A 69,048-nucleotide genomic window follows, 5' to 3' on the forward strand; every position below is an offset into this window, starting at 1 on the left:
TATAAGGCTTTACAACATTCCTTTTTAGCCTTCACCTTTGTTTGTACCTCCTCATTCCACCACCAAGATTCCTTTTGGTGTGGGGCAAAGCCCTTGGACTCTCCTAATACCTCTTTTGCTACTTTTCGGATACAACTAGCCATGGAATCCCACATTTGGTTAGCTTCCCCCTCTCTATCCCACACACACTGGGTGATTACTTTCTCTTTGAAAATGGCTTGTTTTTCTTCTTTTAGATTCCACCATCTAGTCCTTGGGCACTTCCAAGTCTTGTTCTTTTTTCTCACTCTTTTGATATGTACATCCATCACCAACAAGCGATGTTGATTAGCCACGCTCTCTCCTGATATAACTTTGCAATCCTTACAAGTTATACGATCCCATTTCCTCATTAGAAGAAAATCTATTTGTGTTTTTGACGACCCACTTTTGTAGGTGATCACATGTTCTTCTCTCTTCTTAAAGAAGGTGTTGGCTAAGAAGAGATCATATGCCATTGCAAAATCCAAGATAGCTTCCCCATCCTCGTTTCTCTCCCCAAAACCATGGCCACCATGAAAACCTCCATAGTTGCCTGTCTCCCTGCCCACGTGTCCATTTAAATCTCCTCCTATAAATAACTTCTCCGTCTGAGCAATTCCTTGCACCAAGTCTCCAAGGTCTTCCCAAAATTTCTCATTCGAACTCGTATCCAACCCTACTTGAGGTGCGTACGCACTAATCACATTGATAAGTTCTTGTCCTATTACAATCTTGATTGCCATGATTCTATCTCCTACCCTCTTGACATCTACAACATCTTGTGTCAAGGTCTTGTCCACGATGATGCCAACACCGTTTCTCGTTCTATTTGTGCCCGAATACCATAGTTTAAACCCTGAGTTTTCTAGATCCTTTGCCTTACGACCAACCCACTTAGTTTCTTGTAGGCACATAATATTTATCCTTCTCCTCACCATAACTTCTACTACTTCCATAGATTTTCCCGTCAAGGTTCCTATATTCCACGTTCCTAAACGCATTTTGCTCTCTTGAACTCTACCCTTCTGTCCTAGCTTTTTCACCATTCCCCGTCTAATAGGATCAAAGTACTTCTTTTGTATGTCACGTGTAAAGTTGATAGGAGCATATGCTCCCAAACAACTTTGAGTGGAGTCGTTCGAAAAGAAGTTTCTATAGCCCCCTTGCTCATTTAACACTGCATCCGGGTGCCGATGGAGATACAGCGACCCTTGCTCACTTATCACTGTGCTCAGGCCACACAGCGCGCCACTTACGGGTGACGCCCTAGCTTTAGCGCGATTTCGTTCTGGATTCATTTTCATAAGGATTCGACGTGATCATGGAGTGCCGGCTGTCGACTACCTGACGCCCTCCCCCTCCTCCTTTATCCGGGCTTGGGACCGGCAATGTAAGATAAACTTACACGGCGGAGTTGAACCAATGCTCTTTGTTCGCACGAGCTTAAACTGCATGAACCAAAGCTCATGGCCCGCAAGAGCATAAACTGTGTACGGCAAAATCATCATCAAAATCACTGTTAAATTCATCACTCATTTAAACTACGTTATGGCTTGATCTCTTCTTTGGAAGGGTACGTAGGCGGCTCGAACATTCAATTTCTAGTTCAGTCATATCAAAATAAAAAAATATATATAAAAGTTTTATTAAAGAAAGTCAATTTTATTACAAAAGAATAAATAAATAAATACATATGTTATTATGTATTTACAAAAAAACAAAAAAACAAAAAAACAAAACAAATGCATTGAGAGAAATAAAGTCCGTTTTTATTTATTTTTTCTGGAAATTTTACATAAATTTGCATTATACATACTTATAAAAAAAAATCAAATCAAATTTACAAGAGGGAATCTTCAAGGACGATCAGGTGCCGACTCACCACTCAGCAGAGCTCCAGAAATGAGAGGCGCTGGAGGTTGACTGTTTGAAGCCACACCACTCGGCGGAACTCCAGGAAGAAGATGAGCCAAAGGTTGATCATTTGGAGCTTCATTACACGGTACAGCCCCAGAAGACGAAGGCAAATGCTGCTGGAACAAACCCACAAACCTCTGATGATCAAGTAAAATCTGACCATTAGATTCATGCATCTGGTTAATCTTCCTCTTCATGTTTGTCGCATAGCTATGTGCGAGCTTATGCAACTGTTTATTCTCCTGCTTGAGCCCTCTAATCTCCTGTTTGAGACTCATCACTTCAGCCGCCAATGATTCAACTTGACGGGTTCGAGCAAATAGGCGTTGGGCCATATTAGACACAGAACTTGCACACTGCACACTGAGAGCCAAAGAATCCTTAACAGCCAACTCATCAGACCGTTTGGAAAGTAGTCTGTTATCTCAAGGAGTGACAAGGTTTCGGGCCACCACCGCAGCGGTCATATCATTCTTCACCACCGAATCCCCAACGGTAAAAGGACCAGTAGGGGATATGAAGGATGGGCGCCATATGTTATCTGGAGAACACGGGACTATCTCTTCACCAAGGTTCAAATCAAAACGACGGTCGGAAGGTCCAGACATTTTCAAATGTGTTGAAGAAAGAAGAGGTCAGACAAATCAAGATCTTAGAAGTGCAAGAAGGGAGTTTCTACAAGCGAAAATTCAAGTGTGCTTTGAAACGAACTGCGTGCCTCTATAAAGATCAACACTCGACGAGATTTCAAAGATCGAAGAGGCGAGCTCAGAATTCGAAGAGGCCAATTCAAAAATCAAAGAGGCAAGCTCAGAAATCGGAGAAGCATCTTGCTTTTCCAGACGCGTTAGCACCCGTCACGCGCAAACTCAGCTTTGTGGAAATCACGGGCAATTTGTCGAAGCTCCGATCCCAGATATCGAAGAGGCGCCAGTCTTTTTCAGCCTCGTTAACACATGGCACATGCACACTCAGCTTGACGAAAATTACGGACAATTTGTCGAAGATTTCTGATAAAGAAGAAAGCACGTGAAGCCATACTGATCAATCACGCATTGGTTGCTGACACGAGTAAAAGAATAGTACCTCTACAGGTACTAAAGAATTTCCTATAACTATCCACCTTCACCCTCCATAGTAAGGCAGACATACATAACCTTTCTTCATCTCTGAGAACCTTTCTTCATCTCCGAGAATGCCTTCCCAACGAAGCCTCTCGAGTCACTCAGTGTTTCTTATTCCTTGGGGTACCTCTGCAAACAAATGACACCAAAGCAAAAGTATCTCATATCACCAGGGTAGAAAGCAAGAGTATCTCATATCATGCATTTTCCCTGTCCTTTCCTTTTTCCTTGTTCTTACCTACAAAGACAAGGATAAAGAAAACAATATGCCGGAACCTCCACTCAAACTCGGATGCCACATTTGCCTGGAGAACAGATAAGGCAAGTGAAAATGATACCTTGCAGCATGTGGAAACAACGTGCAGAAGAAACAAGCAGAGAAGAATGCAGTATTCACAGTCAGCTCAGCAGAAGGAGTCCGAGCTGAGGAACTCAAGAAGCTGCCACATCTGCCTAAAGAAACAAGCAGAGAATAATGCAGCCTGCACAGTCAGCTCAGCAGAAGGAGTCTGAGCTGAAGAACTCGAGAAGATGCTACATTCTGCTAGAAGAATAGATAAGACAAGGGAAAATGATACATTGAAGCATGTGGAGACAAGCACAACAAAGCACGTGCCGATTCATCCGCTACTTCTTCAAAATCAAAAGTATCTCATATCATCAGGTTTGCAATCACTCTGGGTGGAGGACTCGTTTTGACCCTCAAATTCTTGGGCCGACTTGCTAGGCGTTGTGGGCTGCATGTGCCGTTTCACCACCCTTGAAGATCATACCGTTGATCAAACTGCTCAGGTGTGAATTAGAAAGATTGAACAAAGCAACAAGTCGTCACCTTCACCTCGTGCCTGCTTGCCATGTGTTCGAGTCAACCTTCAAGAATCAAGCCTCAATGGCCCTTGAAGAAGTTTCCGGCCAAATTCAAGATCAAGCCTCGACGGCTCTTGAGGAAATCACAAGTCTGATTCAAGATCAAGCGTCCACCATATTTGAATCAAATCCAGTTCAAGAATAAGCTGTGGAAAATCAACAATTGGAGGAATCCAAAAAATCCTCCAACCCAGTTCAAGATCAGAGCTGTGGAAAGTCAACAAAGCGCAAAAACAAATACGTGTCAATTCATCCACTACCAAAGCCAAAGATCATCTACCACATAAAGCTCCTTGTGGTCCAATTTCAACCTTCAAGATCAAGTCTCGACGGCCCTTGAAGAAATTTCAAACAAAGTCCAAGAACAAGCCTCAACGGCCCTTGAAGAAATCTCCAGCCCAATTCAAGATCAAGCCTCGATGGCCCTTGGATTGACAACTACATTAAGGGACTTCAAAACGCATCTCCTACATGTAACAAGCACATGTATACAACGCGCCTTGAAGTGGGGGCATTTGTAGACATTGAAATTTCGGTGGCATAAATGTTAGCCATTGCATTAAGATTACATTTGTAAACATTGAAATTTTGGTGAAATAAATGTTGACCATTGTATTAAAATTACAACCTTCATTCACTTTACCTACATCATACACTAAGTTCACCTACAACATCCACCAAGTTTCACCTACAAACATCCACCAAGTTTCACCTACAACATCCACCAAAATTCACCTACAACATCCACCAAAACAAAAGGATGGTGGTGATTTGTTCCCAAAGCCTATAAATAGGCTCCTCCATCAAAGAATCAAGAACCAATTCACAAATACATTTCTCTACTCCCAAAATGGAAGAGAATACTCCCCACACATCCAAAATCCTTGAAGCTTTGAAACTCTAAAGCTTTCAAGCATCCAACCTCCCAAATTCAAGCAAATCCCGAAGGATCAAGAAAGCCCTCTTCGTTCTTCGTCAAATCCTCCTTCAAGATCAAGCCCTAACGGCCCTTGAAGAAATTTCTCCTTCAAGATCAAGCCCCAACGGCCCTTGAAGAACTTCCACCAATTCAAGATCAAGCCTCGACGGCCCTTGAAGAAAGTGTTCAACAAATCCACACAACTGTTCATCCTAAGATCAAGCCCCGACGGCCCTTTTGGATCAACAACATCACCAAATCCACATAACTGTTCATCCTAAGATCAAGCCCCAACGACCCTTTGGATCAATAACATCAACAAATCCACACAATTGTTCATCCTACGATCAAGCCCCAACGGCCCTTTGGATCAATAACATCAACAAATCCACACAACTGTTCATCCTAAGATCAAGCCCCGACGGCCCTTTGGATCAACAACATCAACAAATCCACACATCCAACCGTTCTTCAAGATCAAGCCCAAAAGCCCTTGAAGATCTGTTCATCACCGTTATTCAAGATCAAACTTTAACGGCCCTTGAAGAAACACTCATCCTTAAGATCAAGCCCCAACGGCTTCTTGAAGATCCGCTCAAATCCACCTTCAAAGATCAAGCCCACGACCCCTTGAAGAAACTTCCAACAGTTCATCCAAGATCAAGCCTCGACAGCCCTTGGATCAACGAAACATCCACAAATCAACACCTTACGCAGATCGAATCAGATGATCAAATTTGAGGGAGATTGTAACCCAAAATCATCAAACACAAATATTATTTTGTGCACGTTGTTCTTGTCTCTTTCATTTCAGGAATTTTTCGTGTTCACACTTATATATCAGCAGTTTTCGTTGTTGGGTTTTCCTCAATTTGCTATTTTTGTTCATTTTTTCTTTTGCTTTCAGTGACATGGTTTTTCCCCCAAAGATTGGATTTTAGTTTTTGGAATGTTAAAGATTTAGTTTTTTGGTCTTTTTTGGAAAGGAATCCAAAAATATCAAATTTTTTGTTGAAATTCTTTGGCTTTTGGTTCAAATTTTGAATGCAAGAGATCCTGTTGGTCCATTTGTGACCATATTTTTTATTTACTTGATTATATTTTGTTGTTAGCAATGAATTTATGAATGTATGAAAAAAAATGCTAAATTTAGGGAGATATTGCTCAAATGACGATATTTTTGTATGGATATTTAGCGTTAGTGCGATTTCTGCTCTTTGAATTGGGGCAAACAACATTTTGATATTGCTCTTGGACCCCAGATAAAGTTCCCCTTTTATTAACGCGTTTAGGCGAGTAATTCTACGAAACATCTTGTGAAATTATAGAAGTTTCTATGTTGAACTCATTTTGCTTCACTTTGAATTGTTGTCTAGGGACTGCTTTTGGGAACTTGCTGGTGCACGAAAAAGCTCTTCGGGTTATTCAAATGTTCGGAGGTTAACTTTTTGTTTGGAGATTCGATCGAAAACAAGTTGTAGTCATGAATTTTCAGCAAGAGAAGTTCGTCAGGTTAGTTCGACGATTAGTAGTATAACCTCACATACATGATATCATGTTGACTAGTTTGCAACTATACAGCAATTTTCTGGCTTTTGGAGCCAAATAAGTCAGGATTTTGATGTTATGTTGTCCTGCTACTTTGAAGTACTTGCCGGGAGTTTTATATCACGGTGGCGATGGGATGCTAATAATGTGCCACTACTGTTGCTAATATCACTTCTTTCACTTGTTCTGTCCACACATTGGCACATAATTCCACACCCCGTCCCTGTCCTTTCGTTCCGAATTATGTTTAACTGTTGTATGTAATGTCTTGTTTCAGGCTTCAGGATTGGACTGCAGAGAAAAATGTTGAGCCACTATATTCTCCAGATGATGACATGCCACCAGGGAAGTCAAATTCCAAAGAAGCTTGGAATCTGGTTCTGAGCGCATTAAGAGTCATGGAAATCTTATTCAATTGACAGTGTTGTCGGCAACAGCTTTGGTAGTGGAATTCTTGATCCTCAAGGGCCATTCCTTCAGAAGTGGAATAAGATATTTGTATTGGCATGTATTATTGCCGTCTCCCTTGATCCCTTGTTCTTTTACATCCCTGTGATCGATGATAAGAAAAAGTGCCTTGGTTTGGACAGGAAGATGGAGATAACAGCTAGTGTTTTGCGTTCATTCGCAGATATATTTTATATTGTTCACATAATTTTCCAGTTTCGTACTGGATTTATTGCTCCTTCTTCTCGAGTGTTTGGAAGAGGATGGATTGAGATTTAACTTATTAAGATTTAGTTAAATCTTAACCGTTTCTTTTTGTCTTTTGATGCTTATGAGAGCAAAGCTCATTAAAATACATAGGAGCATCCATCCTAAAATCAATTAGTGGTACGAGGCACATGAAAAACAACGTTTTGAATAACTTTATTGGTACAATTTCTATCGATTGCTCGTCATCCTCTGGCTGTGGCGTCTATGGAGTACCTCAAGTTATACTTCTTACTTCTAAACTTCGATGGGGCAAATTCTCGATGGTCTATCAAATGTTGACATATAATGAGTTGTGTGATTTGAGAGAAACCAACCTACAACACTGGAAGAGAGTTTCAAACACGAAACTTCGGGTGCTTGTGCGAATAACTAATGATTCTTTACTTAACCCTGTATAGAAATAAAATCTACTTGTTACAAAGTAGCAGCACAATGGAGAGCTTCCCAATAATTAACGTCTCCTTCGCACTGTCGAGGTTTCCTTTTTATGGCGACGCCATGCTGCTTGCAAAGCATAAGCTGCCCTTGGTTTCCATTGCTCCACGTTAAAGCTAGTATTAAGGTTCGAGTGGCGGCGTTGCTCTTTGTTGAAAAGCCACCAGAATTTAGAGACTACCGTCTTCAACTGCTGCGCCCTTAGAACAAACACTTCAACTTCCGTTTGCGCCTTGACAGTTTCAGTTGACAAGGGGAAGTTAGATAAGCTGGCACAGTTGATCAGCACCCAATCGAAAAGATCTTCTCCGTAGAAGTCACATTTGCCAAGAAATCTTACCCTAGCAGTAGCAGAGGCGGTGTAAGTCAATAGCTTACCGCGTGTGACGAAGAGCATCTCAGCAAGTGGCTCTCCCTCATGAAAAATGATGCTGTTCTTTGCGTACCGCACCGGCGTGAGATGTTTGCAGATGGCGAACAACAGTTGCTCGTCCATGGTTTGAAGTATTGGCACTTCTCTGAGTGGACCTGAGCAGAGATGCCATTTTATATCCTTACAAAGTTCCACGGGAAGAAGGTGAAGAAAATTCTCCACGTCAATGCGTATGTTTTCTTTCAGTTTGTGTTTCATGGATTGCCAAATCCGCGCCTTAAGACTCCGTGGAAGTGAGTGGTAATACATCCACAATTCTATTTCTTGTTCCTTCAATCTCATTTCCTCCGATCTCGCAACTTTTGACAGCAAATATTTCTGTTTGACAAGTTGACAACAAAGATGTCTCTGTTAGTCCAAGTCGTGATTTTGTTACGGTCAAAACTACTTGAAGTGTTTTAAGTTGACCTGCAACTCTTATCTCACAAGAAGTTGGTTAAGTCTAGGACTTATTTCAAACGTTTGTTGTAGGTTAAACAGTCTGTAGCTTTCTTTGCTTTTCTGTTTGTATTTTTGAATTTCAACATGTAAATTGGGTTTTCAAACCCTGGATGTAATCTTCGACGTATTATAAACACATATGCAATTGAAGTGAAACGTTGAGTTCTTTCAGTTTTACAGGCTCATCAGGTTTACACAAGTAAAACTAGATTAAGTAATTGATAATTGAATACATGCGTAATCAGTCATTCGATAATTAGACTAAAGAACTAGGAGGGAATGGTTTAGCACCAACCTGCAGATTTCCAGCAAGAATTGCAAGTAGCACCAAGCCGGATATTGAAACAATAACTGAAAAGTTTATCTCCCATACGTAGGCAGTAGTGGGTTTGAGGCTTTGGCCGAGGGAGCTGCAATAACACGATACAACTAAACATATAAGAGGATATTCTCAAAAGTGCTTAATCCAGAAGCACTAAGAAATCCTTAGATTCTCTCAATAGTAGGATAATTTGGATAAGTAATAACCTTAGATTTTGTATCCCCCACCAGAAGCAGTAAGAAATCCTTTTTACAAAGGGAGTTGAATCCAGAACTATAGATTCAAGGGCATCAGAGTATATTCCAAATTTCTTTGTGTTTGTAGAGCAAGAGTTGTATACGAATGCGTTAGCTGCAAATGTGTCATCGCAAAATAAATAGCAGTGCGCACCTCCATGATATTCGCAGGATTCTTCCCAGCACATTACTACTCTTTCTATAGAAAAAATATACCAGAAGGCTCCAATAACCTACGTACAGAACCAGAAAATTGATATACAGAAGAACAAAAGCGTTTCAGATGTCGAAGGACTGATTAGAAAGAAAAATGACACGAGACCATCTTTGTTTTAGACATATTTTATAAACCATATGATTGGCGGTTGATGGTTGGATTCCTTCTTTATATCAAAATGGTTTCTCTAGCATCACCCGAATTAGAAATGGTTATGGAACTTACATGACCGGCAAGCATAAAAAGAAAGAGATCAGCCCATGCAGATTCGGCAAGGATGCTAGAACCCCTTTGAGCAACTTTTAACAAGGAGCCGATTCGAAATACCCTTAGTATATATTGATGCACAAACATATTGTTCCATAGAGATGCTTTAAGCCCCATATGTTTTAGTTTTGGAATGACAGCAAAAACTAGCACCTGGACAGATCAGAGCAAGCTTATAAGCTAGCATTACCTTGTAAATATTATAGCTCTACAATATAGAAAATGGCTTTCCATACCTGTGGAATTGGAAGAATTATAAGCATGTCGACTGGTAAGTACATCAACAAATATTTCCGTGCTCTTGCTCGAGTCTTTGTAACTGATTCGCCTTGTCGAGAGGCTTGAAAAGAATGAGAAACAATGCTTGCACGGAATTGAAAAATGATATGAAATATATAAAAGATATCAATGATGAACCGCAGAAGCGCAGTTACGGTCCCCAGTGTTCTGTCCTTGGTAAGGCAATTCTGCTCTTTGTTAACCGTAATGAGGTAAAAGAACAAAGGATCGGTTGAGAGGGCCATAACACAGTAAACTAAAAGTATCTGATTCCACCTCTGCAGGACAAACTCACGTAAATCAAGAAGCCTTTTCTTGGGGAATTTTTTCAGTGCTTCCCTAATATTCTTTGGGAATTTTTCTGCAGCATTTTTTTCTAAGTCATAGTGACGTAGCCTGAGTACAACATATTACAAACAGAAATTGGCTTAGAACTTTTTCCCATAACTCCAAAATGGCAAACATAAAAAGGACATTTGCTTACCGCGGAATTTGAACCTCCATTGCCATTTGCCAGTGCCACAAAATTTAACCTAGCAGATTATTTACCGGGTTAAAGAAAGGAAAAGACTCGAAAACTAGGGATGAAGAAAGAAGCAAAAAGATCAAGTGTCAGAAAGGTTTCATGAAAACCGGTTGAGTTCCAAGAAATGCAATATGTTGGAAGTAGGAAGCAGCAGCAACGGCGACCCTAAAAAGTCTAAAACCGACAAGTTCCTTCAAGTCAACAAAGCCATTAAAGGGCATGGATCCAATTCACACAGATATTCTCAAAGAAACTTCGAGGAGATTTCATTCCTCACAAGGCGCAACAAATAAAGTCAACCAGTCTTCTGAGTCTGATGACTTGGGCTTATGACATTAATTATCGTTTAATTTTCAAATGTGGTTTCATCTGAAAAATTTTGGATGCTTGTACAAGGTGATCCTTCGAGGATGAATTTTTGGATCCGTCATTGGTTCAACTTCGCATCGACAAGAAGAAGAATTCAAACTTGTATGAAAATTGAGCGCACTGCTCTGACCAATTTGCTTAACATGCATCTGCTTAATTCAAAGTTCACATACACTTTCGTGTGTGCGATATTAAAGGACGATCGCTCACATGCACATCTGGTTCTAGGACATTGATTATAAAAGTTAATACTAAGAGCATGCGTAACTTATTAGCTATACTTATGCTTGAACTAATTAGAAGAATCAATTTCGCTTCGAAGGATCGGCTTGCATACATAACTCTATGAAAAGTCTTTATCACTGAACATTTGATGTTGCAGAAGCATTACAACTACAAAGGGAGATAAAAAGTAAAAAGGATTGGAATGACTACGTGATCTGCACTGCACATATATGGACAGACTATACACTTATCTTTGCCAACCCTAGAGTTGAAGAACCAATTGAGACCTTGAGGATAGCATGAATGCATGCAACTCCAGGAATGGCTTATATATATTCGTCAGCAGTTCTTCGCGGCTTCATCTTGAACTTGAAATTTCTTTATGCCGTTGAAGTGTCACCATAAAAATTTATCCTCCATGAAGTGGGAGTAGCTTCATTCGATCGCCCTTCAAAGTAAAACTCTCATATTTCTGAATCTTCAACTTCAGAAGTCATCACAAAGCTAGGAAATACTCATGTTATATCCCTGCTAAGTGGTAAGAAATAGAACGGAAATAAGAAATACGTAGAGGCAGTAACAGTAATGACTGACAAACTTCAAGCTAAATATATTGCTTACTTAAATGCAGGAGATTCATATTCTTGATCATAGACGGATGCTTCAACACAAACTCCTTCCACTCTTCTTCATCAATCCACCCATCACCTTTCTTATCTGCGTTATATGTACCCGCGGAAAAAAAAAAAAGACAAAGAACTTAAGAACATTCAGCTAACTGAGCAAAGAAGAAGAGTCGTCACGATATATATATATATGAATTCGCATCTTATTCACAATCATTTCAATGACATTCATCCGAGAGTACCAGATCAAATTCGTGCAAAAGTGCCAACACCATCTCCTGTTGACTTTTTGTATTTTAGGTAGGATCCCTAATTGATTGTAATTCCGTGTATTCTCATGGAATCACTTGTAATTAGTTTTCTTTCCATTTATGTTAGGGTTGTAAACCTATAAGTACCTCTTATTGAGAAGAATATAATATCATTTAGAGCATTCCCTTCCTGGCATCAGAGCCAAGTCAGAAAAAAAAAAAAAAAAAAACCCTAGCTGCGATAGCGCTGTTGTCATTGCTACCCTTTCTAAATTCGAAACAAACAGCGAGCGACGCCGTCATTGCTGACCCGAATTCGTCGAATTGTTTCACTCTCCGTTGTGTGATACGACATACCAATTGGCCTGTCTGCTTCTGATTTGATCTGAAGCCGTGAAGGATTGCACAGATTGCCGCCTAAACGACTTATGTTGTTGCACCGTACCCGACTCGAGGTTCGACGACCCACGAACCAGGAATTGCTGTCTGAACCACTAAGCCACAGCGAACCCCGACCTGCAGCTGCACTGCTGCAACACTGAGCTTTGATTTGTATTTTGTCAGCCGCGAAGAACCCACCGTCACCGCTGCTCCATTCCGATTTAAACCGCTGCTGTTTAGGAAGGAAGAAGAAAAGTTGAAGAAAGGAAGAAGGAAACAAATTTGAAAGAAGAAAGCTTGCTGACTGAATCGTGTTTGACTGAAGAATAGGAAAAAAGAAGAAAGCTTGCTGGTTGAGGAAAAGAAAAAAGGAAAAGGGGAATCAAAAGTCCACGTGAGTGAAGACTTGGCTGGTTGAATTAGGCAATATTTTTTTTCTTTCTTCGGCCATCTTGATTGCAGCGGAGCTTGGGCTTGATTTATTTGGCTTGGGCTTTATCAATTAGTTACTCACGTGCACCCAGAGCAATGGTAGGCCGTACTTGTGGGACCAATCGTGACCGGTTCAAGTCGTGTGCATTAGTTGCCGAAGCTAAGGTAGATTCTAATCATACAGGTAATGATGGTAAGGCTTTAAAAATCTCCGCATCTGTTATGAATAGTACATGGATAATTAATTCTGGTGCTACTAAACATATGACTTGTGATTCTAGACAGGTCCAAACCCTAAAACCATCCACCAATACTATAGTTAGTGTTGCCAATGGTAATGTTGTCCCCATTATTGGGGAAGGCGATGTCTCCCTCTCTGATACCCTGAATCTTGACTCTGTACTTGTTGTTCCTTCCCTTGACTATAATTTATTATCTGTTGCTCAAATAACTGTCGCCCTACATTGCCTTGTTATTTTTTGGCCTTCCTTTCGTGTTTTTAAGGACATTCGGACTCGTAAGACGATTGGTTATGGTATTCGGAAAGGAAAGCTCTACTACTTGGAGCTGACATCGAACAGTTCTCGAAATTTAACTCAAGCTCTTGCCGTGGAAGGATCTCATGGGGAGAGGGATAAATTTTCGGAGGTTTGATTGTGGCATCGTCGACCTGGACATACTTCTTTCGGCTATTTACGAAGGTTGTTTCCTAGCCTACTTGAAACACCCCAACCCCATTTCATTTAAAAATTATTTTAAAACCTTAATTGGTGAGCCCGTGGGGCCCACCTTGTTTTATTTTTGTGTGTTTTCCCAGCTCTCTCTCTTCCTCTCACCTGAGCTCCCTCTCCCTCGTCTCTCTCCTTCTCGTCCTCCCATGAGCATACCCATCACCACACCACCCTCTCCGACGTCAAAGGCGTCATCATCATCATCATCAGTTCGTTCTCTCTCTCAGTTGCTGCGAGGACAGCAAAACCCGGACAGCTCCGACGCAGACAGCCCCTTTCGAGGCAATTTCCGGCCAAACCACGGCGAGTTGGCCGGCGTGAAAGGTATCAATCTCTTCTTCTCCCTGAGCACTACAACTTTCCCTTTTGTTTCACTCAATTTCGTTGAGTATTGAAAAAGTTATACTCATTTGAATCTTACCCAGTTTTCGGCGAGTCCGACGGCTTTCGAGGCATTTTCCGGCCAAAACAAGGCGAGTTAGACGTCGTGTGAGGTATCATTCTCTTCGCCTCTTCAAGGGCTACAACTTTACTTTTTGTCTCGCTTGATTTAGTTAAGTAGTGACAAAGTTATAGCCGTTTAAAGTTGGGTGGTTTTCCGGCCGAATCTCCGGCCTTCTTCCTCGGCAACCAGGCCTTTCAGGCCATTACAACCCCCGGGCCTTAGCCAATTGGGCTAGCCCAGTAACCCAGCCCGCTCCTTTTTATTTTTAAGTTATTTTGTTTTCAAAACCCAAAGGCCTCGGGCCTTAATTTTTGAAGGGGCCTTGGGCCGGTTTAATTCAAAGGGCTTAAAGCCCTGTTTGTTTTTAATAAGGCCTTAGGGCCTTTGTGTGTGTGTGTTTAGGGTTAGATGTGTGTGTGTGTGTTTAAGTGCATGTGTGTGTGTTTTTGGTGGTATATATGTGTTTGGGCTTAAGCCCAAACCTTATTTCTTTACCCTAAAATCTATTTTAACCCTAAAACCCTAGGTTTCTAAAATCTATTAGGGCCTCATCCATCCAACTCAATTTCCTTATTTAGTTCAAACCCAATAAATCCTAATCTTATTTAAACCTAAACCCTAATCCGGATTTCAAGCCTAAAACCCATTAGACCTAATTTGACCGTTGACCCCCGGTCAACGTTGACTTTAGGGTTGACTTTTCGGGTTTTCGTCTGGGACCTTTCTTAGGGTAATTCGAAGTTCTGAATCCATTTCCAATGTCCGTTTTCCCAAATTCAATTGCTATTATATAGTTTTATTTATTGTACTCTTTATGTGCTTAGGCGCAATTATTGTGACGTTTCCGTCTTCGCTAGTGGCGCAGCTTTTGACAATTAAGTACTGTGAGTGGACCCCTTCTAAAATTACATGATTTTATAGTAATTGCATAAATGATTAGCATGCCTACGAATTTTGTGAATTGATTTATATCAATCCTATTTACTGAATTTATTGATTTCGTCTCGTGTTTTGGTGAGGAAATAATTGTTAGCTTATATTGAGCCATATTTTAATATATATCATATTTTCTATAAAAACCATGAACTGGTAGACTATCTGATAGATGACGATAGGATGCTAGAACATGTTTTTGAACCCCTCTTTATAGTGTAGACGATGATCGGTAACCTATGCTATGAAGTGGTTATTCAAGAGAGACGTAACTATTTGTGCGTACCTAGTGGACACTATGCCGCCTGGGGCGAGGATTTGGTGTTGGCATTTAGGCCGGGAGAAATAATCCCTAGCGAAAGGCTGAGGGACACGGAGACAGGCATTGGGTCGGGAGAGAGTTATCTCTGGCTACGGGCACAGAGACAGAGGTGCAGGCATTAGGCCGGGAGTTATATTTATTCGGTGATCTATCTAGCAGCACACCGCGCTTACGAGACGATTTATGAGACGTTTACTGTTTTGATTTCTGCGATGAGATTCCGCAATATGGCTTTTGAGATATTTTTGGCATGCTAGGCTTTTTATTAAATCCATCATTTATTATGCTAGTAGTTTTCATTATATAAACTTTGAGGATTAGTATGTTGATAACTGTTTTATTATTATTATATATATAAACTTGATCCACTCACCTTTGTTTTGCGCCCCCATTCAGGACTTAGAATCAAGGCACCTAATCCCGGCGTGAAGACACTTCCGCAGCAGCATATTTGAATCCTCTCGATGTAGGACCCACTTCTTTATTCATTAAATTTTATCTTAATTCTTTTAGTGATTAGGTTTAGTTGTATGCTCTGAGCACGTTCCTAAAACTTTTAACTCATTGTATTTCAAATTTCTAACCCTTATTTATTTCATTATTCTTAGCTTTTGTATCAATTAATGGCTTTTGTCACTTTCGGGTGTCGGCCAGCATGTGTCTATCCTAGTATTCGGGGAATATCAGGGTCGGGGCGTGTCACTATTTGTTAAGCATGACGTTTCTAACTTTAAATGTGGTGTTTGTGAAATGGCTAAAAGTCATCGTACTTCATTTCCGTCCAGTATGAATAAAAGTTCAGTTCCATTTATGATAATTCATTCTGATGTTTGGGGGCCATCTAAAACTGCTACGTTTGGTGGTGCTCATTGCTTCGTTACTTTTATTGATGATTGCACACGTATGATTTGGGTATGTTTGATGAAGTCCAAAAGAGAAGTCCCTTCTTTGTTTCAGCAGTTCTATAAAATGGTACAAGTATAATATAAGTCTCACATACAGGTTCTCAGGAGTGATAATGACGGTGAATATGTTAACTCGGACCTTCGTGCCTTTCTTGATCATCATGGCATTGTTCATCAAACCACATGCCTATATACTCTACAACAAAATGGGGTTGCAGAACGCAAAAACCGTCAGCTTTTGGAGGTTGTTCGTGCTTCTTTGCTCGAGGCTCATCTCCTATTATCCTATTGGGGAGAAGCCCTCACCTCAGTTGCGTATCTCATTAATTGTGTTCCATCCCGATCCATTGATTTTCAAACACCACTTTAGACTCTCTCCTCACACGTTGATGCTCATGTAGTCCCCAATCTTTATTAATCTATATCCTTTGATTCTTTTCAATTATTCGTTGGACAATTAAAAATCAAGAAGTCCATATAAAATGTAAAAAAAAAAATGTGTAAATATCACCTCACTTTAATTATCAGGATAAATTAATAAAACAATCGAAAGAAAACAACTCCACCCAACGTAGATTTTTCAAATAAAAATAAAATATTTAAAATAACAATAATTTAAAAAAAAAAAATTGTCGCACGCATTAAAAAAAGATAAAAAGCAGCCATATTCCCGGGAAGCACGTGGGCACAAATTCACTTTTCGCTCATCGGCGAACGGAAGCACCGTTGCGAATAGTAACCGCAGAGAGAGGGAGAGAGCACAAAATATTTTAGTTCACGGGAGTGCGACCCAGGCCACAAGACTTTGTTCATCTGCCTAATCACAAACTTTGTTGGGCTTCCTCTCTCTCTCCGTCTCTGTCCGAACGCCCGTCTCAAAATCTACAATTTAATCACGACGGAGTGTGCGACTCACTTGACTCGGAGACCCACTGACTCACTTCCTACGCATTTCCGAGAACCTTCGTCTTCTTCTTCTTTTGCTTCTTCTTCCTCTCTTTCTCTCTCTCTCTCTCTCTCTCTCTGTCACTGATTGAATATTGAGCATTAAAGCTATCTGGGTCTTGGGAGATAATCACAAGGAGAAGCTTCTGTGTGGGTTCTTCCGCCATGGACAATCTGTTCTCTTAGTCGCTCTCAGACTTTATTGTTTGGTGAGTTCTTATATATCAGCAGTTTTTGTTGCTGGGTTTTCCTCAATTTGCTATTTTTGTTCATTTTTTCTTTTGGTTTCAGTGACATGGTTTTTCCCCCAAAGATTGGATTTTTAGTTTTTGAATGTTAAAGATTTAGTTTTTTGGTCTTTTTTGGAAAGGATATGAAATTGGAAATCCAAAAATATCAGTTTTTTTGTTGAAATTCGTTGGCTTTTGGTTCAAATTTTGAATGCAAGAGCTCCTGTTGGTCCATTTGTGACCATATTTTTTTATTTATTTGATTATATTTTGTTGTTAGCAATGAATTTATGAATGTATGAAAAAAAATGGATGCTAAATTTAGGGAGATATTGCTCAAATGAAGATATTTTTGTATGGATATTTAGCGTTAGTGCGATTTCTGCTCTTTGAATTGGGACAAACAGCACTTTGATAATGCTCTTGGACCCCAGATAAAGTTTCCCCTTTTATTAACGTGTTTAGGCGAGTAATTCTACGAAACATCTTGTGAAATTACAGAAGTTTCTATGTTGAACTCATTTTGCTTCACTTTGAATCGTTGTCTAGGGACTGCTTTTGGGAACTTGGTGGTGCACGAGGAAGCTCTTCGGGTTATTCAAATGTTCGGAGGTTAACTTTCCGTTTGGAGATTCTATCAAAAACAAGTTGTAGTCATGAATTTTCAGCAAGAGAAGTTCGTCAGGTTAGTTTGATGATTGGCACTATAGCCTTACATACATGATGTCATGTTGACTAGTTTGCAACTACGTACACAGCAATTTCCTGGCTTTTGGAGCCAAAAAGTCAGGATTTTGATGTTATGTTGTCCTGCTACTATGAAGTACTTGCCGGGAGTTTTATATCACGGTGGCGATGGGATGCTAATAACGTGCCACTACTGTTGCTAATATCGCTTCTTTCACTGGTTCTGTCCACACATTAGCACATAATTCCACCACCCTGCCCCTATCCTTTCATTCGGAATTATGTTTAACTGTTGTATGTAATGCTAGATGCGTGGAAATCTCCTTGCTTGCTATTTAAATTGGAAGATTTATAATGTCATGTTTCAGGTTTCAGGATTGGACTGCAGAGAAGAATGTTGAGCCACTATATTCTCCAGATGATGACCTGCCACCAGGGAAGTTCAGAAGAACGATTAACTCGGTGTCAGTCAAATTCCAAAGAAGCTTGGAATCTGGTTCTGAGCGGATCAAGACGTCATGGAAATCTTATTTAATTGACAGTGTTGTCGGCAACAGCTTTGGTAGTGGAATTCTTAATCCTCAAGGGCCATTCCTTCAGAAGTGGAATAAGATATTTGTATTGGCATGTATTATTGCCGTCTCCCTTGATCCCTTGTTCTCGTTTGGTATGCAGAAATGACGGGATGGGACGGGACAGAATGGAGAAGGAGACTGAGAGGTTATAATTCTGTGTTCCACGGATGTGGAACGAGTCGTTCCAGGGGGGTGAGGCAGAATGAAAATTCCCCCAAACCTCGTCCCGTGGAACAGCGTGTTCCACCCGTTTTAGGCGCACCAAACGTGGGACGGAACGCCTCGTCCTACTCCGTTCCGTTTCGTCCCACGTACCAAAGGGCCTTGGTTTGGACAGGAAGATGGAGATAACATCTAGTGTTTTGCGTTCATTCACAGATATATTTTATATTGTTCACATAACTTTCCAGTTTCGTACTGGATTTATTGCTCCTTCTTCTCGAGTGTTTGGAAGGGATGGATTGAGATTTAACTTATTAAGATTTAGTTAAATCTTAACCGTTTCTTTTGTGTTTTGATGCTTATGAGAGCAAAGCTCATTAAAATACATGGGAGCATCCATCCTAAAATCAATTAGTGGTACGAGGCACCTGAAAAACAACGTTTTGAATAACTTTATTGGTACAATTTCTATCGATTGCTCATCATCCTCTGGTTGTGGCGTCTATGGAGTAACTCAAGTTATACTTCTTACTTCTAAACTTTGATGGGGCAAATTCTCGATGGTCTATCAAATGTTGACATATAATGAGCAGTGTGATTTGAGAGAAACCAACCTATAACACAGGAAGAGAGTTTCAAACACGAAACTTCAGGTGCTTGTGCGAATAACTAATGATTCTTTACTTAACCCTATATAGAAATAAAATCTACTTGTTACAAAGTAGCAGCACCATGGAGAGCTTCTCAATAATTAACGTCTCCTTCGCACCGTCGAGGTTTCCTTTTTATGGCGACGCCATGCTGCTTGCAAAGCATAAGCTGCCCTTGGTTTCCATTGCTCCACGTTAAAGCTAGTATTAAGGCTCGAGTGGCGGCGTTGCTCTTTGGTGAAAAGCCACCAGAATTTAGAGACTACCGTCTTCAACTGCTGCGCCCTTAGAACAAACACTTCAACTTCCGTTTGCGCCTTGACAGTTTCAGTTGACAAGGGGAAGTTAGATAAGCTGGCACAGTTGATCAGCACCCAATCGAAAAGCTCTTCTCCAAAATAGTCACCTTTGCCAAGAAATCTTACCCTAGCAGTAGCAGAGGCGGTGTAAGTCAATAGCTTACCGCGTGTGACGAAGAGCATCTCAGCAAGTGGCTCTCCCTCATGAAAAATGATGCTGTTCTTTGCGTACAGCACCGGCGTGAGATGTTTGCAGATAGCTTCCAACAGTTGTTCGTCCATGGTTTGAAGTATTGGCACTTCTCTGAGTGGACCTGAGCAGAGATGCCATTTTATATCCTTACAAAGTTCCACGGGTAGAAGGTGAAGAAAATTCTCCACGTCAATGCGTATATTTTCTTTCAGTTTGTGTTTCATGGATTGCCAAATCCGTGCCTTTAGACTTCCAGGAAGTGAGTGGAAATACATCCACAATTCTATTTCTGGTTTCTTTAATCTCATTTCCTCCGATCTTGCAATTTTTGACAGCACATATTTCTGTGTGACAAGTGATAACCAAAAGGCTGCTCATCAGGTTTACACCAATAGATTATCAGATAAATTAGATTATCTGATAAACCAATGCGCAATCAGTCATTTGATAATTAGATAAAGAACTAGGAGGGAATGGTTATCACCAACCTGCAGATTTCCAGCAAGAATTGCAAGTAGCACCAAGCCTGTTATCGAAACAACAAGTGAAAAGTATATCTCCCATATGTAGATAGTTGTGGGTTTGAGGCTTTGGCCGAGGGAGCTGCAATAACACGATACAACTAAACATATAAGAGGATATTCTCAAAAGTGCTTAATCCAGAAGCAGTAAGAAATCCTTAGATTCTCTCAATAGTAGGATAATTTGGATAAGTAATAACCTTAGATTTTGTATCCCCCACCAGAAGCAGTAAGAAATCCTTTTTACAAAAGGAGTTGAATCCAGAACTATAGATTCAAGGGCATCAGAGTATATTCCAGAATTCGTTGTGTTTGTAGAGCAAGAGTCGTCTGCGAATGCTTTAGCTGCAAATGTGTCATCGCAAAATAAATAACAGTGCGCACCTCCATGATATTCGCAGGCTTCTCCCCAGCACTTTGTTATTCTTTCTATAGAAAAAAAATACCAGAAGGCTCCAGTAACCTACGTACAGAACCAGAAAATTGGTATACAGAACAACAAAAGCGTTTCAGATGTCGAAGGACTGATTAGAAAGGAAAATGACAGGAGACCATCTTTGTTTTAAACAATATTTTATAAACCATATGATTGGTGGTTGATGGTTGGATTCCTTCTTTATATCAAAATGGTCTCTCAAGCATCACCCGAATTAGAAATAGTTATGGAACTTACATGACCGGCAAGCATAAAAAGAAAGAGATTAGCCCATGCAGATTCGGCAAGGATGCTAGAACCCCTTAGAGCTACTTTTAACGAGGAGCAGATTCGAAATACCCTTAGCAGATATTGAAGTACAAACATATTTTTCGATATACTTGCGACAAAGAAAGCCCTCGAATGTTTAGTTTTTGGAATGACAGCAAAAACTAGCACCTGGACACAGTGGCGGATCCAGGATTTTAGTATAGGGTGGTCCTAACTTCTCAAACCCGAATCAGACCATGATACCAAATCCACTATTTTTTTCCTCGTGCAACCATGGCAGCAAGGAGAGAAAGGTGGTGTGAGTCGCGACCTATAAGTGGGTAGGTGCAGACGTCCTTCCATGGCAAAGAGAGGGTTGGATTATGAGTGGGCAAGGCTGGGTTCGACGGAAGATGTTTTGGCGGAAGGGAGGGCTTAGCGGAGCAGAGGTTTTTGCAGACGAGATTCGCGGCAGACAGCAACATAAGCTTAGGAGGAGAGGGTGGCTGTTTGGTTATGGGTGCAGTGTTAGAGTTGGTTGTTTGGTTATGGGTGCAGTGTTAGAGTTGGTTGTTTGGTTATAGATTTAGAGAGAGTTGGTTGTTTGACATGTGTCTTTTATTTATTGGTGGTCAGTAAAACATTACAGTGACTAGTCAGTGTCTAAATATTGTCCTTTTTTTAATGGTTTGGCTCAAAACGGTCTCGTTTTGGCCAAGTAATTTGAAAGAAAAAGTCATCTTCTTTCTCCTTCTGTTTTGCAGAAGGTGCTCGGCAGCCATGGCTGCTCTTCTCCTCCTCCACAACCCAGATTTGGGTGTTCCTTGAAGGTTTTTATAGCCACTTTTCTGAGCCTTTGGGTGGTCCTGGGACCACCTTGGTTCCTTAATAGATCCGCCACTGCCTGGACAGATCAGAGCAAGCTTATAAGCTAGCCTACCTTGTAAATATTATAGCTCAACTATATATAAAATGGTTTTCCATACCTGTGGAAGTGGAAGAATTATAAGCATGTCGAGTAGTAGGTACATCAACAAATATTTCCGTGCTCTTGCCCGAGTCTCTGCGACCGATTCGCCTTGTCGAGAGGCTTGAAAAGAATGAGCAACATTGCTTGCACGGAATTGAAAAATGATATGAAATATATAAAAGAAATCGATGCTGAAACGCAGAAGCGCAGTTACGGTCGCCAATGTTTTGTCCAGGGTAAGGCAATTCTGTTCGTTGTTAACCGTAAGGAGGTACAAGAACAAAGGATCGGTTGAGAGAGCGATAACACAGAAAACTAAAACTATCTGATTCCACCTCTGCAGGACGAACTCCCGTAAATCAAGATGCTTTTTCTTGGGGAATTTTTTCAGTGCTTCCCTAATATTCTTTGGGAATTTTTCTGCAGCATTTTTTTCCAAGTCACAGTGATGTAGCCTGAATTATACAACATTTACAAACAGCAACTGGCTTAGAACTTTTACCCTGAAAATTCAAAATGGCAAACATAAAAAGGATAGCATTCGCTTACCGCGGAATTTGAACCTCCATGGCCATTTGCCAGTGCCTCAAATTCTAACCTAGCAGATTATTTGCCGGGATAAAGAAAAGAAACGACTCGAAAACTAGGGAAGAAGAAAAAAGTAAAATGATCAAGTGTCCGAAAGGTTTCATGAAAACGAGTTGGGTTCCAAGAAATGCAATAGTTGGAAGCAAAAAGTTGAAGCAGCGGAGCCGGCCAAGGCCATGGATCCAATTCACACACGCATTGTCAAAGAAACCTCCAGGAACTTTCATTCTTCACAAGTCAACCAATCAAGTCAACTAGTTAGGGGTGGGTACGGTGCAGCTTAATCTAGCTCTACCCTAAAATTTGAACCAGAATCAGAAAATACCAACAGTAAGGTGAAGATGGGAAAAGATGAATAAGAAATTAATTCTTGGCCGTTTGATTTTCGGTTAAATGGGCTGAAATTTATTTATTTTTCGTTTATGTCTTAGGAATTCATAAATTTTCTATAAAGGAGCCCAATGAAACCAAAGTTTCATGTTCAATTTTGAATTAGAAACGTGAAAAATGATAAATCAACTTTGACTATTACCCCTAGCCTTCCACGCTAACAATATGGGTTCGATTACCGCTACCTGCTTTTGCTTTATTTTTTTATTAAATTAATAAGATAAGAAATAAGAAAATGATTAAAGGATCTGGCGAATCCAGATAAAAGAGATGCAAAGAGCATCCTAATCCCATATTAGTGAGTTGTGGCTCTCTCGAATACAAATTATCGACAATTCCAACCAAAAATGTTTATAATATCGACTAACCACATTGCTCACGCAATACTTTTCAACTGGGATTTAAAATACTAAATATTTGTAATAATTGCTTAATAAGAAGACAATTTTGGATTCAAACGTACAAACCTGATTGAAAAGATATTATTCTGGAATAACCAAAAGAAGAAAGAAAAAAATTCAAGTGGGATTTTCTTTTCCAATTTCAGAAATAGAAAGCCAAAAAATAATTGGGAGAGATTTGGAGTGATAATTTATGATACTCCTACGTTCTTACAAATTCTAAAAAGAACAATTTTGTTAGCATGACGTTATCTACCTCACCTATTTTACTTCTCACGTACTCATTATTAATCTGTGCCTTTTAATCCTTTTTAATTATTCGTTCCGATTAGAGAAGTCGGTGTAAAATGTAAAAAAAAAAATTGTAATAGCACCACACTTTAATTAAATCAAGATAAATTAATAAAACAATCGAAAGAAAAAAACCCCACCCAACATAGATTTTTCAAATAAAAATAAATATTTAAAATACTAATAAATTAAAAAAAGAAAATTGGCATTAGAGTTTGGCGAGAGGCTAGTAAAAAACATAAATTCTAAATTCCAAAAAAAAAAGAAAAAAAAAAGAAAACGGTTGAAACTGGAAATTAAAAAAAGATAAAAAGCAGCCATATTCCCGGGAAGCACGCGGGCACAAATTCACTTTTCGCTCATCGGCGAACGTACGCACCGTTGCGAATAGTAACCGCAGAGAGAGAGCGCAAAATATTTTAGTTCACGGGAGTGGGACCCAGGCCACAAGACTTTGTTATCGGCCTAATCACAAGCTTTGTTTGACTTCCTCTCTCTCTCTCCGTCTCTCTCTCCCCGTCTCTGTCCGAACGCCCGTCTCAAAATCTACAATTTAATCACGACGGAGTGTTCGACTCACTTGACTCGGAGACCCACTGACTCACTTCCTACGCATTTCCGAGAACCTTCGTCTTCTTCTTCTTCTTTTGCTTCTTCTTCCTCTCTCTCTCTCTGTCACTGATTGAATATTGAGCATTAAAGCTATCTGGGTCTTGGGAGATAATCACAAGGAGAAGCTTCTGTTTGGGTTCTTCCGCCATGGACAATCTGTTCACTTAGTCGCTCTCAGACTTTATTGTTTGGTGAGTTCTTATATATCAGCAGTTTTTGTTGTTGGGTTTTCCTCAATTTGCTATTTTTGTTCATTTTTTCTTTTGGTTTCAGTGACATGGTTTTTCCCCCAAAGATTGGATTTTTAGTTTTTGGAATGTTAAAGATTTAGTTTTTTGGTCTTTTTTTGGAAAGGATATGAAATTGGAAATCCAAAAATATCAATTTTTTGTTGAAATTATTTGGCTTTTGGTTCAAATTTTGAATGCAAGAGGTCCTGTTGGTCCATTTGTGACCATATTTTTTATTTATTTGATTATATTTTGTTGTTAGCAATGAATTTATGAATGTATGATAAAAAATGGATGCTAAATTTAGGGAGATATTGCTCAAATGAAGATATTTTTGTATGGATATTTAGCGTTAGTGCGATTTCTGCTCTTTGAATTGGGGCAAACAGCACTTTGATATTGCTCTTGGACTCCAGATAAAGTTTCCCCTTTTATGAACGCATTTAGGCGAGTAATTCTACGAAACATGTTGTGAAATTACAGAAGTTTCTATGTTGAACTCATTTTGCTTCACTTCGAATCTTGTCTAGGGACTGCTTTTGGGAACTTGGTGGTGCACGAGAAAGCTCTTCGGGTTATTCAAACATTCGGAGGTTAACTTTCCGTTTGGAGATTCTATCGAAAACAAGTTGTAGTCATGAATTTTCAGCAAGAGAAGTTCGTCAGGTTAGTTTGACGATTAGTACTATAACCTGACATACGTGATATTATGTTGACTAGTTTGCAACTATACAGCAATTTCCTGGCTTTTGTAGCCAAATAAGTCAGGATTTTGATGTTATGTTGTCCTTCTACCATGAAGTACTTGCCGGGAGTTTTATATCACGGTGGCGATGGGATGCTAATAATGTGCCACTACTGTTGCTAATATCACTTATTTCACTGTTTCTGTCCACACATTAGCACATAATTCCACCACCCTGTCCCTGTCCTTTCATTCGGAATTATGTTTAACTGTTGTATGTAATGCTAGATGCTTGGAAATCTCCTTGTGTGTTATTTAAATTGGAAATATAATGTCTTGTTTCAGGTTTGAGGATTGGACTGCAGAGAAAAATGTTGAGCCATTATATTCTCCAGATGATGACATGCCACCAGGGAAGTTCAGAAGAACGATTAACTCGGTGTCAATCAAATTCCAAAGAAGCTTGGAATCTGGTTCTGAGCGGATTAAGAAGTCATGGAAATCTTATTCAATTGACAGTGTTGTTGGCAACAGCTTTGGTAGTGGAGTTCTTGATCCTCAAGGGCCATTCCTTCAGAAGTGGAATAAGATATTTGTATTGGCATGTATTATTGCCGTCTCCCTTGATCCCTTGTTCTTTTACATCCCTGTGATCAATGATAAGAGGAAGTGTCTTGGTTTGGACAGGAAGATGGAGATAACAGCTAGTGTTTTGCGTTCATTCACAGATATATTTTATATTGTTCACATAATTTTCCAGTTTCGTACTGGATTTATTGCTCCTTCTTCTCGAGTGTTTGGAAGAGGTGTTTTAGTTGAAGATGCTTGGGCTATTGCAAGGAGGTATCTCTCATCATACTTCCTAATTGACATTCTTGCAGTCCTTCCTCTCCCACAAGTAAGCTAATCCTTCCTACTTTGTATGAGGTGCATTAATTTACTGTTCGATTACTCATCTAATATGGCGGGTTGAGGGGTATCTTTATGCGCAATCTGTACTCTCTCTGCACATGATGTGTAATCATTTTGGCCCAATATTGTGTATACTTTTGGTGTTGCATATATTACTTAATCGTATGTAGTATCTGCTACTTTAAATTCGGCATATAGTGTGGTTAGTGGTAGTTGATGTCTTGTTTAGATTAGAATGTTTGTGCATCATTTTGATTCCGCTTTGGACCGCTAATGATACTATGAAATATGTCCAGGTGGTTATTCTAATTTTCATTCCAAAATTGGGAGGCTCAAAAACGTTGAATACAAAGAATTTGTTGAAGTTTGTTGTTCTGTTCCAGTATTTTCCAAGGTTTATACGGATATATCCATTGTATAGAGAAGTCACAAGGGCTTCTGGTATACTTACCGAAACTGCTTGGGCAGGAGCTGCATTTAATCTTTTTCTTTACATGCTCGCCAGTCATGTAAGTTTGATCATGATATTCATAGCAACAATACAATTGTCCTTCTTCTTTGAATCTTCTGAGTTTCAAGTGATATGCTGTTCTTAGGTACTGGGAGCTTTTTGGTACTTGTTCTCTATAGAACGTGAAACCAAGTGCTGGAAAGCAGCATGTGGGAACAATACAACCATATGCTCGCACAAGGATTTATACTGTGATACCGTGAGCTCGAATGCTTTTAGTAAGATCACATTCTTAAATTCTTCCTGCCCGATACAAGATGAAGATAAAACACAGTTTGATTTTGGAATATTCCTTGATGCCCTTCAATCTGGTATTGTTGAGTCAAGCACAGATTTTCCTCAGAAATTCTTTTACTGCTTTTGGTGGGGCCTACGGAATTTGAGGTGTGCCTATACAACTTGTCTTTGTCTGCATTCTTAAGGTCTTCTGATGATGAGCTCAGTAGAGTTAACTTATAAAACGAGTATTTTATACTTGATACAGTATCTTTATTTGGTATTGATTCTTGATATTTTCATTTTGCAGTTCACTTGGTCAGAACCTTGCAACCAGTACATATGTATGGGAAATCTGCTTTGCAGTCTTCATTTCTATCGCTGGGTTGGTGCTATTTTCATTTCTCATCGGAAATATGCAGGTTGGTACTTAATGTTGTCCCTGTAGTTTTACAGGATTGACATATCGTTTCTATTTCTGTCGTGAGGTTCTGATGAACTTTAAATTTTTGAAAGACATATTTGCAATCTACAACCACACGATTGGAGGAAATGAGAGTGAAAAGGAGAGATGCAGAACAATGGATGTCCCACCGCTTGCTACCTGAGAATTTGCGAGAGCGCATCAGGCGGTATGAACAATATAAATGGCAAGAAACCAGAGGTGTTGATGAAGAGAATTTGATATGTAATCTTCCCAAGGATCTTAGAAGGGACATAAAGCGCCATCTCTGTTTGGCTCTGCTTATGAGAGTAAGTTTCTCCACCATTGTTATTGTCATCTTAATGTGCATTCGAACCACTAGATATTGATTCTTACTCTTTCCTTGACTGCATTAAAGGTGCCAATGTTCGAGAAAATGGATGAACAACTGCTCGATGCAATGTGTGACCGTCTCAAGCCGGTACTATATACAGAAGAAAGCTATATCGTTAGGGAGGGAGACCCAGTGGATGAGATGCTCTTTATCATGCGGGGCAGACTATTGACTATGACCACGAATGGTGGAAGAACCGGTTTCTTCAACTCTGAATATCTCAAGGCCGGTGACTTTTGCGGCGAAGAACTTTTGACATGGGCTCTTGATCCCCACACATCAGCTAATCTTCCCATCTCGACCAGAACTGTCCAAGCCCTCAGTGAAGTTGAAGCCTTTGCCTTAAAAGCGGATGACTTGAAGTTTGTAGCCTCTCAGTTCAGGCGACTCCACAGCAAGCAGCTCCGGCACACATTCAGGTTCTACTCACAGCAGTGGAGAACTTGGGCAGCTACTTTTATACAAGCAGCGTGGCGCCGTCATATGAAGAAGAAGCTAGAAGAGTCTCTGCAGGAAGAGGAGAATAGGCTGCAAGATGCACTGGCCAAGGCTGGGGTCAGCTCCCCAAGTCTAGGGGCCACCATTTATGCCTCACGTTTTGCTGCTAATATACTGCGTACTATACGGCGTAGTGGTACGCGGAAGGCGAGGGTGCCAGAGAGACTACCGGCCATGCTACTTCAGAAGCCGGCGGAGCCTGATTTTACTGCTGAAGAGCAATAATAGCTATATAGAGGTTTTGATTAAGTTATATGATTGGTCGTCTTCTTGTTGTAAAATGTAACGGAGAAACCGTTTTAACTGTTAAAAAGGAAGAAAAGTGTAACAGCGTAATGGTAGAGAGCCACATTTTGTTGAGTGTACCAACTTCTGTAAAATGTGTGTTGTATATGGCAATGTCCGACTCTTTTTTCTCATTTTACGGAATATGAGAGAAAGGATTGCATTTTTCTTTTGTTTTACTGAAATTTTTTTACCTTTGGCCCATCGATATCGTACTTGCTTAGCATCTAGCAGCAATTGGATGACGCCACATCTGAGCCTCTCGATTTCGTTGTTCTCTAAATAAGAGCCTTCCCTTTCACCTTTTACATCCTTGTCTGAATTCTTAAGTCGCCTTCGTCCATCCACCCGCATATCCAGTCGCCTTCGATTATCGATTGGTAATCGAGGAGGGGTTGACAAAGAGCCATGAGGATAAGTCCTGGTCCACAGGAGCTCAATATTGAAGGTTCCTGCACTAATTACATTTCTTGACTTGCAAGGCCGGTGCAGTTGAAGTCTTCGTCTTCTCTCTCTCTCTCTCTCTCTCTCTCTCTCTCTCTCTCTCTATGGTTTGAGCATTTTATCCAGTCTTCTTTCTCCCTGCAGATAACTACTAGATTAAGATTTCTGGTAATGGCGGTCAGATGAATTTAGTATAATTATTCTGTCGTTTGTCCGAAAAAAAGCTAAAAAAGATTAGTTCCATAATATAGCTAGAGTTTTGGGACATGGGTTTGAAGAGGATATTGATGGATTCTATTAAGAGAGTTGGGGACTCTAGTCATTGTTTTGCGGTTCTTCGTCGATTTGTTTTATATAATCCATATGGTTTTTCAATTCCGTGCTGCTATTGTGAGTCCTTCTTCTCAAGCTTCTGGAAGAGTTGGGTTGGTTAAAGAGATGCAGGCAACTGCATGGAGATATTTGTTCTTCTACTTCCCGGCAGACGTATTTATGATTCTTCCACTGCCACAGGTCAGGAATTTCATCTCCCTTCACCCTTAGTTATATTATATGACTGCATTTGTGGACTCATTAGCTTTGCATCAATGTGTTCAGGTCCTCTTTTTTGCTATTGTTCCAAAACTAAATGCTTCAAGGGTTTTGGGTGCAACAAAATCATTGAACTTCATAGTTGTCTTTCAATATGTGCTGAGGTTCCTTCGCATATGTTCCTTATTGAAAAAAGTTACAAGTAATTCGGGCATCCTCGCTGGAACTGCATGGGTTAATCTCTTTCTATACATGCTCGCTAGTCATGCAAGTCCCGTAACCATTTCCCATGTTTTCTTGCAGAATTGTTGCACCAATGTATAATTAGGAAATTTGTGCAGATTCTGACGATCCTTTGTTGGCGCTGTAGGTTGTCGGAGCCTTTTGGTATTTGTTTTCTATAGAAAGGAACGTAACTTGCTGGAGTGAAGCATGTAAAAATCATGCCGGTGTGATACGAAGCGATATGTTTGCATGGGTGCAATCCAAAGAGACCGATGGCAAGAAAACACAGGAGTAAGCATGGCGAATTTTTTTCTGAGTCTTCCCAGGGATCTCAGGAGTGATATGAAGCGATATATTTGCATGGGTGCAATCCTTAAAGTGAGTTCCTTTCAATTGTCCCAATATGATCAGTTTTCATTTAGAATTTCGTAACTTACATATCCGAACAAAACAAAGGGACGTGAGCATCATCGAGACTGAGTCTGTTTAGTGTAAGTGTCGGGAAGGAGATCCAGTGGAATCGTTGGTGTTGATAATGCGAGGTACGGTATTGAGTACGACCGTGAGTGATGGAAGGCACTCCAGTTCTGCAGATCTCAAGGTTGGTGACTTCTGTTGCGAAGAACTTCTCACATGGTTTGTTGATCCCAGCGCATCATTGTTTAATCTTCCCAACTCCACGAACTGCCCGTGCTTGTTGTGAAGTTGAAGCGTTTACTTTAAAAGCAGAGGACCTGAAGTTTGTAGCCAGCCAGTTCAGAAGGTCTGCTGGCAAGCGGGCACAGCACACATTTAGGTTTTAATCACGGCAGTGGAGAGCTTGGGGAGCATGTTATATACAAGAAGCTTGGCGGCGCTATTGCAAGAAAAAACTCGGAAAGTCTCTGCGGAAAGAGGAGAATAGGTTGCAAGATTCACTGGCCGAGGCCGGTGGTAGTTCCCCAGCTCTAGGTTCCGCCATAGATGCCTTGCGTTCTGCGGCTAATGCACTTAATCATGTACGGAATAGTGATCGTCGTAGGCCCATGCTAGTTGAGAAGCCAGCTGATTCAAATGATTCCGAGTAAAAACAGCTAATAAACTAGTTATGTGTGGAACAAATGAATCAACGACAGCCTCCGGCATTAGCATGGAGATATTGTTGAACCACTTACAAACATGGTACGGAAAATGTGTTAAGAGTAGCACTTTTGCATTTTGTTTGAGTGCACCAACTTCTGTGAAGTGTTTTGTATAAGGCAATGTCTGAATGTTAGTCAATCTCCTTGGCCGGCCAAACTCAACAGTCGTTTGTCTAATTGCGTTCTTTGCGAAACCAGAAAAGTACATGACTTGTTTAAGTCTCTCGATCGGTTATGAATTTTGAACGTTCGTCGTGGATTCGTAAGTTTCTTCGCTGAAACGTTGTTCGGTTTCAAGCTCGATCATCATAGACTTTGCTTAAATTTGCTTGCATGGTTTTATAATTCATTTGGTATACTGTTGGTAACTGGATGGTACCTTCCTGGCGTTAGCTAGCAAGGAAATCAGAAGACCATTTTAAGAGGTAATACTTGCAATTGCATTTGGAGCTTTAGCAACCAAATTGTCTTACCGATATTGTCTCCCAACTTGGATATTACATCTCTCAATCGGCAGATGTGGGGGTTTTAAACAAAAGGCTTGGACATTATTAAAAGTGAAACCGTACACTTACACCTGTTAAATCTACGTCAATGTCGTAGTGTGTCCTGTAAATGAAAAATTAAAAGTAAAAAACCTCCAATAAAGTGGGGTTTGAGGACGTCTCCTATGTGGCACAGCTTCCCTCTTAATTCACAAACTCCCGTAATTAATTAATTAATTCACAGCTTACCATAGAATCGTAGTAAGCAAATTTTAATGTGAATTAATGTCCACTACATCGTTAATCGTTCAGTAACCTCCCATACTATCCTCTCGTCAAAATTTCTGGTTCTTTGGGCCATGTATGTTCATACATTTATTTAGAGAATATTTTTGCTTACCACACTGAAGTGATGGTGATGTTCACCACTTTATTTATTATTATTAGATAAATATAAATTTTGAGATTTGTATATTAATAGACACAGATCTCAAAATTTAAACTAATTCATCGGTGATAAATAGAGTGGTGAGCATTACCACCACTTGAGACACTTAAGTGTTGTGAGCCAAAACGCACCCCATTTGTTTATGCATGCATTGTAAAATTGCTACCCTTCATGCCTCCACATGCATACACGGACCATCACCTCTGCGATAGGTATCCAAACGTATATATCCACATTATCTACACATTCGATATCAAACTCATCCACATTACCTACAAATTTGATATCAAATCATTCACGTTACGTACACATTCGGTATCAAAATCATTCCCATTACTAATATACAACACTCAAATTCATAATCAAGCCATAAGCAAGTCAATTATTCTTAAACATTAAATTCATAATTAGGCACGGTGCGGCTCCCTTTTGTGATTGGTAATTGTTCACAAATTAAATTTTTCCCATTTCATAAGTACCCCTTTTGAGAGCGTCTGCACGAACTTCAATTCTCATCCCATCTCTCCTTCCCGATTTAATCAAATTTATGCTCTCGTCTTTTCTGGTTAGTTCTCTTTCTGATATTCTATAAGCTTTCCAAAACACTCTCCAATGGCGGATTCCATTTTCTCCCAACTTCTGGTTCCAAAAATTGAGACCGACCCACATGATGAGTTTAACTCCTCCATACAGTACTACCAAGACCCATGTCAGGATCAAAAGTAAGATGATCAAAACATATATACTTTTTAATTTTGCCTTTTGATCTTCCATTCATTTGAACAGTGCCATATATATGTGTGTGTTTGTGTGTATGTATATGTTTTATGGTTATTACATGAATTTTAGAACATGGGTTTTTTACTTTTGCAGTGCTGCGTTAGAAAGTCTACGGCTTGAAAATTTCAATCGGTGTAATTCACCCCCATTGCCGTTGCAATACAATTCCAACCAACTTCCACTAATGGGTTCTCAAGATTTTGAGGATTTAGGCATCTGGGACTATATTTTGGACGATGCTGCTGTTCCATCACCTTTTGATTACGAGGTGGTTGATGAAAATCCCCTGACAACAATGGCGGAATCCATCGTCTGTTCGAACAGTGTTTCGGGTGATGTTTTCAGGATGCTTGATTGGGGGATGGAAGGTTGGGGGAAACACGATGGGGAAGGCATGACAAAAAATGGGAGTTGCTCTAAGAGAATGTCTGCTGCTCCATTGGAATTGGACGAGATTCAGAAGTATTTCGACGTGCCGATAACTCAGGCGGCCAAGGAATTGAAGGTGGGATTAACGGTTTTGAAGAGGAGGTGCAGGGAACTGAATATCATGAGGTGGCCGCACAGAAAGCTCAGGAGCTTGAATGCTCTCATTGAAAATGTTAAGGTACGTTTGCATGTTCATGTTGTCAACTTGTCATATGATATTTAGTGCCTTTTCCTCCTAATTTATTGGAATTTTGTATTATATATGTCAAATATTCTATGCTAATGATTGAAACTAAAGCCTAGTTGTAGTTCCTTTTTTGTCCAATGCTACCAATTTCCCCTCGAAACGGGAAAGATTTCGGTGTCATGGTAGTATAGTTTCATGTTAGTATATTTTACTTGTCATGTGACGAGAGATATATTGTAAAGGGTTTTCCTCAATATATTTCTTTAAACGGTGACTAGGTTTCCTTTGTTTCAATGATGCAATTGCGAGATTACTTAGTTTATGGACCAAATGTTAAAAGGGGGTTTGAAATTGCTTTTTAGGACTTAAAAAATCTCCGATATATCCTACATATTAAGAAACATGTGATGCGATAAGAATGACTCGAAAATAGATCGATGATGCTTGACTCGTATGACTGTGATGATAAGTTTTGTTTTGGGAAGTTATAATAGTGTAGGGATTGACTGTTGAAATGCATGATGCAGGGGATGGGATTGACGGATGAGCTGAGGATGCTGGAGGAGCACAAGAGGATTCTAGAGCAGCTGCCGGACATGGAGTTGCCGGAGAGAGCCAAGAGGCTGAGGCAAGCTTGCTTCAAAGCCAACTACAAGAAGAAGAGGACTTGGTGTTTGACTGCGGGTCCATGATTTAGTCTGGCTTTAGCTTATATGCACAAAATTATAGAATAGATGAGAAAATCAGGACATGTTATATGGGTACAACATGTTATGAGAGTGAATCCCACATCTTCGGGACAATTGACGAGATTGGCATCTTTTCGATTCAAAAGCGTCAAAAGCTTAATTTGTGTTGATGTGATCTTGAACTATGTGCCTAGGTATTGTTTTTTTGTTCGCCCATGAGCGGTAGGTCTCGGATTCGAGACTTGGGAGCAGCCTCTCCATAAATGGGGGTAAGGCTAGCCGACATTCACCTCTCCCAGACCCTGCGTAAAGCGGGAGCCTTGTGCACTGGGTACGACCCGTTTCCTTGCTTGATGTTAGGGACCTAGAATTTGCGTTTCATTCTTTTGCTAATTTGATGTTGTGGTCAATGTAGCTCAGTTGGATGAGAGCATTTGCCCATGTACTTGAGGTCATATATACAAATTCCCTTCATGTAGTTTAGATGAATTTAGTGCAGATTATCCTATTGTTTATAAAAATAAAAATAAATATCAATGCCACCTGCTAAACCAAAAAATTATACCATACATCACTGTAGTTTCTGACTGCTTTTGTGCTGGTAGATGCGATGGATTTACCATTTCCTTTTAGGTGTAGAATGATAATTTCCGTTAGATGTAAAAACGCTTGACATACACGCTAATCTCCTGCTTTTGTTTGACCATATGTCGTTCATTCCTAAGTTTGAACTGAATTTCTCACCTAAAATATATCTGTCTTTAATTACTTATCTCTTGTTGCTTTATACCCTTTCTCTCTCTTATTACATGATTAGTCAAGCATAAGCGTTAGAGAAGTTTAACTCCTAAATAAGAAAATTTATGACGAGAAAAAGTTAAGTAATTAATTTAACAAAAAAAAAATTAGAGTAGATGCTCAGAAGTTTTGATAAGGTTAGCAAATTGTTGGTACACTGACAATTATAGAGGGTTATAGAAGACTAATGAAGCTTATGAATTTTAGACTAATTTCACTATTTTCAATTTTCTGATATATTTACACAAATTTTTCAACAGGTAGGAAATGGATCGTCGGATCGGGTTGATCCAACGGTTGCGAAGGGCTTTCTTTAGGAGGCCATTTTTCTCATTTTTTCTTGCCTGCGTCTCCATGGGACCACCTGCTTAAAGCTTTCGCAAATGCTTGCCTGCAATTATAAATAAAAAATAAAAAATAAGTAATACTAATTATTATTTTTAGGCAAAAATACTAATTAAATATTGTGTGACACACCCTAACCCGAAGACTAGGACGTGCTGGCCGTCACGTGAGTGTGACGTAACCATAACGCAAGCGGAAACGATTTAATAATAAAATACGAGTCAACGAAAACCACTAATTGCAGTTATTTACAACCGAGCATTCTATGTGCATAAGAGTGTACTAAACACACATAAACAGAGCATAAGCATCTAGGTGCAGTCAAGTAGGAACATAACTAATTTACAACACCCTCGGGTGAATCCTACATTTATTTAGTCTGTCAGAACGCCGAAGCAGTCTCGTAGGCCACCAACGCCTCAACTATCAACTAGAACCTGGAGGGGCGAAAAACAGAAAACGTGAGTGGGCGAAAATAAAGCTTTTCCAAAACATTTCATAAATCCACATTTATAACCCCTTTTTGGAAAACCTGTATACTTTCCCAGAAAAATAGTATATAGCATATATATCTCAACTGTCTCAATCATCAAACTTATAACAGATTCAATAAAGAATGTACCATGCCAATTTCAACAGTGTAGTATGAATGCATTAACATAATATAATCAGGTAAAAGAAATAATCAATCGGAGGCCCTCTAATAGCCCTGAACGATTGAACCTAGAGCTCAACATCTATCAATCTCACTCTCTGCCGGAGTCACTCCGCGTGACCTGTCCGGCCTTCTGCACATAAGTCGGAACCACCTAATGTAGTCTGAACGACTCATGGTAATATTCGCTCTAGTGCTTCTCTCATCAATCATCTGTATACAATAACCTAAGGTCACCCACCAGTCATAATCTCACTAACACTCTACGACTGGCCCGTCGTACCCACTCCGCGTGGACTGTACGACCAGCATCTACTTGGATCCAAGGCGAGCGTGCGATGCGGTGAATACTATAAGCACTAAACCATGGTGCAGGATATGAGCTCAATATATCATCATCCTCAACATAACAGTAATTAAATACTTACCTGTGCGTCCACAGCACCATCATACATATATGCATCATACGACAGTTCATAATATCCATAACATTCTATGCATGGCAATCACATCATATTTCATTTCAATATACTTTTCATTTAAATTTGATTTCTGGGGAAATCGAGTATATAGGTATATATATAGAAAGCAATGCCCACTCACTGGTATGTCGCCGGGTCGTAACCCCCTTGACGCCCCTGGATGTGCTCGTCCTCGTTAAAGGTTCCACCTAAAAGTGAAATAACTTAAAACAATCATTTAACGCACAAATAACGCACCTAAACCAAACTAGGTAATAAATTCTTCATACGATGCTCAAATTGGGTATATGAATATACCACAGTGACCTACACAACCTCAGGATCATCCCCATATTTTTAAAATAATTTTTGGAGTCCTCACGCGCCCCCACGCGCCTGACGTGGCACGGACCTACGCGCGGCCCACGCGCAGCCACGTGCCAGGCACACTGACGGCACAGTGAACGGCGTTAGGGAATATTCCGTTAAATCCTAGCATTTTCCGTTAAATATCCAACGGTAACGGTAACGGCGTTGGCATATTCCGTCAGTTTTGACGGAATATTCCCTGTCTTCTCCGGCGAGTCGCCGGTCGCCGGCGACTGTTCGCCGGTTTCTGGAAAATTTTCAAATCCACTATTCTCCTTCGTTTTTCAACCAATTTCTTCGCATTTTATACCAAAATGAAGCATTTAACATGTACTAACACGTTGGAAGGGTTTTAAGGCCTAAAAACAACAAGATCAAACCTTTCAAAATTCTTCAATTTCGGCCAAACTCGAACCCGACGATCCCGACGTCCATTTTGTTCAAACGAGGCACTCCGAGCCTCCTTGGAACTTCCTAAGACTCGTGGTGATCTTTGTTTAACCTAAAACACAACCAAAATTAAGTTCGTGAACAGTGCCATTACACGGGGTGTTTTAAAACTAGGATTTCAGAAATAGAACTTACCTAAAACTGGTATTCCCGTGCTCGTGAGGTCCTAAGGAGTGTCGTGGTGATCTTAGATCGGACGTTGGTGTAGGATTGTGATTGTTCTTGGTGTTTGTCCGAGAGCTTGAGAGAGAGTTCGAGAGTAAGAGAGAGAGAGTGATACTGAAATGAAGAAAGAGAGAGAGAGTGAAGGGAGATGAGAGAGAGACATCCCACGGGTTTTGGGGAGGGATTTAGGGGGTAGGACCCCACCCTAAGTCCAAACACAAATTAAATTAACACATACTAATATAATTCTAACCCTAGTTTAGGATCTTAGTGTAAAACAAATACCAAATTTACGCACCTTAATCCCGTTTAAGGGCGTTTTAGTAATTTCACGTCCTCGGTATTTAGTAACTCTGGGACGGGCTGTGACAATCTCCCCTCCTTATAGAATTTCGTCCCCGAAATTCCAATCACTAACCAGAACATCAAAAGTCATAGAATAACCTCGGATACATATCTCTCATCCGATCTTCTGTCTCCCAAGTAGCTTCTTCAGCTGAATGGTTTCTCCACAATACTTTCACCAAGCTCACGGTCTTATTCCTCAAGGTCTTATCTTTCCAATCCAGTATAGTCACTGGTTCCTCATCGTACGTCAAGTCCGGATTAATTTCCAATGGTTGAGGAGGAATCACATGTGAAGGATCTGACACATAATGCCGAAGCATCGAGACATGGAACACATTATGTACCTTAGACAACTCTGGAGGTAGCTCCAACCTGTAAGCAACTTCACCAATCCTCTCAGTGATCTCATAAGGTCCAATGTACCTGGGACTTAGCTTTCCTTTCTTTCCAAAGCGAACTACACCTCTCCAAGGCGATAATTTCAGAAAAACATAGTCGCCCACATTATACATTCTGTCCGTGGTATGTCGATCCGCTAGGCTCTTTTGTCTATCCTGGGCCACTTTCAGGTTAGATTTAATTACCTGAATATTCTGAGTAGTCTCATCCACAATCTCTGGCCCTTCAAGTATTCTTTCACCAACCTCTGACCAACATAATGGCGTACGGCAAGCTTTACCATAAAGTGCTTCAAATGGAGACATTCCAATACTCGAATGAAAACTATTATTATAGGCAAACTCCATCAAATCCAAACGATCATGCCAAGAATCACCAAATTGCATCACAGAGGATCTCAACATATCCTCGAGTGTCTGAATAGTTCTCTCTGACTGACCATCTGTCTGTGGATGATAAGCTGTACTGTAAAGCAATCTAGTACCCAAAGCTTCTTGAAAAGCTATCCAAAACTTAGAAGTAAATCTTGGATCTCGATCAGAAATAATATTCACTGGGACACCATGATACTTTACAACCTTCGATATGAATAACTGAGCCAACTTATTTAAAGAGTACTTCTCCCTTACTGGAATAAAATGTGCTGATTTGGTAAGTCGATCTACAACCACCCAAATGCCATCAAAACCATTTTGTGTACGTGGCAACTTATACACAAAATCCATCGTTATATTCTCCCATTTCCACTGGGGAACGGGAAGTGGTTGCAATCTCCCAAACGGCTTCTTTCTTTCAGCCTTAACCTGCTGGCAGACAATACACCTACTCACATACTCCGCAATCTCCCTCTTCATACCCGGCCAATAGTAGAATGGTCGAATGGTATGATACATTTTAGTTCCTCCTGGGTGCATAGCATAAGCCGAACAATGTGCTTCATCCAAGATTTCTTTCTTCAGTTCCTCATTATTAGGCACATACATCCTGTTCTCTTGCATAAGCATACCATCTGATCCTCGGATCTTGAGATCTTTCTTCTTCCCTTCATTTCTTAAATTGATCAATTCTTGAATTTCTTCATCCAACGATTGAGCTGCAAGCACCCGATCAATTAAAATTGGCTTGACTTGAAAATTGGCAAGAAAAGCTTCACTTTGCTCTTCCCATTCTAATTCTACTCCAGTAGATCTCAACTCTGCCAGAAGAGGAACACGACTGGTATACAAAGCATTAAGTCGCCCTTGAGGCTTCCTACTCAGAGCATCAGCTACCACATTTGCACGACCCGGATGGTACTCATGTGCAGACATATTCCTCTGCTTCAGACTGGTGAATTCCTGTTTCTTGCGATCTATATATTCCGGAGGAACAAATCTCTTCATAAAATTTTCCTTAAATACCTCCCATTCGGCTGCCCTTTCAGGTGTCATGTGCCTCGACTGATTTATCCACCACGCAGCTGGCTCACGGCCCAAAAACCAGGTGGTGGTCTCCACCCATCTATTAGCTGGCAGGTTTCCCTGACTTTGCATCACTTGAAAGGTCTGCTCAATTCGATCCAACCACTTTTCTGCCCCTTCATAACCTTCATTTCCCTCAAAAGTTTCCAGTTTCAGATTATACATCGTCTCTACGGGCGTTCTCTGAGGAGGACGGATATTAGCCTGAAAAGCTTGAGCCATTGCTGCCCCTAACTGAGTTATATCGGGGAAATTAGGCTCAGCAGCACGGCGAGGATCTCTACGAGGCGGCATAATTCTGACAGAAAACATAACAAAATCAATAGAAGAACTCATTAGTTATACAGGACTGCAACCTATACTCTGATACCAAACTGACACACCCTAACCCGAAGACTAGGACGTGCTGGCCGTCACGTGAGTGTGACGTAACCATAACGCAAGCGGAAACGATTTAATAATAAAATACGAGTCAACGAAAACCACTAATTGCAGTTATTTACAACCGAGCATTCTATGTGCATAAGAGTGTACTAAACACACATAAACAGAGCATAAGCATCTAGGTGCAGTCAAGTAGGAACATAACTAATTTACAACACCCTCGGGTGAATCCTACATTTATTTAGTCTGTCAGAACGCCGAAGCAGTCTCGTAGGCCACCAACGCCTCAACTATCAACTAGAACCTGGAGGGGCGAAAAACAGAAAACGTGAGTGGGCGAAAATAAAGCTTTTCCAAAACATTTCATAAATCCACATTTATAACCCCTTTTTGGAAAACCTGTATACTTTCCCAGAAAAATAGTATATAGCATATATATCTCAACTGTCTCAATCATCAAACTTATAACAGATTCAATAAAGAATGTACCATGCCAATTTCAACAGTGTAGTATGAATGCATTAACATAATATAATCAGGTAAAAGAAATAATCAATCGGAGGCCCTCTAATAGCCCTGAACGATTGAACCTAGAGCTCAACATCTATCAATCTCACTCTCTGCCGGAGTCACTCCGCGTGACCTGTCCGGCCTTCTGCACATAAGTCGGAACCACCTAATGTAGTCTGAACGACTCATGGTAATATTCGCTCTAGTGCTTCTCTCATCAATCATCTGTATACAATAACCTAAGGTCACCCACCAGTCATAATCTCACTAACACTCTACGACTGGCCCGTCGTACCCACTCCGCGTGGACTGTACGACCAGCATCTACTTGGATCCAAGGCGAGCGTGCGATGCGGTGAATACTATAAGCACTAAACCATGGTGCAGGATATGAGCTCAATATATCATCATCCTCAACATAACAGTAATTAAATACTTACCTGTGCGTCCACAGCACCATCATACATATATGCATCATACGACAGTTCATAATATCCATAACATTCTATGCATGGCAATCACATCATATTTCATTTCAATATACTTTTCATTTAAATTTGATTTCTGGGGAAATCGAGTATATAGGTATATATATAGAAAGCAATGCCCACTCACTGGTATGTCGCCGGGTCGTAACCCCCTTGACGCCCCTGGATGTGCTCGTCCTCGTTAAAGGTTCCACCTAAAAGTGAAATAACTTAAAACAATCATTTAACGCACAAATAACGCACCTAAACCAAACTAGGTAATAAATTCTTCATACGATGCTCAAATTGGGTATATGAATATACCACAGTGACCTACACAACCTCAGGATCATCCCCATATTTTTAAAATAATTTTTGGAGTCCTCACGCGCCCCCACGCGCCTGACGTGGCACGGACCTACGCGCGGCCCACGCGCAGCCACGTGCCAGGCACACTGACGGCACAGTGAACGGCGTTAGGGAATATTCCGTTAAATCCTAGCATTTTCCGTTAAATATCCAACGGTAACGGTAACGGCGTTGGCATATTCCGTCAGTTTTGACGGAATATTCCCTGTCTTCTCCGGCGAGTCGCCGGTCGCCGGCGACTGTTCGCCGGTTTCTGGAAAATTTTCAAATCCACTATTCTCCTTCGTTTTTCAACCAATTTCTTCGCATTTTATACCAAAATGAAGCATTTAACATGTACTAACACGTTGGAAGGGTTTTAAGGCCTAAAAACAACAAGATCAAACCTTTCAAAATTCTTCAATTTCGGCCAAACTCGAACCCGACGATCCCGACGTCCATTTTGTTCAAACGAGGCACTCCGAGCCTCCTTGGAACTTCCTAAGACTCGTGGTGATCTTTGTTTAACCTAAAACACAACCAAAATTAAGTTCGTGAACAGTGCCATTACACGGGGTGTTTTAAAACTAGGATTTCAGAAATAGAACTTACCTAAAACTGGTATTCCCGTGCTCGTGAGGTCCTAAGGAGTGTCGTGGTGATCTTAGATCGGACGTTGGTGTAGGATTGTGATTGTTCTTGGTGTTTGTCCGAGAGCTTGAGAGAGAGTTCGAGAGTAAGAGAGAGAGAGTGATACTGAAATGAAGAAAGAGAGAGAGAGTGAAGGGAGATGAGAGAGAGACATCCCACGGGTTTTGGGGAGGGATTTAGGGGGTAGGACCCCACCCTAAGTCCAAACACAAATTAAATTAACACATACTAATATAATTCTAACCCTAGTTTAGGATCTTAGTGTAAAACAAATACCAAATTTACGCACCTTAATCCCGTTTAAGGGCGTTTTAGTAATTTCACGTCCTCGGTATTTAGTAACTCTGGGACGGGCTGTGACATTGTGAGCTTAGCAATTATGAATCACAAATATCACATTTAGGTAATTGATTACAATATAATACCATATGTGATTATTTTGTAATCAATTAAACGAATAAAGAAAAGTAACGAATTTTAAAATAATCGTCATTACAAGTATTAATTTAGCAGAGAATGGGAAGATAATGCGCACAACGCTAACATTTAGAGAGATTTTTTAATGTGTCGGGAACACGGCCTGAAACACTAAGTGTTATAATATAATTGATTATAAACTTGAAAAAAACAAAATTCAACCAATTGTATTATGATACTTAGTGTTTTGGGTTGTGTTTCTAACACATTAACAAAATTTCCAACATTTGATAAGCATTTTTAATCTTATGAAGAAATTAAAAATCAAAGAGTGTGACATCAAACATTTGCCCACAAAGAGATGATTATTATATGGTATTATGTTATACTTTGACCTATTGATTTAATTTTTTTTTTGTTGATAAAGATGCATAAGTCCGAAAAAAAAAATAATATAGATAATATCGTTTGTTAAGAGAAAAAAATATCACAAGACTTCAGCTATATTTGTAACTAGCAATCAACACAGGTAAAAACATTATATCAATATATTGTTTGTTTGTTATAGTTTCTAACAACACTGGGAAAACTGACTCAAATTCATCATACGAATACTTGGTTACTTACCCACATACGTGACCTTGTGTTGGAATCATTCAAGAAACCGGCTCTCCTCCCAACTCTTGTGATATTCACCTTCGTTTCACCACCGCCACCGCCGCCACTAGCCGGAGGCAAAAAGTCAAAGCCGCCATGGTCAACAACCTCCTTGCTCTTCCTAAAACTCCCCCACCTCATAGACCCAAAACCGCTGGCGCCCCTACTACAACTCTCCTTGCTCAACCTCTTACTGATCCCAAAAGCATCAGGGCTCCTAACTCTGAACGAAAACGACATAGTCCGCCCAACGTCAGGCTCGTCCAACATGGTGGTCGGGGAGGTCATGTTGGTAGTTTTGGCCGCCTCCGTCAGCAACCTCGGAGGCAGCTCCAAGGATCTGGCGCACTTGGGTTTGGATTCTGCGCTGCCACCGCAGTTCCTCGGCTTTCCTGGAGCTTCCTCCCACTGGAATGGAACCGAGGCGGAGGTTTGGAGCGGCGGAGTTAGCATCCCCGGCGACTCCGGCGGCTGGGAAGGAAGCGAGAACAGCGACAGCTTCGGTGTTATGCTTGGTTCCGACACCATTGATACCTCTTATCGATTCTCTCTCAGAATTTTTTTCTCAAAACGATCCGTTTTCGATAAACAGAGATAGAGGATTCTCGAAAACTCTGATCTTCGTTTTCTAGTAAGTTGGAGAGATGGGATGTGTGAGTTTATATATATATATATATATATATGCGTGTGTGTGTATAGAGAGAGAGAGAGAGAGAGAGAGAGAGAGAGAGAGAGAGAGAGAGAGAGGGAGTTGGGGGCGGTGGTGGAAGGTGAATTGTTGTGAGTGGCAGAGAGCATACGTATCCTACTTGAAACGTGTTTACTTTAATAGTCGTTATCCACGTCAATCCAAAACACCAAGATTTTCCAGGGTGGGGCCCTAAACCTCACTGACTACGGGGTATTTAGGTCATCATGCAAGGAAAACTTGGCATTTTCTCGTGAAGAAGAAGCGCCGGGAGGGATAATACATGTAGAACTGTAAACGGGTCGGGTTTATTGAGTTTGGGTTGGATTCAACCCGATCCGTTAAACTAACAAATTATTTAAATCCGACTCGTTAAGCTAAAGGGTTACTCGTTTCACCCGTTAACAATTTTTTTTTATTTGGCATAAAGTTTATATTTTGTTGTTAAGACTTTATTGAAATTACTAAAACATCTTCAACTAAAGGGTGTTAACGAGTCAACAGGTTGACCCGTTTGCAACCCGACCCATTAAGTATTCACCCAAATACTAATATTAACGGGTCGGATTCAAAATGCCAGGTCTACATGGGTACTCTAGGGAGTACCCAAATACCATCTTATGTGGACTACTGAATTTAGAACACCTGTCAAATGAACCCCTTTCCAAACTCCTACTATCCTACTAACCAAACACACTATTTCCTCTCTTTTACTTGTATCCAAACATCCATTTTCTCTCTCCCCTCCCTCCATCACCTCCCTCTCCGTTCTCCCGAAGCCATCAGCTCCACCCCCTCAAATTTCACCAAACCCATGACAGATCAGATCCATCTTGCTAACCCTATGAAGGATTGAGGGTTGAAATTATTCCGTGAAATTTCGAGAAAGTTTGTGTGATGGGGATTCCGACGATGACGACAGGGTGCGGGCATGTGTTCCACGATAAAGAATAGGAGGATTATGGGGTGGAATCGACAGAGGAAGGATGGAGGAGAAGTGAGTTGCGCCAGCGGATGAGACGAGGTTCTCGGAAGGCGTTGGGAAGACGAGGGTTCTGGTGATGAAACCATGGCAGAAGCAAAGAGGAGTGAGGCTGGCAGGGGAGGCGTTGAGGAAGAAAGGAGGTGTTTGGATGTGGGGTTAATATTGTGTTTGGCTACTTTTAAATTTCTGAAAAAATGTTTGGCTACTTGTTTATAAAATTAAATTGTAACAAGTGTTTTTATCTTATTGGGCCATTTTATGTTGTCAGTTTTTTGGGTACTGACTATTCAGTACCCAAGTATTATCCTTTCAAGTAAGTCAGTATATGAATTTGGATGCAAAATAGGTTCGAATTTTGTAGTTCATAGTTGAGTGATGTTTTTTCTGAAATTCTAGGTTCGAATTTTGCGTATATCAAATTTAATAAATAATGCTAAAATTTTAAATTGAACAAATTTGAGTGGGAATTCTCTTCTACTTTTAGTCAGTTTTGTGACGTGAAATTTTAAATATTTGGAAGAGAGCTCTTTATCAAGCTTTAGCCGGTCAAAAGGTACACAAAGGTGGCACAAATGCATGCCTTGAAACTTCATTTTCTAAAATGTCTAAAATGTTGGGGCAGAGAAACAAAAAAAGGAAAAGAAAAAAAAAACAAGAAACAATACTGAAAACTATTATTAATTAGCGGAAAAAAAAATACTTATATCAATATAGTTACGTGATAAGTGAGACAGTGACACGAAACTAAGAGAGATATCTGGCTTGAGAAGTTGTACTCGTTAATCAAGCTGCATGAGGCTTTTGCCACAATAACTGCATTTTTTTTTCTTCAAAAAAAGGGACCAACTTGTAGTTTTGCCATTACACTCCATCCTTCCGGCAGTCAAGAAGATTCATAGAGGCATTTTTCGCCTCTCCTAGCCACCACTGCATTTATCTGCTCGTTTATACATTCCTGCCGACATATTATGGGGGTAAAACATAACAGAAACAATGCATCTTGTTCCGACCAAAAAAAAAAAGGAAACATTGCAATTGACTTTTATTGTTCTTGCATACATATTTATTAGGTCACTTGTTCTGCATTATTATTGGTTGAGAAAAGTAAATAATACTTGCTAGCTGGCTCTGAAGTTCTAGTAACAAGTTTTTTAAGAACACTTGTTACCGTGTTGTTTTATGATTATTGAGCAGTGATCTACGCACTCTCATCTTGTGTTCTTCTTCTACATTCGTTTTCTTATTTTTATTCTTCAATTCATCTTTGATACATTTAGTACAAAGGCTAAAAAGAGCAGTGTAGGCCAGAAAATGAATGTGTGAAAGTTGTTTTCCTTTGTAGTTCTAGTTTCTCCCAGCAGGGAAGTACCAGCAATTAAAGAGTGATACTTTCACATGATGTTTTTTTTTAGTATGAAATAAGTGTTGTACTTTATTTTTAGCTACTTTGAAGGGTGTGTTTATGATAGAGGGGAAGAAAAGCCAAGCCACTACCTGCGCATTAGGTCTTTAATTTCCTTTTTCTTTTTCCAATTGTCTAAGCATGTTTCTAAAACTTCTACTTTATTAAATCGTATCTTTTCTTTTGCAGTCGTACACGGAGTCAAGTTAACTAAAATAATTTATTATTTATTTGCTTTCAAATTGAATCCTTCGCTTTGTAATTTAGACTAAATAAGAATACCGCTTGAAAAAAAAGAAAGGTGTGCCCACCAAATAAATAAAAACTACATTTTTCGTCTTTTTTATTTACTTTTATTAAGACGAAGGGAAAATTTTCAATACTATTATAATAGTTTAGGAAATAACGCATGAGTAATATCCAACACTCTATTCATTAGGATATTAAACCACATGCTTTCTAAAGCGGAGGAGGTTTCTATACCTAGCAACTCAAATTATTGGCTCCCTAAACGACAAAACAATATGTGTTTACTATTTTGGAATAGGAAAATAATAAGCATCATGAAAAATATTATTTTTGATGAATGATGAGGAGTACAATTCAACAGAGAGAGAGAGAGAGAGAGAGAGAGAGAGAGAGAGAGAGAGAGAGAGAGAGAGAGAGATAATGCAGGTCATTGACAAGAAAGAAACCTTCTCCTTCACAGGAAAGGTTGATGAGCTGATGACCAAAGCTTTTAATCAGCAGAGCCCCAACACAACCACCCCAATTCAAAATTGTAGTGCAAATTGGGAACACTTGCAGATGTTGAATCATTCAGCCTGACTGAGACATCCCCAAGCCCCATCCCACCCATTAATGGCTGCCTCTCTAACTTCTATAACTGAGTGAGAGCTGTGAGCATTTCACTTTCCATCCAGTAAAAACAATGGGATTGAAACCCCTAACAAGTTCATCTCAAAGCTTCACTAGGTATTGTTTGGGATTGAATTTGAAATGACTGAAAACGTTTTTGAACCACCAACATAGTTTATTAGTTGTAGAAGCGCTTTTTGAAGAATCACCTGCACTTTCAAGGGGTTTTTCACAAAGCACCTGGATGTTTAATAACAATTTCGAATTCCAATGAAAGAACCTATATATGAGCACAAAAATTTCCTAAAATAGCAATCCCTTACCAGCTCTTAATTAGTTGTGATCAAGGAAGAAAAAATCGATAATATCGGCGATATTTCGCCGATATTATCGTTTTTTTTTAAGGTTCGATATTTTTTTAACTATCCAAATGATTTTCGTCAAAATATTGTAATATAATATTCAAAAATACTTAAAAATGTTGAGAAATCTCAACACATACTACACTTGATCATAGCCCAAGGGCCAACCAAGACAAACTTTTCTCAGCTTGGGAATGTGGGTTTTAGAGGCATTCTTGCTTGCTCACTGCCCTCACATGGGCGATGTGAGACTCGACCAAGGAAGAAAATAGGAATTTCGGCCGGAAATCCACAACCACTTTAAACGGCCATAACTTTGTCAAAACTCAACAAAATCAAGCAAGACAAAAACGAAAGTTGTAGCCCTCGAAGAGACGAATATAATGGTACCTCACACGACGTCTGAATCGTCGTAGTTTGGCCAGAAAATGCCTAGCAAAGTCACTGAGGTCGCCGGAAACTGGGTAAGATTCAAATGAGTATAACTTTTTCAATACTCAACGAAATTGAGTGAAACAAAAAGGAAAGTTGTACTACTCGACGAGACGAAGAGATTGATACCTTGCACGCCGGCCAACTCGCCCTGGTTTGGCCGAAAAACCAGTGTCAAATTCGGCACATTATTCTTTATCATTTTATTCACTTCCCTTTTTTTTTTTTAATATCCTAAATAAAACCTCCCAATATTGTACTAATTAATTATATATAAATGATTATGGTGTGTTTAAACTTCTTTCATTAATTACTACATATTTTCTACACTCACAATGTTTGCCAGCTCGCTATATAATCAACTTAAATCAGTTAAATCCATCATGCAATGCATTTCCTTCCAATTTTTTGTGATAAACTAATAGATAATTGACTAAATAAACATCCTGCAAAGTTTCATTAAAAATTTCCAAGTTTTTCTTACAATTTCCGTGGTTTCCATGTAATTTTTATCGATATCGATATTATCCCGATATTTCCATCGATATTTCCGTGTTTTCAAACTACCGATATTTCCGATATTACTGATATTTTCTTCCTTGGTTGTGACAACTACCGAATTCTTGTAACTTGTTAGCTTCACAGTACAAAGGTTAGCAGGTATCGGATTCAGCTAACGCCGAAATAAATGAGCACAATGACCAAAATTTGTTGCGACAAATAGTAGCAAACAGTACTATAGTAGCATGAAAACCCAACAAAACTAGTCCTACAATTTGACATATAACCACTTTGAAGGAGACAAGCTATGGAGTTTGGAGGATGATCAATTTTTTGTCAGGTCAATTGGTAAATTTAGATGACAAATAGCCAGTTAATCATAGTTTAGTGGTAATAATCCTATGTGTTTATCACTTTTTTACCCATCAAAAGCTTGATATGCAGAGATATTTGGTCAATCAAAATTATAGTACAAGAAAGTTAAATTCTTAGCATTTGTTCTGCATTAAAATTATATATGTTGTTTGTCTATGAAGCAGAATTCTCTCTCGGAATAGGATTATCTCTCCTTCTTTTTTCTCTCACATCCTTTTTTTTCTTCACTCTCTATAAAGAAGTCAACACAAGATGTTGACATAGCTTAATCAAAGTCCTTACGTTTTTTTCATCACTACCTCCTCAAATGTATCATCCCATCACCAGCCAAGGTCCCCTCAAGATCTCCAATAATTCGCGCTATCCGAACTTCTACTCTTTGAACTTCCTGGAAGAGAGTTCTAATGAAATGAGAAGCGGTTCATGTCGAAACTTTCACACGTTTCTAGCTCTTCCGCAACACCGGCAAGTCCAGAAGAAATCTTGGGTCGGATTTCTATTGGTTTCTGCTCTGCTGCAAGCCTGCAACCATATATATATATATATATAAAACATGTAATTATCATACAGTGAAGCTAGTAACAATGTACTAGTTTCAATATTAATTTCAGTTTTCGACATTTTTGATCCCATTTAGATCCTAAATTTTCACAGAACTACAACTAGATGGTATTGATTTTTAGTCGGAAACTGTTGCGAAGGTCATGTTCTTGGTGAACTTTCACTAACTGGATTAAGAATCGAAGCTTACCATTCCTTCGCAGAGGTCATCAACCTTCCCTTGGAGGGACTGATACCAGCCAAAGGCAAACAAGGGGAACTAGGGTTTAGGGTTTAGTTGGATTCGCTTGATACCCATAGGGTTTAGGGTTTAGGGTTTAGTTAGATTCGTTAGATACCCATTTCATTTTTGTGTTAAAATAGTGGGAAAATAGCAGGATGAAATGAGAGATATAGAAAGTCGAACAATGATGGTGTATGAGATGTAGAAAAAATGTAGGGATCAGGATCTTCTCCTGAGTTAAGGGTGAGGATCCTCCTAAGCAAGGTCATCGGGCTGTTGAAATTTTATCCAACGGTTACAATTATTATAACTTTTAATAAGACATCCTGTTTGTAGCCGTTGGATAAAATTTCAACGGCCTGATGACCTTATTCAAGAGGATCCTCACCCTTAAATCAGGAGAGGATCCTGATCCAAAATGTAGAACAAAAGGTACGTACACTGGAACTCTTTCTATCTCATGATTAAAAGAATGAACTGGAAACTAAAAACAAAATTGTTACAAAACAACCTTGATAGTTCTGTGAATGTCATGTTCATTTTTCAACAACATACAAATTGAGTCTCTACGTGATCAATTTTCTAAGAAAACTGTAGGGTGAAATTATCCACCCGCTTATTTTTACCTAATACACACTTTTTAATTTTTAGCCGTCAAATTAATTGAGTTGAAATTAGTATTGTTTGACCCGGAACTAGGCTTGAGATCCACTATAGAAAACCAGTGCACCGCTCCACATCCAATTCAGCTCCACGCTAACTTACGCCGGAGGCGCGTATCTCTCACTATAAATACCTCTCCATCTAATTTCCGAAATTTCTTAATTTTTCCATCTTCTTCTCCAGAATTCGATTCCCAAATCTGAAAACCCTATTTTTTCAAATTCGAGATTCAACCGCCCTAACATTTCTGGAAATTAGCAATTCGAAGCTTAAACTAAAACCACACCAGAAGAAGCTCATTTTCAAATTCCATGGGAGAATTGAACATGGAGGACATGCCTCTGCCGGCACTTTTCGAGCAAGCTCGGAAGATCCACCTGGGGGCGACGGAGTCCGGCGACGGTGTCGATCAGGTACACTAATCTACACCATAATTTCATAGTCTCGTTCATTTTTTTTCAAAAAGTTTTAATTTTCGTTTTTGTTTCGTAATTAATTTAACTGATTTGGGGATTACTGGTAGGAGGAGATTAGGAAGGGATGCAGAGCCTTGGAGAAGTGCGATGAAATGATAAGCAATCTGGGTTTGTTCTCAGCCAATGAGACCAAGGAGGATATCAGCACCACCAATCTCAAATATCTTCTGGTAATTCTTTTGGGTATTTGTTTTTAAAGTCGAAAACTTTGAATGATTGTGAAAAATCGGCATTTAGTAATCATCTGATGGAATAGTTTGGAAATTTTGGATTTTTGGTTTGAATTTATTGAGCTAACTTGTGATGGGGTTTTGATTACAGGTGCCATATTATCTAGGGGAGTTAATCGAAAAGGTTGCGCAGGATGACAGGATATCGGTTCTTAAGGCTTCCCAGGCTAAGTTAAAGGTGAAGCATTTTCATTAGTTACTTGCCGAAAAAGCAATACTGCAGTGGGCATGTCTTTGCAGTCTTGCTAGTCAGTGTCTTTGTATCAGAATATGTGTTGATTGGTTGGTTTCAGGGTTATGTTCCTGTTAAAACTAACTAGGATGGTGGCGTGTTGCAGGAGTTTATTTCTATTTGCGAGGCAATGGAACTTGTTCCAAAAGAGGAGTTAGAAGCATCTGCAAAAGATGGCCCAAATTCACATGTTGATCGAAGGGCACTGAAGGTACTTTAGTTTTCTTATCGTCTTTTTTAAAAAAGCATGAAGATCCTAACTCAAATTTCATGGATACTCATGACTTTAATAATTGCATTTTGTTGTTCTGCCGACTGTTTTACATGTTGCGTGGCAGAACATGTGAAAGTATAGGCTTGGTGTTGTACTTTGTTGCTTATGCTACTTGCTTCTGTATCCAGATTGCTCGATTCAAAAGGCAAAGAGCTGCAGAATCGAAATTGCTGGAAATTAAGGAGCGGAAAGAGCGAAGAGGGCGTTCAACTAAAGCATCTGCCTTGTCAACTCGTATTGAGGCAGGAGAGGAAGATGTGCTGGATGATGACGGAGAGGAGGAGCGAGAGGTTTGTAGATTTATTATTACATATCCTCTTTACTGAAATGTTGATTGGTTCTACATCACAACGTTCTTGTAAGTTTACAGTTTAATTACATAAGCTGTCTAATTAGAACCCTTGTTTTTGCAGGCTTGGTTTACTACAATCTCTTTGGCAGTTAGTAAGGTTAGTTTATAGCTTAAAGTAATCCTCCACATGCAGTTGTTTTTAATTCACGTCAATTCATACTCATGTCTTTCTGCCATGCAATCTTGTTCAGGCTTTTGATCTGTTGGAGATGCTAAAAAAAGAGGAAGAAATGCTTGTAGCTTTTAAGGAAAGGCAATCAAAGGTATTAATATTAACACCGTAACTTAAGATTGGTGACATTTATTGTATTATTATCAGTGTTGGTCTTTGAGTTTCATTACTCTGTCATGAATTCGCAATTTTTGGTGATAATTATGAGACGGATAAAAATTCTATAGCAGCATGCTAAATGTTATAGGAAAAAGCTGCATGTCTCGCAACTAGACCTATTTCTTTACGTGGTAGATGGTTTGTCAGTAAACTTAATACTATTTAGTAAAAGAACCTCTGTTCTAAAAGCTTTTGTTTTTGTCATGTATTTCAGGATGGTGGCAAGGAATTTTATCAAGATGTTCTTGATGATCGTGCCAAGAGGGCCGAAGCTTGGCATCGTGATGCTGCAACCCGAGTGCAGTATAGTAGACCAGCAGAGCCTATCACCTGTGCAACTTTTGCTCAAGACGTTCTAGAAGGCAGAGCCAGGGTTTCGGAGATGCATGAACACAAACATCAGCCACTAATATTTGGACCGGCAAGTCTTATAGGTGGAAACCCAACAAGCGAGAGGGAAAGGATGGCGGCTCAGGTTTTCCAGCCCAGTCACAGGTACACCTCCATGTTCTTTTACTTTAATGTGCCAAGCGTAATTTATCACGAGCTCAAATGATGGAAATATCTGGTTTTCGTGTTTGTGATTGCATCTTTCTTCGTGGCAAACATATCATTTGAGATGCTAAATTAAATTTACTGTGCGGCAAGGTTGCCGACCATGAGCATAGAGGAAGCCGGACTGAAGGAGATGGAGATAATGAATACGTGGCAAGAGAGGAACACGAAACTCATGGAAGAAGCCAATTCTGCATGGTACAAGGAACCTATGAAACCAGGACCACCACCGGAGGGGGAAGATGAAGACGATGATGCCGCTCAAGACAGGGCGAGGGCTTGGGATGACTGGAAAGATGATAATCCTCGGGGTGCTGGCAACAAGAAGCTCACCCCCTGTGGATAAAATGGCACCTGCGGGATTCTAAGATTTTGATTTATCGCAAATTAGAAAGTTTTGTATTCGGTATCGTTCTTGTTGTGACTGGATTTACGTTATGTATATTAATGTCACCCAGATAATTTATTTGAATAAAATATTTTCTCATAATTGTTCTACATTTTGAATGTCAAATTCAAATTTGGTTAGGGTAATTCTATTAACAACCCACAATCTTATGAATGCATTTCATGATTTTATTTTTTTCAGTTAAATTTCTATTTTTACTCTGACGAATTAAGTTCTAAACTCCAAAATAAACCCCATCCACCCCCTTATGCCGGTTGCCAACCACCACAGCGTTTGGGCAAAATATCACAACCACTCACCATGCTCTCTCTCCATACATATACATATACCATATACATATATATATATATATATATATCCAATCACCAGCCACTCACCGGTAGGTAATAGGGAATTGGGAGATGAGGTGTGTGAATCAAGAGTGATGGGCAATTCTCAGTCTGTTAGAAAGTCAGTCTTGGATGTCAACTTCTGCGACGTGGAGGGTTTTTGGCTGTGCTGATATTGATGACACCGTGGTCGTCGAGCTAGCTTTTTTGCTGTCATTTGTTTATGGGGATGGGGTGGCTTCAAAAAAATGGAGGACAAAGCTGGAATTTTAGAGGCACATTTTAGATGTGGGGTGTATTCATAAAGATGTGGGGTGCTAATAAAACCACCCTTTGGTTATCCTAGCACATTGACATAATTGTTGACGGAATGACGAGTTAGGGAATTACATTAATTGATTTTTAAAATGATGAGTTTCGATCAATTTTAGAACTACTTGCAATAAAAAAGCGAAAACCAAATTTAAATACTGGTTGATCCTGTCCACACATCATTTTTCTCTCCCGCAAGCACTTGTTAATTTCTATTTAATTTTCTTCAATTCATTCGCACCGATGTTCGAATTCGACCCTTATACAACGGAATCAAGCAAAGAAGATTTGGCTTCTTGGTCTTATCTTGTTTTAGGTAAAGAATCAAATAAAGAGACAACTGTGGAGGAAGCGGAAATAAAATCCAGAAACAGAAACAAATTCCGTTAAAGCTAACAAACAGTTTCTACTGGTAAAACCAAATATCAAGACATCTGAGAAATTACAACATCAACTGAAAACAATGGAAGGAAACTAAACACAATGCCGGCATAGTAATCATCTGTAAGTATACACAATTTGATGCAGTACTTGGAAACGCTTATCGCTAATTGTATAACACAAAATGTAACTTAAGATACGTACAAGAAGCCACCGGGAGGGCTGAGGAGACAGTTACCGGTACACAATCGAAGCAGAGCCTGCGAACGCATTGATTTCGCCAACTTACCCCTCCGAGTGCTTGCTTGTAATGTCACAGAATTGTCAACCATCTTCGAAGCACAAGCAGTCAAGCACAATACAACACGGAAACATCGAAACCTTCCAAAATCCCCCGGAATTCAACTGGCAAGGCACTTGAATCCCCTGCAAACCCACAACCAAATCCCAAACAACACGGCGCAAGCAAACAAGTCGAGCATCAAAACCACCCAAACATGCCTCCTCCAAACTTGCTTGGCCTTTTGGCGGTCACCCGAATGCAAAGGATCACTCTTTTGCGTTGGCAACGAAAAATCCCTAAACCCGCAGCCATTAGCATCGTCGCACACATCCACCTTCTTCTCCATTGCAGTCACATCTTTGCAAAGATCGCCATTAACCTCTCCAGATAACCTCTTCTTCTTCTTCTTCAAACCTCCGTTCGGCTTGTTCCCAAGCAGTGGTGTCAGCACCATGTTCTTCCCTTTACTCGCACTCAAGCTCAGATTCCGACTGGCTGCCGGTGAATTGGGCGAGTCCGAGGCCATTATTTTCTGAATAATCGAATCGAACTGGACTTGCAAGCAACTGGGGGCAAAATTATCCCGAACCAAGATCGACCCACTTCCACTAACCTCCTCAAAATCCGATTTCAACCGGTTTAAGAACGAAAGCGCCTCGGATTGATCGAGATCAGCATCGTAGATAGCGAAATACACAAAAGGGTCATGAATTGAGAAAATGTAAGTTCTTTTTCTTACGGTGTGAGTGAACATGGAATGGTGAGGAGGGGCTATCTCCACGCATTGCTGCGCTAAGTCTCCGAGACCCGGCTCTTTCGAAAACTCGCCGAGAATCGTGACCTTGTGGGCAATGCAGGCGTAGAAAATCAGATTTGGATTCGAAATCATCGATTTGTTCTTCCAACAAAGCCGAAAAATTTCAAGCTTTTCAATCGGAGATTCAATGGATGAAAAGAAAGATGGGATTTCGATTCGGAATCGAGTCCCAGAGGATTTGCATGCTAAATCTGAGTCGTTTCGTGGGTGTTCGATTCGGAAAGATCGAATCTTTCGAATCCCCCACGACTTCGAAACGTTTCTTATGAGTTTCTCTGCTACTCTCTCTCTAGAACATTTCCCGGAGGATTGGATTTTCTTTTGTTTCTTTCTCTCTCTCTGGAAATGCAGAAATCTCTGTGTGCGTAAAATAACTCCTCCGATTGAAGGGAGGAATCAACTGTTGGAATGCGTGGGAAGCGAAGGGAAAAAGAAACGGAATAACGGCTGCTTGTAATCCAAGTGCCCTCGCTGGAAGGATTTATTAAGGATGTGCCCTTCAATTTGCAGCAACCATTCTTGCAACTCTCTCCCTTGGGAAAGGGATTCTCTTTGGATCCTTTCCTCCTAATTCATTGAGTTCGGAGATCTGGATCATTGAATTTTGATCTAACGGTTACAAACAGAAGTCCATTTTAAAAGTTATAAAACTTTAGCTGTTGAATTTCAATGGTCTGGATCCCCCAGATTTTGTGGATTAGGAGAAAGGGATCCGAGCGGATCCCTTTCCTCTCCCTTAGATCATCTCCAACTCATGGAATAAAGCTTAAGATATAAGATGTAAAAGTCCCCCAAACCATCTCCAACCATTGGGCTACAATAACCTCTGAGAAAAAATATCTCTGTGCTAGATTCCCCTTATGATTTAAACCTGGCTTAAATTTATTCTGGATCCGCTAAACTATCATATTTCAATTATTTTTTGTTTTCTATATATAATCTAAACGACTGTGATAAAATGAGATCAACTAAGAATTTGATGGTTCAAAAATAAATATAACGTCTAAAATAATTTAAGAAAATTATTTAAATCAAATTTAACTTAAAACTTTATAAATACCTATGTACTTGTATGATTTTTAATTACTTATCGGAAATTAAATATTTTTAAATAAAAATGTTCATAAAAATAAATTAGGATAATATGCATAAATTTTATTTTCAAAAAAGTTACCCAAAAAAAAAAAGCTAAAATCTTATTTAATAATATTGGGCTAAAATTTTAAGCCATAAAGGTTGAAGGAAAAGAGCAGTTTCTGAGTTATACGGTTATACCATAAAATTTTCTAGCTTAAATTTGTAAGCTTTATCCTCAAGGGTTGGAGATGGTCTTAAACCTTCTCGTTTTATTTTTTCTGTCTTTCTCACACATCATAATGGAAGTAGGGACCAAGGTGGTCCCGGGATCACTTGAAGTCTGGAAAATATATATGTGAAGGTCCTTTGAGGACCCTTCAAATATATAGTATGGGTCCTTTTTGTGTCGGCTAAATATTTGATGTAATACATGCTAGGCATATCTCGATAGGTTGCGTCGACAACACTCCATAAATTCTCTCTATATCACTCGTGACTCATTAGATTGCTTCGACGTATGTCGTTATCTGTTGACATGTGCACAACATGGTTTGGCTGCCGATAACAAGACCGCCAAGAGTTCGACGAAATGCCTAAGTGAATAAACTTTCTTTTTTAGCACGCTTCGCCCTCTGTTGTATTTAACATCGAGACCCTCAAAGATTCAAATCCTGGATCCGCCACTATATCATACAATGGTGTTTGCATTCTAGGTTATCTTTTATAGCTCAACTCAGGGTGGATGAGGACAAGTCAAGACGTGACAAACAAACATGAGGAATCATATAATAGTAATTGATATGTTGTAAATTAAGGAATCTCATCTAGAGTATTGTAAAGTAAAGTTAATTGTGATGTAAAGGACATTCCTCCTTATCTTATGTAAGTAATGGATAAAAGAGGAAGATGTCTTTTGTCCCTTGATAGTTTTACGAGAGGTTCGGGGGAGTTCTTCCTCGGCCTATAAATATGTGTGTATACTCTGTAAGAAGATAGACTTAAATAGAAATTAGTTCTTTATATAAACTTCTCCCGAGTGAATATCCTTATTTGAGTCATCCTTAGTAAAGATCCTTAAATTGATGAAATGTAAAATCTCTCTATTTGGATTTAGCTAACCTGGGACTCGGTCAACAACACCAAGAATTGGTGTCCAAAATCTAAATTAAATTTAGGAAACATGTGGTGCGAGTAGAATGACTCTAACTTTGACTTATAACGAATGTTGTAAAAGTTCTCAAAATCGATTTGAAAACTGTGGGTTATATAATAACTCACAGTTTTTTGTGAAAAAAAAATTGAAATTTTTAGTTTTAGGTAATATTTTGCGTTAGAGTTAAGGAAATTATTGGAAGACCTTTGGACGTGATCCTACCGTTTATTGGATCCCGGAAGTATTTTTTATTGATTTTTAAAGTTGAAAAATAGAAAAATATCTTTAAATTTAGGTTCTAAATCCTTGATTTCAAGTGTTTAAATATGAATTGTAATAGATTTTGCATAGAAAATATATTTTGAAGAACATGAATATGATAGTTTGTTGTTATGGTAAGAGAAATAAAAGAAAAATTAACCAAAATAATAAATATATAAAAAGTAAATAAAAACACTGAAAAAGAAAAAAATTTGAAGGGGAAGATCGGTATGATGATAGCGACTAGGGTCGACGTATGTCGCTAAGTTCTAGCGACGTTTCTCAAAGAGAATCGGTAATATCTACCGATCATATACTTTTTTTTTCTCTCTTTTTTTTCCATTGATTTTTTTGTCTTCCTATGTTACTTTATTTAGATTCAAATACCTTTAGATGTAGGTTTATATTTATATTCTTGTTTTCAAATTTTTTAACATGGATTATAAGAAAAAATTTCATTGAAATACATTTTGTAGAATACAAAGATGATAGTTTGATGTTGTGGTATGGGAAAAACAAAATTTAACATAAATAAAACATAAAATTAATAAAATTAATGGTTTAGGCGTAGAGAGATGTAGCCCAAACTCATGCCCACGGGAAGGCCCAAGGCACATCAGAAGCAATAGAGGCCCATGAGATTTAGGGTTTAAGGGTGTGTGAATAGTAACACCTTGAGTTCAAGTGTTTAGGGGCGTGTTAATAATAACACCCTGGGTTCAAGTGTTTAGGGGCATGTTAATAATAACACCCTGAGATCAGAATTTTTACTCAAAATTTCCGGTTCTTTTGTTTCTTTCTCTCTCTGGAAATGCAGAAATCTCTGTGTGTAATATATCAAGGGTTTAGACTCCTCGGATTGAAGGGAGGAATCAACCGTTGGAATGCGTGGGAAGCGAAGGGAAAAAGAAACGGAATAATGGCTGCTTGTGATCCAAGTGCCCTCGCTGGAAGGATTTATTAAGGATGTACCCTTCAATTTGCAGCAACCATTCTTGCAACTCTCTCCCTTAGGAAAGGGATCCTCTTTGGATCATTTCCTCTTAATCCATTAAGGTTGGGGATCTAGAACATTGAATTTTGATCCAACGGTTACAAACAGGAGTTCATTTGAAAAGTTATAATAATTTTAACTGTTAGATTTAAATGGCCTGGATTTGGTGGATTAGGAGAAAGGGATCCGAAGATGATCCCTTTTCTCTCCCTTAGACCATCTCCAACCCATGGAATAAAGTTTAAGATATAAGCTGTAAAATTCTCCCAAACCATCTCCAACCATTGGGCTACAATAAACCCTGGGGAAAAAATATCTCTATGCTAGATTTCCCTCATGATTTAAACCTGGCTTAAATTTATTCTGGATCCACCAAACTGTTATATTTTGATTATTTTTTGTTTTCTACATATAATCTAAACGGCTGTGATCACATGAGATCAACTCTAAGGATAAAAATTTGACGGCCCAAAATTAAATATAACGTCTAAAATAATTTAAGAAAATTATTTAAATCAAATTTAACTTAAAACTTTATAAATACCTATGTACTTGTATGATTTTTAATTACTTATCAGAAATTAAATATTTTTAAATTAAAATGTTCATAAAAATAAATTAGGATAATCTACATAAATTTTATTTTCAAAAAAGTTACTGAAAAAGAAAAATAAAGCTAAAATCATTATTTAATAATATCGGGCTAAAATTTTAAGCCATAAAGGTTGGAGGAAAAAACCAGTTTCTGAGTTATAGCTTAAAAATTTTTAGCTTAAATTTTTAAGCTTTATCCTCAAGGATTGGAGATGGTCTTAAACCTTCTTGTTTTATTTTTTGTCTTTCTCACACATCATAATGGAAGTAGGGACCAAGGTGGTCCCAGGATCACTTGAAGTCTGGAAAATATATATGTGAAGATCCTTTGGGGACCTTTCAAATATATAGTATGTGTCCTTTTTGTGTCGGCTAAATATTTAATGTAATACATGCTAGGTATATCTCGATAGGTTGCGTCGACAACACTTAGTAAATTCTCTCTATATCACTCGTGACTCATCAGATTGCTTTGACGTATGTCGTTATCTGTTGACATGTGCACAACATGGTTTAGCTGCCGACAACAAAACCGCCAAGAGTTCGACGAAATGCCTAAGTGAATAAACTTTCTTTTTTAGCACGCTTCACGCTCTGTTGTATTTAACATCGAAACCCTCAAAGATTCAAATCCTGGATCGATGACCATATCATACAATGGTGTTTGCATTCTAGGTCATCTTTTATAGTTCAGCTCTGAAAAACAATCATCAAATCATGAACATTTAACTATTTAATTGGTATGATAAAATTTGAGTATATAAATAAGAAACATAGTTCGTTTATTCATTAAAAAACAACTAGATGGCTAAATAATTTTGAATTCATTAAATTTTTTTTACATAGATATTCTTTGAAAATGATAAAAATAAATAAATAAACACTTCCAATCATAAAAAAAAACATTGTAGTATGCGAAAGAAAAAGAAATGAGTTCAAATAAGAAGGTTATTAGTACGTGTTTTTATTATTTTTCAATAGAGAAAGAAAATATTATATTATATTTTAGTTGAAAGATATAATATAAAATAATATTGTAAAAATAAAAGTTATTATATCGTGTAATGTGGAAGGTTCGGTTCGGCGCTCGCTGGCCTGGTTGATGCAAGCACATGTTATCCATTGTTTATATTTTGCTGTGGGGCACGAACTTGTATGCTTCGCATGGCGGTGCTGTGAGTTGGCAAAGCATAAAATTGCATTGGTAAATGATTTCTATGTTTATTCGAAAAATAGTGTTACTTGAGAGAACATCTATTTGAACCGTATTTTATAAAATTATATTTTGTCGATTATATTGAGAATGAGAGTAAGTGGAAGAAGATTGGCACATAGGACGCAGCTCTCACTTTCTTTGCATTTCCATGGCACTCGTGCTTATTTTTAACGTTTGAATTGAAATCGAACAAGAATCAAATACGGAGCGTAAGACTTGGAGCCAAAGTTGTGGTTAGGAAAAGGCTGAAATACCTCTGTGAGTCTTCCCAACTCCAGAAATGATGGATAACCGTAACTTCCCACCAGTTGTCCCTCTTTTTTATTTTCTTTTTTAAATATGGAGAGTAAAAATGAGAAAATGTATAATCGTTTCCCATAAAAATATGAGTTTATATGAAACACTCCTGGTACTGTTCATTTTTAACATTAAAGACATTTTTAGCCTAAAAAGTCACTTCCAGTACTATTCACTTACACATTTATTTTATCATTTTGATTAAAATTAAAATTTTTGAGAACTTTTCGTTAATTTTCCTTAAAAAATAGGATGTGGAAAGTTGAACTTGATAGATAACATGCTTGTACTGAGACCAAAAGTTTTATAATATAACTAAATGAATAATTATTCTTTTTCTCTAAGTATTAGAATAATCCATCTTTCTGGTAGAGAAGTCAACCCTTGGGGTTGACTTGCTTAATTTGCAGAAAGCATTCAGAACAGATAACTAATCCCATTTCTTATACCAACTAAAGTATAACATAATTTGGAAGTGCTTTTAAAATGACCGAAAGTGTTTTTGGTGAAAATATTGTCGGAACCAACCTTCAATAAAAATGCCAGTGAATTCCAGCATATCAAGTGCTTTTAGAACCCAAATTTTTTTTTCTTCTAAAAGTACATTCAGTCATTTTAAAAGCACTTCCCAACGAGTCCAATGTCTCTACTAATCAAGGCTCAAAAGGATGAGACTGCTCTTATCACATGTAATGGGGAGTGAAACTGCAGGATGCTTATTAATTTGCACTCGGATGAATCAGAATTAATAGTTTTACGCCTGTATATACCTACCACATCGACAACCGAAAAACAACGAACATGAAACATGAAACGAAAAACTTATCTGTTGCAGTGTGTTGGATCTCTCAGCTGACGGATAATAAATAGATTACCCTATACATACGACTGAAGCGCGAAATCATTTGGTCGTTGTTCTTCATCTCTCGGTCTTTCTTTTGTTTTCGAGTCGTTTACTTGACGTAGGGCGGATCGATAAAGGCCCATCCGAAGACCCGCTCGTACTTGATTGCGGCACTTTCCCATGTGAAGTCTCTCTCCATGCCTCTCTTCATCAATCCCTCCCAGGAAGGCTTGTACTCTCTGAATGTCCTACAAGCAAGTTTTAGTGCCTGCAATGGATTAACCGTGAGTCAGTACGGCGGAAAAGATTTTCAACATTAAGTTTAGGTCGAATAAACTCCTCGAAACTATATGAACATCCAACGTACTCGCTTCTTTGATATAGAACATTGTAATAATCGATGTTTGGGTTTAAAAAACGCAAAAGGTGAGAGACGTAGAAGAAAAAACTTACCGCCAACATACTCTCTTTTGTTAATGGAGAAAAGGTCCACCTGCCAATGTAGTCCACAATGATGCTACAAGTAAGATTCTACGAAATTTTTGTAACAGGAAACTATCAAGGAAATGCGTTGAGCAATAGAGTCGAGTAATATACCCTGTCCCGTCACCCTTGCCTCCTTGAGCATATGGATTGAAATTCACTACTGTATCCTGGAAGACAAGTAACAGAAAGCATCTAAGAAAGAAGCAATGTGATGAGGAACGTGATGAACCAGATTTCATTTTTCAAGTATTTAAACTCACTCTAAGTCCTCCTGTGCTATGAACCACTGGTACAGTTCCGTATCTCATTGCATACAATTGATTTAGTCCACAAGGCTCGAACCTTGACGGCATCAAGAGTATGTCACAGCTGGTAATTCCAGGTTCGGGGTCAATATGATGCACATATGTAGTAAAAGCCTAAACAATGAAACACAAAATCTTGAATTACCCTGCGGTTATTCTATGGGAAACTGGAACATTGAATCCAACCCAACCCCGGAATTTATCTTTGTAAGTTGCTTCTGTTGCTCTCATCCAATCTTCACACACTGGGTCCCCAGATCCCAGCATAACCTGAAACATATACATACCTTCTCAGTAAAAACTAAAAACGTTAATGTTGAAAGTTGGGAGCAAGCTACTTAAAATAACAATACCAAAATCAATGGAAAAGAGAAAAACTCACAAATTGCACGTCATCTTCCATAAGCTGTGGCATTCCTGACTGAATCAGGTCAATACCTTTCTGGTAGTCCAGTCGTCCAACGAATCCAATCTATAAATTTCAAAACTCGGATCAATATTAGGAGCGGAGTATAAATCGTAACTGAAGCTGAGCATAAGTAGACATTAATGTCTTATGTCTTACCAATGGGCAATCCGGCCTAAGGGGAAGACCTAACTCCTTTTGCAAAGCAAGCTTGCACTGAACCTGCAGCCGGCACACAAGAACGGTAAGAGAATTATAGTATAATAACACCATAACGCCCCATCTTAAAATGGTAGATTTAGCCACCTTTCCGGAAAGATCATCAGCAGAATAGTGGGAAGCAGTGTGTACATCAGTAGATGGGTTCCATTCAACCACATCGACCCCATTGGTGATTCCTGTCATATGGTATTATTCCATTAATTGAGGGTTATTCTCCTTGAGCATGGCACACGGTAAGCTAGACAATGAAATATGAAGTTCAAGTGACGTACCAGTAAGAACACTCTTTCTACTGCTTAGTAGCTCATTTAGACCATATCCACCTTCAACGGTTGTTATTTCCCAGGAGTAGCCCTACAATTCAAAGGCATAATTTAAACATGAGATATAAGAAGAATAGCACGATGAAATATATGGAGGCACATGTCTGTTTGGAAAGTTTTGAAAACGCTATAATCTTCATCATACAAGTGGCCTAAAGATTTTGCAATCATTATTATACGAACAAGATGCAATGAGGACGAAAAATCCGACAACAGGTCTTATTACTGATCACCATAAAAACGTTTGATGCTTCATTAAATGAGACACAACAAAGACTATATATGGAATACAACTGACCTCGCTGACTGTCAGAATCCGATCAGATGTCACAATTGCACCCTTCAGGATGTTCACTGCTTCACCTTTGTCAAGAGCATGGGCCCTTGCCCATGTTGGAAACACCCATTCCAGTGCTCCGTACCACTCTGCAGGTAGCCCCAAATTCTTGTATGTTACTCCTGGTTCCACTCCCTTGCATATCAAAAGACGACGTTTAATAAAGCTGATCGGATATATGACTAAAGATTGATAATAAAACAAACAAACAAAATGAAGGAAAGAAAAAGCATCAACCTGATGTGCAAGGTTATGAATTACAAGAATACTCCGTGCATCCTTATAAACTCCATATGGACGATACTTGGCAGCCAAAAGCCTGAAACAGAGGGACATGTAATGATCAGAAGTCCACTATCAGTATGTTTACCCGAAAAAACGAAAAGATAGAGCAATATAGGAAAGATTTAAAACAAAATAATATATAGCTAATTCATTTAATTAGTTGAAACTACTTACAATGGCACAAGGCCAGCATGCCAGTCATTGACGATGAACAGGCTTTTCTCCCCATAGGTGAACCCTCCCAATGGAAGCACTAATGGTGCTTCACATGCTGCATGGCAAAGTAAAGTGAACCGAAACTGTAAAACCAAATGAGAATAAAACGTATCATTATTTGTGAATAAAACAGGATACTACTTAAATGATATATCCATTACGTACAACTTTTCAGTTCAAAACTATACCTGATTGTCATCAAATGCACCCAAACTATCACCATATGGACTTCCAGGTCTGTGATAAGACGGATGGTCCACGAATACCTAATGACGATAGGAAAATAGGTCATCATTGGCAAAAATTCTATCAGTCGGGAGAAGGCCAAACTGTTTAAAAAGGGATAAACTAGAACACAAGAAGTATCCCCAATATCTTACCCAATCAACACCTGCCCTATATTCATGGTAGAAAGAAACTTCTTGCTCTGCACCAAAGCAGTAAACCTTGACGCGGGTTTCCAAATCAACAGCACCAGAATATTTCCGGTCTGCAGCAGTACCGTTTTGATATCTAGGAGAGACAACCATAACACGGTGTCCACGTGCTGCTAGAACAATAGGCAAAGAACCGCAAACATCTCCTAAGCCTCCTGTCTTCGAATAGGGCGCAGCTTCGGCACTAACAAACACAACATTGTACGTTACACTTGCTTTGGATATTTCTTTGCCATCTATTTCCACTGATTCTTCCCCTCTAACAGAACTTACATCTTCAGGCGAGTCGATGACATTGAGTTCACCTGCAGTAAAATATCAGATGGGCCCCACAACTAATTCACAAACAAAATTTAAAATATCTCAACATGCCGGGGTTTGGAAGTATTCCTCAAAATTTGCAGTATTACTCGATTCAACCAATGAAAATGCAGCATTCGATCACGAACGGAACACTGTACATGCTATGAGGTCCAGATATGGGGACCAGAGTGGAAAATATACAATCTGAGGTGGAGACCACAAGAAATGCAAGGACCTGGAGCCCTCACATGCAAATTGATGTGGACATCCAAAACCAAGGATGCCTCACAATTCACAAACAGGTGAAGACTCCATCAAGCACCACCATACACTCAATATAGCAAACTTTTGACACATCACAAATCTCTTATCGAACCAAACGCAATGATTTTCGGAAGAGACGTGGGTTAGATAGTTGGCCATGACAGTGTCCCTCCCCGTAAATCAAAGTTTAGAATATCGCTTTGCAAGACAAAAAAGCAATGAATTTTAGGAAACTGAATTGGGGCAAGCATCAATTAAAATCTAAACCACATTTACTCCATATTTACCAACCAATGCATCAAATAAAACATCTATCATCATTTCGAGGTTAGGATGTGTCTCCATCAGCATGCCACAAAATGTAATCACATTAAAATCTTTCTGGTAACAGCATTCAAATTTGTACTCAAATTTTCCAGTTTAAAAAACAAAAAGGATCAGAATTTCGACTGCAACAAAAGGGTTTTTTAATCCAAAAACAAATCAATCATTAAAAAAACTTCAAATGTCTCAAATAATCCACCAAACCAATCCAAAAACAATGAAACAGCAGGAGAATTTATAAATAAATAATCAAAACCAAGCCTGAGCATTTACCGTTGGGAGGAATCAAGTTAAACCCAATAACAGCGCCGGAACCATCTCTCTCGGCGCCCAAAAAAACACCCTTTCCGTCCTTCTGCTGGTCTTCCACCGCCGAAGCGCCGTCCTGCCCGCCACCGCCACTTCCGCCTGCAACCGACGCTCTCAGCCGCAGACAAGCGGCTCCCCTCCTTTTCCACAGAGGAGCAAAACCCAGTTGCCCGATCGCCTCGTGATTCGCGTATTTATTTGGAATCGGAATTAAAGACGACGATTTGCATGGGATCAAGCTAGTGAATTTCAGAGACCCCATCAAAGTCTGAGAGTTCTAGAGAGATAAAGGGAGGAGAGGAGAGAGTGTAGAGACTGGAGAGAGAGAGAGAGAGAGAGAGGACCCGAGTCCGATATAGGACGGAAGGAATCGAGATTTACGTTTGACGGAACAAAGAAGAAAAAAGCAGGAAGAAAAAGAAGGAAGTCACACACAAACAAGGAACCACGCACATCTGTTGGGTTGGGATCAGATATGTGCGATCCAGAAAAAGCGCCAAACCCAGAAACTGATTCCCAGTTCTAAACCACCAGAAATTTTTCATTCTTACCGTACGACTGTTTTATCACGTATTTTCGTAAAAGTGAGAGGAAATTTTATTTTTTAAAGCATTAACTTTTTAACAAATATATTTTACGAGTTGTAAAAAATTATACTTTAATAAGATGATGTCACGTGTTAGGAGATAAGAAATTAGTTTTTGTAGGATACGAAAGATTTTTCAGTATGATTATCACATGAAGTGGTAAATTACGTGTTTCCGTCACAATTAAAAATGTATAGTAAGTACGACGAGGTAAGATCGCGATTGGCGAAACGGCTTTTGATGTCGGCCAGTGACGTAAGTGATTGTGATTAAGAAGGTGGACGTGGCGTGGGCAGAAAGGAACACGTGTAAAGGAGTAAATTGGTGAGTAGAAGAATGAGAGACACATGATGCCAGAGGTAAAGTGAACCTAACTTGATGTCGGCCTGTAAGAACACTTGTTGAAGGCTCGAACAATTTTGTCCTTCTCTCAGGTCACATGAATTTATTTTGCGTGTGGAGGTAATGATTTTCACACTTTCGTCTTTTTTTTTTGGCACTTCTTTTATATGTTTTGCCGACGAGTTTTCTTTTAATTATCTTAATTAATTTAAGTTTTTTATTTAAAATGATCTATGAGATTGATATAACTTTTTACTTTGGTCTATAAGGTTTAAAATCGATATAAATGGTTCTTGAGATTGTCTATAGTTAATTATTTTGATCATCGGTGACAAATCTCGATTAAATTGAGGATATTTTGTCAAATCCACCCCTCATTTTGGACTGCTGGTTTCTTCAATTTAACGGAGATTTTTTTATAGAATGACCAAAATGTTTGACGATGAACAATTTCAAGAACCACTTCTATCGATTTTAAATCCCAAGAACATGAGGAGTTATGACAATCTCAAAGACAGTTTTGGCTAAACAGCCATTAAAACAAAAAAAATCCAATGTAGATCACCTATGGACATAGATTAAATAGCCTTTGAACCGTTAGCTAAGAATTCATCTATGAATTTCGGTTCATGCTATAGGCCAATCCATACTATACATCCATAGAAAAAGAATAAATTTGTATAAGATTTTCTCTCTTTTTTTTTCAAAAAAAATACATATCATGAGACACAGTGACATAATTTTATATAATATTTCACAATATATATATATATATATATAATTAATACAAAACCTCGTGGATCCATGGCCATAAAATAAATAATACGATGTTTGTTCATACATCATAAGCAAAAAATGTCTTGCAAATGGAAAATTTATGTCACACCAAATTAACTTGCACCTAACCGAAAGTATGTCTCCAACCATGAACACCAAGCGGCAGGTCCCAATCCTCACCATGGGGTGAATCAGGCCCAAAGCCCACAGCCCCCCTAGCATGCCCACGCGGACCATTACTTTTCGGGCCTGGGCTTCTTGGGCTACTCGGGATCAGGTAGTTTGCTGTACCTCCACCCGAGCTCGGCGAATAGCAGCTCGACCCAACAACCGACCCCTTCCTTGTTGAAGGGTTCCATTGAGGAGTTGCCGGGCTACACTGCTTGCCCAAGCCTTGGCCCCGAACCTTAGCCTTGGCAGATTGGGTCGGGGACATGTAACTAGGGACGTTATTCGACCCTTGTTGGCGGCGTTGTCGGGTTGGATACGCGTATGAATCAATCATGTCTGGATTGAGTGGGCTCATATTGACGTGAGGCGAGCTTGAAGGTGCGGCAGTGTCCATTTCAACTCTCTTCTCATACAAGTTATTTCTTGTAGTTGTAGTGGTGATGGGTGTTTTGTAAGAGGTATCTCGAGTGCTTGAGTGGCAGTCTTGGTAGGGTTGTGATGACATCCATTGCTCGAGCCAATTCCATCCCCATTGGGCCTTATCAGGCATATTGGATTCAAGCCCAAATTCAGGTCCATCAGGAATGGATTGTAGAAGTTGTTGTTGTCTCTGGTAAACAAAATCGACACTTTATCAAACACTGTCACGCAAAATAAAAAAGAATTTTTTCAGTGCGATCGTCTCAAAATCACTTACATGATAACTATAAGCATAAGCGAGAGCCCTCTCTCTTTGCACCACAGCATCATTTTCCTTGAAACTTTGATGCCTTTGATGCCTAGTCCTATTCGTATTTTGCATTTCATATTTTCTAAGAGGACTCTTGAGCTTTTGCTCTTCCTCCTCCATTAATGCTCTTCTTTCTTCTTCTTCGTCTTTCTGATCACGATCCTTCTTGTGATGCTTGTCTTTGGTTAATTCGAGTCTTCGAGCTCGTACTCTTGTTTGCACACGCACTAATGCCTGCATGCATCGCATTGTCATTTGCGCTTGCTTTCGTACGTTATACCCTCTCACCAATGCTTGCAACCTCACCAATCCCTTCAACGCACGTAGCGCGCGACGAGCCTACAAAATAATTGATTGGTCACGAATTATCTCAGTAACAAGGTGAACATACAATTAGGGTTTTGATGTCATATAGATCCTTGAAGTACAATTTTAGAACAATGTACAAAAATATAGTAAAGATTAAGGTAAAGGGTAATTACTAGGTATCCTCTATAATATGACTGAATGAAGATTGCAGCTCTTTCTTCCCTAGAGTGACGCCCGTAACCGGCCAATCGGACAACTTTAGTGGCGGCCCGTGCTGCGGCAACAGCAGCTTCAGCAGCAGCAGCAGTTGCCACAGCAACAGCAATGGCATGGCTTCTATCTTGACGATCATTATTCAGAGGAGTTGACGACTCAATGGTTCTCTCATCGTTCGTGACGTCCGGTGAGCTCTCTGCCAGAAAATGCTCAAATGACACCACTTCTGCTGCATCGTGCTGGCATTTCTCACCGATTTCCTTCTGAGATTAAATCATAGTACGTAACAAGTATCATAATTAGCACTAAAACTAGCACTTAATTAACAAATAAGTTAACTAATATTTATTGATGTGATGGGTTAGGTGGCATGACAATAATAAGTCACGTCGAGTCATGTGCCTAGCCAGGAAAGATATAAAGGTTATAGTTACAGTATTATGTATGCATATGGGGATGGTGATAGGGGACCATATAGTGTTGGGGCATGCATCTTGGTTGCGTTCCTGGTCCTAAAAATGCCAGAGCCAAAAGGGTAGCTCATGCATCTTTAATGTGAGGCAAACCATCTCACTTCACCCCCAAACAAACAAAGGTCACGATCTTGATAGTTGATATGTGTTTTCTTCTATATATCCAATCCAAATCATTAAGTTAATCATAGCTCATATTGGTTTGTAATAAGATTACTAGAAGACATTAGTGATTCATGAACACAAATTATGCATACAAATTCGAGTTATATAACGGCAAAACAATGTGCTCA

General features: G+C 39.3%; 9 protein-coding genes and 1 long non-coding RNA gene across 11 annotated transcripts in view; 4 read left to right on the plus strand and 6 right to left on the minus strand.

Annotated features, from left to right (window-relative positions):
* Positions 1 to 7,242: 7,242 nt before the first annotated feature.
* On the minus strand, positions 7,243 to 10,399 carry LOC103445435 (cyclic nucleotide-gated ion channel 1-like). The gene is made up of 6 exons (XM_017334660.3): positions 10,228 to 10,399; positions 9,701 to 10,139; positions 9,423 to 9,617; positions 8,951 to 9,213; positions 8,718 to 8,832; positions 7,243 to 8,299 (listed from the first exon to the last, which is right to left on the minus strand). Exons 1-6 carry the CDS (start codon positions 10,251 to 10,253, stop codon positions 7,565 to 7,567), a joined length of 1,773 nt encoding a protein of 590 aa, XP_017190149.2. The 5' UTR covers positions 10,254 to 10,399; the 3' UTR covers positions 7,243 to 7,564.
* Positions 10,400 to 16,539: 6,140 nt separating this feature from the next.
* On the plus strand, positions 16,540 to 18,824 carry LOC114825592 (uncharacterized). The gene is made up of 3 exons (XR_011583821.1): positions 16,540 to 17,043; positions 17,614 to 17,749; positions 18,120 to 18,824. It is a non-coding gene; the product is annotated as an uncharacterized lncRNA (long non-coding RNA).
* Positions 18,825 to 19,042: 218 nt separating this feature from the next.
* On the minus strand, positions 19,043 to 22,570 carry LOC108174174 (cyclic nucleotide-gated ion channel 1-like). 2 transcript variants are annotated; one of them, XM_029104351.2, is made up of 6 exons: positions 22,356 to 22,551; positions 21,823 to 22,261; positions 20,825 to 21,025; positions 20,352 to 20,614; positions 20,119 to 20,233; positions 19,043 to 19,974 (listed from the first exon to the last, which is right to left on the minus strand). In XM_029104351.2, exons 1-6 carry the CDS (start codon positions 22,379 to 22,381, stop codon positions 19,240 to 19,242), a joined length of 1,779 nt encoding a protein of 592 aa, XP_028960184.1. In that variant the 5' UTR covers positions 22,382 to 22,551; the 3' UTR covers positions 19,043 to 19,239. The 2 variants fall into 2 exon arrangements, with proteins under 2 accessions (XP_028960184.1, XP_028960188.1); XM_029104355.2 differs by lacking the exon at positions 20,825 to 21,025 and having other exon boundaries at positions 22,356 to 22,570.
* A 1,242-nt stretch (positions 22,571 to 23,812) lies between these two features.
* LOC103443609 (cyclic nucleotide-gated ion channel 1-like) lies at positions 23,813 to 28,410 on the plus strand. Its single transcript, XM_008382489.4, has 8 exons — positions 23,813 to 24,279; positions 24,849 to 24,984; positions 25,349 to 25,901; positions 26,212 to 26,424; positions 26,512 to 26,810; positions 26,953 to 27,064; positions 27,159 to 27,395; positions 27,485 to 28,410. The coding sequence occupies exons 2-8, from the start codon at positions 24,956 to 24,958 to the stop codon at positions 28,181 to 28,183; spliced, it is 2,142 nt and encodes a 713-aa protein (XP_008380711.1). The 5' UTR covers positions 23,813 to 24,279; positions 24,849 to 24,955; the 3' UTR covers positions 28,184 to 28,410.
* A 3,481-nt stretch (positions 28,411 to 31,891) lies between these two features.
* LOC114826660 (uncharacterized) lies at positions 31,892 to 33,752 on the plus strand. The gene is made up of 3 exons (XM_029107382.2): positions 31,892 to 32,219; positions 32,371 to 32,884; positions 33,421 to 33,752. Exons 1-3 carry the CDS (start codon positions 32,110 to 32,112, stop codon positions 33,583 to 33,585), a joined length of 789 nt encoding a protein of 262 aa, XP_028963215.2. The 5' UTR covers positions 31,892 to 32,109; the 3' UTR covers positions 33,586 to 33,752.
* A 7,604-nt stretch (positions 33,753 to 41,356) lies between these two features.
* On the minus strand, positions 41,357 to 43,134 carry LOC103445461 (uncharacterized). The gene is made up of 3 exons (XM_070820626.1): positions 42,437 to 43,134; positions 41,682 to 41,746; positions 41,357 to 41,497 (listed from the first exon to the last, which is right to left on the minus strand). The coding sequence occupies exons 1-2, from the start codon at positions 42,992 to 42,994 to the stop codon at positions 41,693 to 41,695; spliced, it is 612 nt and encodes a 203-aa protein (XP_070676727.1). The 5' UTR covers positions 42,995 to 43,134; the 3' UTR covers positions 41,357 to 41,497; positions 41,682 to 41,692.
* Positions 43,135 to 49,571: 6,437 nt separating this feature from the next.
* LOC103443639 (PP2A regulatory subunit TAP46-like) lies at positions 49,572 to 52,456 on the plus strand. The gene is made up of 9 exons (XM_008382528.4): positions 49,572 to 49,929; positions 50,040 to 50,162; positions 50,314 to 50,400; positions 50,561 to 50,665; positions 50,857 to 51,018; positions 51,142 to 51,177; positions 51,272 to 51,343; positions 51,626 to 51,906; positions 52,060 to 52,456. The coding sequence occupies exons 1-9, from the start codon at positions 49,828 to 49,830 to the stop codon at positions 52,310 to 52,312; spliced, it is 1,221 nt and encodes a 406-aa protein (XP_008380750.1). The 5' UTR covers positions 49,572 to 49,827; the 3' UTR covers positions 52,313 to 52,456.
* Positions 52,457 to 53,374: 918 nt separating this feature from the next.
* On the minus strand, positions 53,375 to 55,328 carry LOC103443647 (phytolongin Phyl2.2). The gene has a single exon (XM_008382537.4). It carries the CDS (start codon positions 54,567 to 54,569, stop codon positions 53,799 to 53,801), a length of 771 nt encoding a protein of 256 aa, XP_008380759.1. The 5' UTR covers positions 54,570 to 55,328; the 3' UTR covers positions 53,375 to 53,798.
* Positions 55,329 to 60,782: 5,454 nt separating this feature from the next.
* Positions 60,783 to 65,742, minus strand: LOC103443655 (starch synthase 1, chloroplastic/amyloplastic). The gene is made up of 15 exons (XM_008382548.4): positions 65,115 to 65,742; positions 63,894 to 64,255; positions 63,702 to 63,779; positions 63,472 to 63,596; positions 63,250 to 63,331; positions 62,974 to 63,147; positions 62,625 to 62,706; positions 62,437 to 62,528; positions 62,290 to 62,352; positions 62,107 to 62,196; positions 61,870 to 61,994; positions 61,680 to 61,788; positions 61,531 to 61,586; positions 61,387 to 61,426; positions 60,783 to 61,201 (listed from the first exon to the last, which is right to left on the minus strand). Exons 1-15 carry the CDS (start codon positions 65,410 to 65,412, stop codon positions 61,043 to 61,045), a joined length of 1,935 nt encoding a protein of 644 aa, XP_008380770.1. The 5' UTR covers positions 65,413 to 65,742; the 3' UTR covers positions 60,783 to 61,042.
* A 1,069-nt stretch (positions 65,743 to 66,811) lies between these two features.
* LOC103443665 (protein IQ-DOMAIN 21-like) overlaps positions 66,812 to 69,048 on the minus strand; it is a 2,959-nt gene continuing 722 nt past the window's right edge. The window contains exons 2-4 of the mRNA XM_008382559.4: positions 68,240 to 68,545; positions 67,725 to 68,096; positions 66,812 to 67,637 (exon numbers count right to left, since the gene is read on the minus strand). Of these exons, the coding sequence (XP_008380781.1) occupies positions 66,981 to 67,637; positions 67,725 to 68,096; positions 68,240 to 68,545 (1,335 nt within the window). The 3' untranslated portion in view covers positions 66,812 to 66,980. The remainder of the gene's footprint in view (positions 67,638 to 67,724; positions 68,097 to 68,239; positions 68,546 to 69,048) is intronic.

Source organism: Malus domestica, chromosome 01 (genome assembly GCF_042453785.1).
Source record: "Malus domestica chromosome 01, GDT2T_hap1".
Classification (NCBI taxonomy): Eukaryota; Viridiplantae; Streptophyta; class Magnoliopsida; order Rosales; family Rosaceae; genus Malus; species Malus domestica.

Bases quoted from the DNA above. Each gene is read 5' to 3' on its own strand.
- LOC103445435 (XM_017334660.3), bottom strand. From the start codon at position 10,253: ATGGCAATGGAGGTTCAAATTCCGCG. The intron at 9,214-9,422 runs GTAAGTTCCATA...TTCTGTACGTAG, and splicing joins TTTTTATGCTTGCCGGTCAT to GTTATTGGAGCCTTCTGGTA. The intron at 8,833-8,950 runs GTTATTACTTAT...GTGTTATTGCAG, and splicing joins TGGGGGATACAAAATCTAAG to CTCCCTCGGCCAAAGCCTCA.
- LOC108174174 (XM_029104351.2), bottom strand. From the start codon at position 22,381: ATGGCCATGGAGGTTCAAATTCCGCG. The intron at 21,026-21,822 runs GTATGGAAAACC...CACTGTGTCCAG, and splicing joins TAATTCTTCCACTTCCACAG to GTGCTAGTTTTTGCTGTCAT. The intron at 19,975-20,118 runs GTTGGTGATAAC...CTTGTCACACAG, and splicing joins TTCTTGCTGGAAATCTGCAG to AAATATGTGCTGTCAAAAAT.
- LOC103443609 (XM_008382489.4), top strand. From the start codon at position 24,956: ATGAATTTTCAGCAAGAGAAGTTCGTCAG. The intron at 25,902-26,211 runs GTAAGCTAATCC...AAATATGTCCAG, and splicing joins CAGTCCTTCCTCTCCCACAA to GTGGTTATTCTAATTTTCAT. The intron at 26,425-26,511 runs GTAAGTTTGATC...TGCTGTTCTTAG, and splicing joins TTTACATGCTCGCCAGTCAT to GTACTGGGAGCTTTTTGGTA.
- LOC114826660 (XM_029107382.2), top strand. From the start codon at position 32,110: ATGGCGGATTCCATTTTCTCCCAACTTCTGGTTCCAAAAATTGAGACC. The intron at 32,220-32,370 runs GTAAGATGATCA...TTACTTTTGCAG, and splicing joins GACCCATGTCAGGATCAAAA to TGCTGCGTTAGAAAGTCTAC. The intron at 32,885-33,420 runs GTACGTTTGCAT...TGCATGATGCAG, and splicing joins CTCTCATTGAAAATGTTAAG to GGGATGGGATTGACGGATGA.
- LOC103445461 (XM_070820626.1), bottom strand. From the start codon at position 42,994: ATGGTGTCGGAACCAAGCATAACACCGAAGCTGTCGCTGTTCTCGCTT. The intron at 41,747-42,436 runs GTAAGTAACCAA...ACAATGTCACAG, and splicing joins ACACAAGGTCACGTATGTGG to CCCGTCCCAGAGTTACTAAA.
- LOC103443639 (XM_008382528.4), top strand. From the start codon at position 49,828: ATGGGAGAATTGAACATGGAGGACATGCCTCTGCCGGCACTTTTCGAG. The intron at 50,401-50,560 runs GTGAAGCATTTT...GGCGTGTTGCAG, and splicing joins CTTCCCAGGCTAAGTTAAAG to GAGTTTATTTCTATTTGCGA. The intron at 51,178-51,271 runs GTTAGTTTATAG...AATCTTGTTCAG, and splicing joins TCTCTTTGGCAGTTAGTAAG to GCTTTTGATCTGTTGGAGAT.
- LOC103443647 (XM_008382537.4), bottom strand. From the start codon at position 54,569: ATGATTTCGAATCCAAATCTGATTTTCTACGCCTGCATTGCCCACAAG.
- LOC103443655 (XM_008382548.4), bottom strand. From the start codon at position 65,412: ATGGGGTCTCTGAAATTCACTAGCTTGATCCCATGCAAATCGTCGTCT. The intron at 62,707-62,973 runs GTCAGTTGTATT...TTTGAATTGTAG, and splicing joins GGATTCTGACAGTCAGCGAG to GGCTACTCCTGGGAAATAAC. The intron at 62,197-62,289 runs GTAAGACATAAG...TGAAATTTATAG, and splicing joins TTAGGCCGGATTGCCCATTG to ATTGGATTCGTTGGACGACT.